Source organism: Hemibagrus wyckioides, linkage group LG06 (assembly GCF_019097595.1).
Source record: "Hemibagrus wyckioides isolate EC202008001 linkage group LG06, SWU_Hwy_1.0, whole genome shotgun sequence".
Lineage (NCBI taxonomy): Eukaryota > Metazoa > Chordata > Actinopteri > Siluriformes > Bagridae > Hemibagrus > Hemibagrus wyckioides.
The window spans coordinates 27,458,487-27,530,575 of NC_080715.1; the positions used below are offsets into that span (position 1 = coordinate 27,458,487).

General features: G+C 37.4%; 3 protein-coding genes across 3 annotated transcripts; all 3 read left to right on the plus strand.

Moving 5' to 3' along the window:
* The first annotated feature begins 22,377 nt into the window (after positions 1 to 22,377).
* Positions 22,378 to 28,452, plus strand: LOC131355053 (interferon-induced protein 44-like). The gene is made up of 9 exons (XM_058393250.1): positions 22,378 to 22,475; positions 23,163 to 23,195; positions 23,360 to 23,626; positions 23,994 to 24,024; positions 25,064 to 25,256; positions 25,372 to 25,512; positions 25,689 to 25,854; positions 26,379 to 26,479; positions 26,587 to 28,452. The coding sequence occupies exons 2-9, from the start codon at positions 23,171 to 23,173 to the stop codon at positions 26,773 to 26,775; spliced, it is 1,113 nt and encodes a 370-aa protein (XP_058249233.1). The 5' UTR covers positions 22,378 to 22,475; positions 23,163 to 23,170; the 3' UTR covers positions 26,776 to 28,452.
* A 16,332-nt stretch (positions 28,453 to 44,784) lies between these two features.
* On the plus strand, positions 44,785 to 58,226 carry LOC131355052 (interferon-induced protein 44-like). Its single transcript, XM_058393249.1, has 9 exons — positions 44,785 to 44,942; positions 47,127 to 47,159; positions 54,601 to 54,867; positions 55,701 to 55,731; positions 55,925 to 56,114; positions 56,226 to 56,366; positions 56,598 to 56,769; positions 57,551 to 57,651; positions 57,752 to 58,226. Exons 2-9 carry the CDS (start codon positions 47,135 to 47,137, stop codon positions 57,938 to 57,940), a joined length of 1,116 nt encoding a protein of 371 aa, XP_058249232.1. The 5' UTR covers positions 44,785 to 44,942; positions 47,127 to 47,134; the 3' UTR covers positions 57,941 to 58,226.
* A 10,727-nt stretch (positions 58,227 to 68,953) lies between these two features.
* Positions 68,954 to 70,890, plus strand: LOC131353813 (interferon-induced protein 44-like). Its single transcript, XM_058390890.1, has 5 exons — positions 68,954 to 68,972; positions 69,957 to 69,984; positions 70,065 to 70,273; positions 70,386 to 70,504; positions 70,711 to 70,890. The coding sequence occupies exons 1-5, from the start codon at positions 68,954 to 68,956 to the stop codon at positions 70,888 to 70,890; spliced, it is 555 nt and encodes a 184-aa protein (XP_058246873.1).
* Positions 70,891 to 72,089: the final 1,199 nt, after the last annotated feature.

Consider the following 72,089-nt stretch of genomic DNA (forward strand, 5'->3'; position numbering starts at 1 on the left):
GTAGGACTAATTTGTAGAACTTTCAAAAGGGGAAGCAAGACATATGAAGGGATGAACAAGTAGGAAAAAGAGATTAGGTGATGGAAAGATGGGGGAAGATAAATGAGGGCTTTTCTGTTGACCATGAATAAACATACCCAAGAGAAAGAGGCAAAGGGGAAGCCAAGGTCTTACCATCACACTGTTACAGCTACTAAACCATCTGTGGGATGAACTTCTCCTGCACCTGAGCCCTGTGGGTAGCGATGAATCATGTAGGATCATACTGAAAATATTGACTGGACCAAGGTGGAACATAGAGCAAGTGTGGGGTTCAGATCAGGCCTCTGTGCAGTCATCTCCAATTCTTCTACACCAAACTTGGCAAACCGTGTGTTTATGGACCTTGCTTGTGCATAGGGTCAGTGTCATGCTGGACCAGGTTTAGTTCCAGTGAAGATTTTCTAGACAATTGCAGACTTTGTTTATGGTCATGGAGATGATGATCAGTTATACACATACATTTGGCCATATAGTGTTCCAAAATTTGAAGGATTTTAGTTTAATGGTATTCTTACATGATTGCCTAATTTTTATTGATTAATTAATTAATTTTTATTTGTCAATAGAGAAATAATTCTTATTATGAGCATCTGTTAATTGCTATAAATGTAACTTTAAATTCTCTTTTGTATATTTTTGATAAACAGTAATGTTATATCATTCTTCATGGTTTTAACCATTCTTCATTATTTAACATTTGTACCTTGTTTTGGAGATTTAAATAATTAAATTAATTTAAATTGGTGTTAATTGTAGGAAGCATGTGTAATTAGAATTAAAGTATTCTGTTGACTTTAAGACCCTTAAAATCCTTTTTAGATTCCAGATGAACCAAACTGAAGAAGTTTGTCAACTGAAAATGACCCAAATCTCTGTCATAAACATTATTTCATGAGTTTATCTAGCCTGAGAATGTGTATATGCTGACCGATCCCTCTTATCATTCACAATAATAATAATAATAATAATAATAATAATAATAATAATAATAATAAATCCTCAACATTAATATCTAACCTGTTTAAACTCTTCTAAAAAGAAAGGAATGATAAAAACATGGCATTCACTACAAAATTTCACTGAGTTCCATAATAATGCATGCAACCTTTTTTTTCCCCAAGTTGATTTATGTCCCTGGTCCCTTCTTTATTTCTGCCCACTTCTTTTCTTCCTCATTGGGCTTTCTCCAAAAGAGGAATAATTTATCATAATGCAGAAGCTGTCCTGCATGTCAGAACCGTTAGCCTAATGTGCCTTTGCTTTTGTCTGCTTTTCTTCACTCTTCCTCTGTGGTGTTGGAAAAAAAAGTGTGTGTGTGTGTGTGTGTGAGAGAGAGAGAGAGAGAGAGATAAAGGAGGAAATGTCATGCATTTTCCTCTTCTGTAGAGTCTTCATGTACACACATATAGGTGTAAGTAGTTGCGTGGTTGCATTTGAGAGAGATCAATTGAGAGCACTCAGTGACAGTCCCAAAAGCATGCATGTGATTGTTGGAGATGGTTCCTGAGTAGTCCAGAGGGGCTGGCACAACCCTCCTTGTCATTGCTCACTGTAAAATCTCCTGCCACTGCTACTGCCAAAATGAGTCACTGTATGTAGCTTAAAACTTCAGTGAACAGCAGAAGCCTGACACGTTGCTGCTGGTGTCTATTCAACCCACACATACTCTACTCCAAACTGTGTTTGCTGACCTGTGTTTGCTACTGGAATAAAAGAATTAACGATTGTGCTGGGACACTAGCTTATTTTATTTTATTGTTTTATTTGTTTATTTGACATAGACTAGGCTCATTAATAAACAGAGAAGAAACCATAAATGAGCCAGAGTTAGCCTGCTAATTTTCATCCGCTGTCCCTGGCCTGTTCTAACAGTAGCAACCTAGGGTTAAAATTAAATTAAGATTAAGTTAAAATAGCTTTCTAATATTAACTACAAATTACAATCATTTAAAAAAAATCAGTAAGTTAATCAATCAATAAGGTAATATCAGTAAATTAACATTGGCATTGTTGGTTCTACAAATGCCATTTTTTTAAAGTATACACTTAAATGAAAGAAAGGATGACGTTTCTCTAAATTTTTTTTTCCAGATGCCCTTCCTGTCGCTTCCCATTTTTATTCGGGCTTGTGCCCGGCACTGAGAGGACGGGATCCTGCCGCTGGACCACCACAATAAATTGTGGTATTTCATTCCACTTATATGAAGCATTAAAAGAGAAAACAGCCTGAATAAATAACATTTTCCTATGTGGGATTGTACAGTCACTCTTTGAGGCACCTCTACCTGCTCTGTTTGTACTAGGGAGGCGGGGCTAACCCCTGCATATATTAGACAAACATTTCTATGCTTTCCTAAATGAGCATATTATACTTCTTATGAACATGGCAATGATGATAATTTACAGGTTTCTTATCAAAAATAATGGGGGCTTGTTTGTGCAATGATTCTAGTGGTTCCAGAGTTAAGGAGGGGCATTAGACCAGCTTGTTATGCATTAGGCAATGTAAGAAATAATGAAAATAAATATTTGCTGATATAAAGTGTCTAAAAAATTCTGAAATTTGCCAAACTGAATTTTACCTTCTTCTATTTAAAGAGTTTTAAAACTGAGAGTGGAGTCCAAATGTACATCTAGATATTTATATTCTGAAACTACTTGTAATCTCCTCCCTGGGATGAAGATGTCTTGCTCTACATCAGAGTTGTGGTGCCAGTCTCTTGAGAAGAACATACAAACTTTTTTTGTTTCATTCAGTTGCAAACAATTTTAATTAAGCCAAGATGTAACTATACCGAAGTCATGAATGAAGAAAACTGTATCATCAGCATACATTAGTGTAAATTAGGTTTACATTAAGTCATTTATGTAAATGATGAACAAAACTGGTCCTAATATGCAGCCCTGTGGGACACCAGATGATAGATATAGGGGTTTAGATTCATGGTGATTAATGTTGACAGGCTATAATGTGAAGGAGATGTATGAACTAAACAAATTAACAAAGTAATTTATGTAAAATGATATTGTGGTTAATGTTGTTGGATGCTTTTTGTAAATCAAGAAACACAGCTCCACCACTCCACCTTTGTACACTGATTCCTTAACTGTTTCATTAAAATAGCAAGTAGCAGTTTGCATTGAATGATTAGCTCTGTATCCAAATTGCATTTAATGTAAAGGAAAGGTATATTGTTATGAAGATGCATGATTTATTTTGCAGCCATTTTTTCAACAACCTTTGATACAATCGATCAAACACTAATTATTGTTGGAGGTGTGGAGAGAGTCACCGCCTATAAGTATGGGTGCCACAAGTGCAGGCTTCCATTGCTTAGGGAATGCCCCTTGATTCAATGACGTATTGATGATGTGTGTCAATGGGGTAACTATTAAAGAATTAATTTGTTTCAGCATGAATGGTTCCATGCAATAGACCTATTTTAATTGGTCTTTTTTTTATCTGACTCCTTATAGTTTTTGAGTACATAAAACAATAATAAATGTAGATGTTAAATTCTGGTAATTTATTGTAAAATATAAAACCTCCTTGGTTGGATGGTACCAAAACAAGCTTACCACAGCAAAACTGAAACACTAGCTGACAGCCCATTGATGCAATCTGCAACATTGTTTTTTACAACAGCAATGCATGCAGGAGTTTTGATGTCAGTCTAGAGTCGAGTGGCGAGTAGTAAATGGAGGTCAGAGCCCAGAAAGGTGAGTGGTATAAGGACCTACACCTTTTCAAACAAGTGTTCTATGTTTCAGGGAGCAGTGGCCAAGATAAAGGGAGGAGAGATGAAAGGCACGGGTGAGAGAGAGCAAGAGAGAGAGCGAGAGAGAGAGAGAGAGAGAGAGAGAGAGAGAGAGAGAGAGAGAGAGAGGGAGCTTAGCAGTACTAAGCTGTGGTTGTGTGTAAATCTATATTGTGAAATATAATCACTGGAACAGCAAAAGAAATTGCAGTGACAGAAAACAAAGAGCCCCTTGTTGAGATGTCCCAAGCATGTCACTCATCTTAATATTTCAACTCCACCCTGGACAATGCTGAAACCAGGGAGACTGAGGAAGATCTGCCATCCTGGAGTCCTTGCTACTCGCAGAGAATGTCAAGACCCTAGCTGGCATCCACCAGACACAACATCAGGTCCTCCTCGAACTGTGAATGGAGCAGGTTCAGTGCTGCCAGGTCCTTCTTTAAGCCCAGGAAGAGACCCTTCCAACTAGAGGTGTATAGGAGCATGGTTCAGCTGGCAGGTACTCAACCACAGGAAGCCATCGAGGCTGGGGGTCTTTCCCCCTGAGGAAGCTGGCACAAGATGTAAACCTCTTGTCTTGTATTTGAGCAAATAAATGTGAAATATGGATGGCCTTGTCAAGCTTTTGGAGAGCAAGAGTGAAATTCAATACTTTCTTGACCTGAAATCAATATTCCACATATTAGGGCAAATAACATATGAGAATTTGCTAAAAGAAGCAATAATGTCAATCCCAGCTGTATAATAGGGACGCTTAGCTACTTGAGCTGTCACAGGGATATGTGCTCATATTTTTACCCACATCAAGTTCCAAATTACTTGCCAAGAGGCAAGGACCCTTTGAGGTCACACGATGAGTTAGGGACATACTAAATATGAGGTACTCTGAAAGGATAGAGAAAGGTTTAATCTTCTTAAACCATGGAGAGAGGTTGTCCCCATGGCTTTGTCAATGGTCTTTCTGAAAGCAAAATTTCCAGCCCAAATATATCTCAAAACCCACACAAAATAAGTAATAATAACCAAACCAGTTTAAAGGTATTAACTTTAAATGAGTAGAGAATCTGAAATCTAAAATATCTGATAATTTAAGATACTTGATAGATGTGTTAATTAATCCTCAGGAAAAACATACACTAGGCTAAAAAGAATTGTAGAAAAAGTAGAAAAAGAATTAGTGGATGGTTCAGTGCATGACCATAAATCAACACTTAACATTGTTCAATGCACTAGATGAGACTTTAAGGCCACACATTATTTAATGAACCTTTTTTCATTTCCAAATAAATACCTCAGCCGTCATTGCACTAAAGACTGCTTTGTCCTCTCCAGTGCTTTTTCTTTTCAGTTTTAATAGTTTCCAGCTCATTTAAGTCTAAACGCCGTCGTGTCCTAATTGTGGCTATTAACTCAAATGCACTCTTGCCATTAACACACAATTCTCCAAAAATGCTAAATGATTGCCATTTTGTACATAAAAGGCACTCCAGAGGACAGCCTTTCAAGTAATTTTTATTTTCTTACAATATTTCTGATTATACTTTCAGTGAGGGGGACAATGTGGCTTGGTGGCTAGCCCATTTGCCTTCCACCACCAGAGTTGGGGGTTCAGTTCCTGCCTCTGCTGTGTTTATGGAGTTTGCATGTTCTCCTTATGCCCCAGGGGTTTCCTCTGTGTATTTCAATTTCCTCCAATCAGTCAAAAGACATGCATTTTAGGCTGATTTTTAAATTGTCCATAGTGTGCAAGTGTGTGTATGTGTGATTATAGGCACCAGTTTCCCTGTGACCCCGTAGAATAAACGGTGTAGAGAATGGATGGATGGATGAATGGATGGACATTTAAGGAGATGTTTGCACACTAGTTACAGATGTCAAATATATGGCAAAAATGTTGGATACAAATGCATGGTTAAAATTTATGAGGTAGATATACAGATCCAATCCAAAATCATAATCAAAAAGACTAGTTGGGTGTATTTTAACACCTAGATACCTTCTTGTTACATGGTAGTGGGGGTGTGGTCAAACACTGGCTGTGGACTGAGAGGAGGTCTGTGATGTAGTACTGTAGTACTGTATTTTACTGCTGCTTGTCTGCAATATCTGTCACTAGATTAGTCTCACAGAATTACAATTGGATCAGTGCTGCTTCTGGTTCTAACTAACATTCTATTTTACTCCATCTCACCACCAAGGACAATCTTTTTAATAACAGCAAAATGCCATGAGGAACTCCTGCCAGGACTAATTGGAAGGGCGGTCAGTTATGACCACAAAAACAGGCAAATCATGGCAAGGTCCTGGCCTGCCTGCTAGCTAAGGTCTTGGGGTCCACAACACAATGGGCCAGCTTTTGCTTAGAAAGAAGGCTTAGAATCTCTTTTTTTGCATCAGGTGAACACCTGAACTGATAATCAAAAATATCCTTATCATTTTAGCATTCTGTATGAGCTCATCAAGGATGTACAGTGAGGTTCTAGGCTGGAGTCTTCAATGCTGGATGTAGAAATGCAGTGAGGCCAGTCTTGGGGTTAGTTTCAGCCAACTGCTGATGCAATGGTCCACAAAGAGCTTACAACAAAGCATCTATTGTATTTCACTTGCTGAAAGGTATCAGTCAGGAAAGGGGTATAAAATAATTTCCAAAACATCAGACATGCCACAGAACACTGTAAAGGCCATCATGAACAAGCAGAGAAAATGGAGCACACAGGGCATCACTCCAAAATGTATAAAATTACAAGAGAAAAATGACCAGGGAGGTTGTCAGAGACCTACGGCAACACTGAAGGAGCTGCAGAAATATCTGACAAGTACTGATTACGCTCTGCATGTGGCAACAATCTCTCATATTCTTTGTGTCTAGGCTATGGGTTAGGGTGGCTAGACAGAAGCTGCAGGGTAGGTTGGACAGTGGCAGCTTGATCTTCCAATCAAGAACCCAGAGTCTTAACCATTCGAGCCACCACTTGAGCCAAGGTAGAGGGAATCATAAATAACTACAAATAGCAGTCCATTTTAGTGCACAACCTTCAGATGTTTGTTAATATGTTGAAGATGAAATGAAATTTCACCTTCACACAACAACAACGACTCAAAGCATACAATTAAATCAACAAAAGAATGGCTTAACAAAAAAGATCAGCCTAGGCCTGAATTCAGTTAAAAATCTGTAGGGTGGCCTGATGCAAATAGGATATGCCCTTAGAGTGATAGAATGTTTTTTTTGTTTTTTGTTTTGCAAGAAAGAGTAGGTAAATTTGTGCAGTCAAGGGGTGCCATGCTGATAGATTCTTACCCAAAAAGGACAAAGTGGTGTAATAAAAACAAAAGTGTTAGTTTAGGGGTGTGCAACATGGTTATTGTTTTATAAAATGATTGTTTTCCACTAATTATTATAGTTTGTAATTTACTGAGGTTTACTTTTTTTACATTACAAAACACTGCCATTTTAACTCCACTTTTATAACCATTTTATGAAGCAGTATGGCACTTGGGACGCATACTTCTGAGCATAATGCTTCATATGATGAAACCACCAGCAAATTGATGTAAGTGACTGGCATGCAGCCCAGGCTGGCCAGTAGGCCACAGCTCCCAGGCACAGCACAACATATAAGTTATAGCCTACTTCAGTGCTTTCACCTCTACGTTCACTTCTGTCCAGTTAATTCTAAAAAAGCAATCCTGCTCATTTTTTCGTTCAGAAAAGATTAAAAAATGCAATGAAGGTTTTGCTTTAGTGTGTGATAAAATGTCTTTATATTAATATTGATTACAATACTTCCTATTTAATGCTTTTTTTTATTCCACCAAGTGTGATAGCTTTTCTAAAACTCTTATCCATATCTGATGTAATGCAAAGATGGTGACTGATGGCAAAATAGTAGACCAGCTCAAGATCATGAAAATCTTACACTAAAAAGGCTGAGAAACTATGAGATATCTGCCTTAATGCAATATAGCAGTAGCTACTATCACTGCATCTACTAGCAGAAATCTCTTATTATCAGGTATTTAAAATAAAGACTCAGTACTTTCTGTCTTTAAATCTTCTTTGCAGAAACATATTTGGGCTTTTTGTTGCATTCTACCTCTGAGTTCCTCTCAAGCTAAAGCTGTATGCTTCTGATATTGTATTCTGGAGGTTTCTTTTAAGGACCTTTCTATATGTGGCTTCATTCACTCTCCCTTCAATTCTGACCTGTCTCCCTATCCCTGCTGCTGAAATGCATCATTCAATGATCAGACTTCATTAGTATGACTCCATATGCAAACCTCCTCTTTTATGTAAATATATCAGCAACTCGGCATATAAAGGATATTAACAGATATTTGCATGTCTGTGTGTGGTCACCATAATACATTTTTGAACCTGATGAGCTTATGTAGACCATTATGGATTTAAGGGTGTGTCTGTAGTCTCTCATGTTAGTGTCATGAGTCATGAGTACTGTACAGTTTGCATCCTCTGAAATGATAATGTGAGTAAATCATCACAGATCAAATGAAGTGGGCAGGAAATTTGAATGAAGTTTGTGTGGAGAGTGATTCCTGTGGGACACAGCTATCTGCTCAAATTTTAGGATAAAAAGGGAGTGCACCCTTCACTAAAGGGACCGTATTTACCACTTGATGCTTCTCCTATCTTGGCAAAGGACTTTTGAATCTCTGTTAATGTGTCCATTGTGGCCCTTATAGCCTGGTTTCTGAGCTTGGCTGAATGACCATCTCTGGGAAGAGTCCTGTTTGTCCAATCTTTTTCCATTTGACAATGATGTAGGCCATTGTGCTCCTGGGATCATTCTGCACAAAATGGTTTTATTATCTTTTTTATATCTATGTTTCAACATAATTTGATCACATAGGGTCGTTTGGACTTCACAGCTTGGGCTTTTGTTCTGAAATCCTTTGTGAAAGAATTGCAGAAATTATACCCACAAGTGTGTCCCGTTTTAAATCAAATCAGTTGAATATGGATAGAATACAAAGAAAAGTGGATGCACCTAAGCTGAGTGCCTTAGCCAAGGGTCTGAATACTTAATACATTTTTTATTTAAAAAAAAATGCAAAGATTTCTAAAAATATTTTTTACCTTAACATTATGGATTTGTCAAAAAACTAACTTTTACTTCACAAGTAGTTTTAACAGAGAACTGGCTGTCAATAGTTTTCTACTTACTTTATTCATTTTATTTTTTATCACTAGATAACCTTTATCTCTCTTTGTACTGAGTGTGTAAGCTGCAAGTACCTATACAAATATGAAATTACATTCACTTAACCTGTTCAAATGGCATTAATACACCACCCATGGTCAGGTAAATAGAATTCCCATTTGATATCAAAGAACAAATTCTCTGTCCATTATTGCATCAGGAAGTGCTCTGATAGACGTGCAAACAGATGGATAAAAATGTTATGAGTGAACCTTACATTATGATATTTAGGAGGTGACCAAATATGGTGCACTGTTGAGAAAAAAAGAATACAATGTTTACAGTTATCTGTAAAAGTATAGAAACCTCAAACAAGCCCCCAAAAAGATTCAGAAGTATGGATAAAGAAAAGCAAAAGGAATATGTATGAAATATTAGAAGTCTTAACTCTGGCTACAAATGTACTTTCTTTTCCATATTAGATGTTAGAGATACAGTATGGGTCTTGCATTTCCTCCATTAGCATGCATACTTAATTTGACCTTGTCACTCTAAATCTCCAGGAATGATAAATGAAGGGGAACAACTGATGAAGAATGACAGATGAGGATATTTTAATGGTAAGGAAGAAGACAGAAAAAGAGATGGAGAGAAAGACAGAACTGTGCCGTTGCTAATGGTTTTCCTGATTTTTGGTTTGACATCTTTACAGTGGGTGGCTATAGTGCATGAGTGGTAAATGAAAGAACTGAATGTTGTAATTTATAACAGCCAGACCTCAGATAATGCACATCATCATCTTTATTAACTACATGTACTTGCTGAGGACTGTTCCATATGGACCAGAGGCTGTAACAATATAGCATAGGTCTAATGCTACTGAAATAACTTCTGCCAGTAATGTTGTGATTTACTCCGTCACCGTGTTTTTCACGATCTAGCTGGAATCTACTAACAAACATACAACCATGGTTATACAATAATGGGCTTCCCCACTGCTTTGGCTCAGTCCTTCAGCCCCTGCAATTTGACTTGAATCTGACCCAAATGGCATGGCCTAAACAGCTTGCTAACTGTGAATGACCATGGAAAAATTACTTCTGTCCAGCAGAGTAAGAATCCAAGAAAGTGCTCTTGAAGTATATAGTGGACCTATAGTTTCTTTAAAGACAGCATTTTTGCTAGAGATCAGTTAAATGGGGAGTGGGGAAGCTGCTTGCTCTGGTGATAAGCTTGAAATGGAAATGTTCTTGTTTAGTAGAGCAAGACAGTAATGTTTTTTGTTGTGTGTTTCATACCTAGTGTTGGATTACCAGCAATACTTCATATTCTTCAAGCTAAGAACACTGAAATAATTAAATGAGTTGATTGAAAATCTAGTAAAAAAGTAATTGGTAAAAACCCTCAACAGTTACAGAACTGTGGAAGAGACTGGAATAAGAGTGATCCAAGATCACACCGGAGCAGTTTGGGAAACTGGTGATGTCCCGCAGCTGCAGATGTGCTGAAGTCCTACAAAGCAAGGGCCTCTACACTTCCTACTAAATGTTTACATCTCTGATCCTCAAAAGTTTTAGTTATAATCTTCTTTCATGCTTCAGTGGTTAGTGTTTTCTAATTTTGTTTTAATTCTAATTTTGTGTTTTAAATTTCTAATTTTCACTGTTTCCAGTTTTCCAAAGATTTATGATGAAGTGCCTTGGTTATTTTGTAAAACATGCTAGTGGAATAGTAGTAAACATACAGCTAATATTTCTTCAAATTTAGAGCAATGAAGATTAACAATATTTGTGTAATAATCAAGTCCTTATAAATTGTTATCTAATTTTGATCTCCTATATACACATACACATGTCTGTCTGGGGCCATGTTATTGTAGAAAGCCCCGGTCCTCTTAAAAAAAAAGAGAAAACACCCAAAACATTTCTCTAAAGTATCTTGTCATATCATTGTCCACTCCTTGAGTTTTGGCCTTTCCGTTATTCATAGTTTTATATGTAGAGTCTGCTTCTTAGAGGGGATATAACATAACTCATTCAGAATGGTAAAAATTGATTCATCACACAATTAGTTTAATATCTATGGTCCAACTGACATAGATAGATAGATAGATAGATAGATAGATAGATAGATAGATAGATAGATAGATAGATAGATAGATAGATAGATAGATAGATAGATAGATAGATAGATAGATAGATAGATAGAAAATAAATGTTAAAAATAGTATGTGTAGAGGTTGGTAGCCTATAATAAGAGCTATTAGCTCTTAGTCCATCCAGCTCCCTTTTGATGATACAAAATGGATTCTCTACCTTAATGGAAAAAAAATTGAATGAAAGTGCCACCTTGAGCTATATTCTTCAAATGGTCCTGAATTCTTGTTTGGTCTTAAAATCAGGTTTCATCACAAGCACAAGTGAATCCACTCATTAAAAGCAGTTTGGATCTAATGTCTCGGTACTGACATCTGAAGGATGGGAACATCGGAGTGTGATGCTGTGATCACTGCATAAGTAGAGTTTGGTTTAAATAACATATAGAAATCCAGTTCTGGAAAGAAACACACTCACTCGCAATTTGCTGATGTGAATGTAGAACTTTAATACATCGGAAATGTTTGCTTAGGGTCCACTGATGGCACACCATAAAAATTATAGTTATTTACGTTATATATCATGATTAAATTCTATAATTATAAAAAGGTGAGGTTATTACACCATATTACTCCATTTATATAAATGTAGAAAAAAACCAAGGCACCTTTTCACCTTTTCTTTCTTCTTCTGTAATCTTTGGAATTCTGATGAAGGTCAAATTGTTTATTCCTTTCTCACATGTCTCTCTTCTTCTCAAGTGGGTTCATGGGACAATTTTATAATTCTGGAAGAGACTACAATGTAGTGACTGATATTTTGTGAACTCCTACTCATTTCAGGTCTTATAGTATTCCTGCATGTACAGCATCATTTAATGAGATCAGACTTCATTAGTATGACTCCATATACAAACCTCTTTAGGTCTTATACAGTATGTAAACAAATCAGCAGCTTGGCACAAAACCTGAGAACAGAGTGACAGGTGGATATTTGCATATCTGTGTGTGGTCACCATAATGCACTTTTAAATCTGATACGCTTATGTAGACCTTTATGGATTTAAGGGTGTGTCTATAGTCTCTCATGCTAGTGCCATGAGTCATGAGTACTGTACAGTTTGCTTCCTCTGAAATGATATTGTGATTAATTCATCACAGATCGAATGAAGTTGGAGCTAAATTCAAATAAATGTCTATTTGAATGAAGTTTGTGTGAATAGTGAGGTGGGACATCCTGTGAGAAACAGCCATCTCCACAAACTTTAGGACAAAAAAGATCATGTAATCAGACTGCCGAGACAACCTCATTACACTCAAGAGTCTAATGCAAACCATCAAAAATGTAGATTTCTGAGTGCACAGCAAATGGGGACCATGAGGAAGAGACAGACAGAGTAAAAATGGTTCTAAAAAAAAAAAAAACCTCTGGATAGCTAACTAAGAATGACATATGAAGTAATTGTCATACCAGACACCAGATTCTTCCAAAAAAAAACCAAACATTTATCTGCGTTACGCCCTTCCAAAGAACAATCTGTTATTTTACATGTAATGAGTCAAGAGTCCCCTGGTGGTGCAGTGGCAGGATCCCATGCTCTTGTTGCCACGGCCCAGTTTTGATTCCTGGGCAGGAAGCAAGTCCAGCCACTGAAGAGTAATCTCTGAGTGCCGGTCCCAAGCCTCGACAAAAATGTGAGGGTTGTGTCAGGAAGGGCATCTGGTGTAAAGCATGTGCCAAATCAAATATACAGACCAGATGCGGTGACCCTGGACAGGAAGAAGCTGAAAGAACAACAACAAGCAATCAGGAATAGATGATGGAAATCATCAAAGAATTAAATGTAAATAATAACGTATTAATTTTTTAATTTATTAGAATTAAAATGTTTGCATGAAAAAAATTTCGATCTCTGGGACGATATAATGAGAAGTGCATGTAATTTGACCCCAAATGAATTTAATGGAAGGCTGTATGCTCTTATTAAAATCAGAGATAGAGAGGCAAAAAGCACACTGGAGAATTTCAGTGAAGCATCTCATAATGATGGATGACTACATTCAAGAAGACAGAGCGCATACTGGTAATGCTTGCTGAGCTAGTTCCCAAACATTCCTGTAAATAAATAAATAAAGACTGGAAAATAGCTATTAGAACAAAAATTGCATGATGTCTGTATAACAGTTTAATTCAAACAGTGTGTAACTATGAGCCAAACAGATGAATTTGTGCATGAATCTCCCTCAGCTTCAGGGGTTTACATGTTGTAAGAGAGACAAAAAGCAGACAAAAAATAAGAAGGGGATGAGAAGAACAAGAAGATTATTAAATTTTCTTATATAAAAAAAAATACTGTTAAAACAGGGACAGCATTGCATGAGTGAGTAAATTTCAATTATCATGTGAGTGCCCCTTCTGATACCTTAAGCAATTTGTATTTGACATACTACCAACCAAAACACACACACACACTCAAATATGAACAATACCTACCAATATATTTCACTGTAAATGCACATCTATTCAGCCAGAGGATCACATTCAAAACCTGTGATAGTGATTTCATTTCTCTTTCAGCGAGGCTCTATTTTACTGTGAGATCCATTTCCAAATTCAAAGCCCTGAATGAAGAATGTTATATTGTTTTGACAATTGGAAGAAATTGGCAAAGAGATAGAGGGAGAACGGTAGGAGGTCAGGTTATTCAGTTATTCAATCTAGAAAAAATATCAGTTTAATTATCATAAATGGTTGAATTTAAGGAATAGCAGGAATAGAAAAAGTTCTGCCAATAAATCTTCTTGTACTAACTCATATGCACTTGACTAATATATGGCACTAATTAGAACTCATTAGTTAATACTTTTATTTGTGACAAATTAATTTAAACAAATGACAGGGCTGTGAGTACTCTCTTTTTCATTGCCTATTCTCCATTTATAGTAACAGAAGGTTTAAGGATATTTGTGGAACATTTACTGTGGACCATCTCGAATGTAAATGGCTGCAGTGCTAGATGCCAACAAATGATTCATGCTGGCATTCTTCAAATAGTGGAGCCACTGGAATGAAGCATCTGAACAGAGGTGAAGGTCTTTGCCAGCAGATAGTATCAGAGGATGAGGAGCATTCACTTAATGGACAGTCTTGATTGTGCTGCACTTATTCTCATGCACTGAAATGGACAAACCTATGATGGGGCAAACTGTAATCACTGCCGTCTTATCAATTTGGGAACACACCTGCCTAAGGCCCATGTAGAAGCCCAGATACTTCCATACTTCATACTTTCACCCATCCAACTCTTTGGGATTGCAATGAAATCTGCTAATCTCAAAAATCTTTAGGTCTTATTCATGCTGCTGCCAGTCATGACTATAGGTAATAATGTCATACTTTCTGTACTTCCTCATTAAACATTTATTTAAAAAATATATTGCATCTCCTCCAATTATTCCATTCTGCACAGACATAGCATTTGGCTGGTCTTGTGGCCTTGGAGACAGAGAAGGTTCATTGAATCAAAACTGATGGATACAAGAACACACTAATTATTTGTACAATCTTTGAGGATTGGGCCAGGTTGTCTGAATTCCTATCTTGTACTCTTTCCAGAGATCTAAGTTTCTCTCCCCCTCCTTGATTCTCAGTTTCATTAAAGTAAATGAACAGGAGAGGCAGGAGTTTTGAGCAGATGTTACAGGGTGAGCACTGGCATACTGATTTCCGGATGGATTGTTTGACTGATTTTCAGATTTTTAACACAATAGCAGATTTGGCAGTGTGTACCTTTAACCTGCTGTTTGCATGAAAATTACAGGACTTCATTCAATAAAAATATATATTGAACATTCAAGAACAAGTAACATTTAGCTGGAAGTAGAAGCCTTTATTTGTTGCAAAAGTATTTTTTTTTTTGAAAGCTTGGGTCAGAGTATAAAGGTAGTATAAAGGTATGGTTGTTAAGAATCCCTACTTGCTGGTATAATAAATGTATCTGAAATATAAATATTTTGTATATGACAAAGTATATTTATATGATATAAGTATAAAACCCACTATCATTCACTCACTCAATTTCACTAACGCCTTTATCCTGGTGCCGTGGGTTCTGTGCTTATCCCAAGAACACTTCAATGGTTCAATGCACTATGGATGGAATGCCTGTCCATCAAAAGATACCATGAACTCACACACTTAGGGGCAGTGTGCATGGAGGAAACACAAAATGGACAGCATGCAGTGATAATAATTCAAGCTCGAGGTAGAACTGTGGATCCTGGAGCATTGAGGTGACTGCTACCTGCTGCATCACTGCATTGTCTTATGGTACTTTCTGTTACTACAGTTAAGAGCATTGAAATGTGAAAGCATCCAATAATTTCCATACCTGTATAGAGTTCCATGCTTGTATAGTCAGCCTCTTATCCTTAGTGACTATAATTTATTGTGCAATAAAATAAAAACCAGCATAAACTCATACCATAATTACCCCTATGTCACAGCATTCTTTTGAATCTTTGGGACCCACCAGAGACACTTTTGTCTGAACAGGATGACTTTTTTCACCACTGATGTCTTTTTCTTGCCACTGTTTCAAAAAGTCCAGCATTAGGGGATGTCTGCACCATGATGACTTTGTGAAAAGCTTCTTCGATCTGACCTTTGGCTCTCTTCAGTTAAACTTGACCTCTTGGCTGCTTCTTGATTAATCCCCCTCTCACACAGTCACTTACCCAGACCATAGGTCAACAGCCTCTTCTTAAACAAGATCACTGCTGTGCCATCTTCTTTCCATTTTTAAGGGCATTCATCAGGTTTTTGCAGGATATTTAGGATATTCTACAGGATAAATGGATATATTTGATTCAGAACTTTGTCCTGAATTTGTTTGATAGCTCCTTGGTCTTCATAATCCTGTTTAGTTAGATTTTTTCTCGTGGCAAGTGAGTGCCTATTATCAAGTGTTTGTTTCCTCTTTTCTTTTTAGTGAGCAGGGCTGAGGTGTGTGAAGATGTGTGTTAGAGCCTGGGCCACATCTGAGCAGCTGAAAAGTAGTCAAGTTTTGATTTTGTTGTTATAGTTTCCATTTTTTCAAGCTGTGAACTGCACTAAGCCTGAAAATAAAAGCTCAGCAGCAATCTCACTCTGTGTTGTTCCTGCTACAGTTGCCTAATAATCTCTGGGGCATTCTGTGAACAAGTGTATTTCTGTTGAGCTCATATAACACTATTTGCAAAATTTGCAGACAGCTTTTATTTCTTCTATATATATTTTTCAGAAACACAGAAAAGCGTTCGTGAATTGGCTACTTAGGATGTTCTACAGTATAATGCTACAGTAACTCAAAGGGCAATTATAATGGAAGTACTTCATGTCTGTCCTATGCTTGTTCTTATAAGGCAACATAACAGTTTTTTATATGGATTCTTTGGAATTCAATCACAGCCTAGGTCTGTCAGGGCCTCTTCTGGACACCATGAAAGCCTGTTAAAGAAGGTTGTCCTTAAAATTCCATACTCAGAATGCACTACACTCATGAGCTACACTAATTTGCATATATAGACTAGATAGGTTTATTCAATGGGTTTTACTTAGCAATGTATCCTGTTACAGGTAGGCTACCAGAACAAGTTGTGACTTTGCGATACTACTTTTCATAGGATGCTGTGTTATTTTAATCTACACCTCATCTCTGAGAGGATGACCCTTAGGATATTAAAAGAAGTAATGTACAGAAGCCAACACAGCACTCTAATTGGCAGATCTGAACCCAGATTTATAAAAAGTCAGAGTGCAACATACTGTTTGCCATAAACAGACATAAGCAAATATAAAAAAATCTCTGAACATTGGTTTAGCAGAGAAGAGTTTTATATTAGATCCTTGTCACCACAGGGAGTCATTATAGAGCAGAAAATACAAATGTGAGTAGAGTATATGGTAGTGGACCAGCCTGTAAGAATTATAAGAAAAATGAGTCTCATTTTTGCCACTGTCCTAAGGCTAGATAACATGAATATGTAAAAAATGGGCCAGTGTTATAATTGAGGTGAAACAGTAAATAAGAAAACAATGAAAGCTGTATTGTTATGCCATTGATGAATAGAGTTTCATTTTTCATATGCTGAGCCATACAAAAAGGATGACACAACTCATTGCAAATGTTGTTTTATTATATTCATTTGCTTTGCAATAAACACATTACTCTAAATATTAAACCATACAGCATTACACAACTACCATGAATTTAACAACCTGTTTTCACTCAAGTGCTGGTCTAAGAAAAAGTCATATAAATAGCATCTGTAATGAAACAGCCTGGAACAATTTACAGTTGAAACACTAATTAAGTATGTTGGTGTATGTTGACTGTCCACACTACAGGAATATCCTTTTTACAGGAATACATGGAGTTCATGACAGATAGTGTTAAGCAGTAATTTTTTGAGACTTTTTACTCTCACTCCACTACATTTCGAAGTACCATTTCGTACTTTCTACTCCACTATATTATCCCACCTCTCTCCTTACTTACATTAAAAAAAAAAAAAGCAGTCATCCAATTATAGCACAGCTACTGTCACGGCCAGGATCCTCGCCCTAGGTGGGGCTCGAACCCGGCCATCTCACACGCCAACACACGACTAAATGCAGACCCAGGCACAGGATCCGGGGAAGTGCTGCTTTTATTGAAACATGAAGACTTGACATGGGGAAATGGACGAAAGACGAGACATGGTGTGATTAACTGGAAAATAATAAAGATGGAACCTAGATACGGACAGGAACCATAGAACATGCAACAGTTAACATGCAGGTTAAACAATCACGGACAAGGACATACGCAGAAGTATCCCTATTTATCCCCATACGCAGAAGGATCCCTATTTTATTCCCTATTATAGGGAAAGACATTAGGGTAAACTGGTTACAGGTGACACAATCAGGGGAGAGAACAATAGGACAGGTATAACTCGAAAGACACACGAACAAGCAGGCTACTCGGGTTCACCTGCCAGTGCCCTCCTCAGGCCTGGCAGGGAACAGTCCAGCAGTTCCTGACAGCTACAGAGCGTGCATTATTTTTGAACCAATGTTTAAACCAACATCTTGTTGTTTTCATTAAATGCAGTAAGCGCAAAAGGTTTGGTAGAGCATTAAAACTGCAGACTCACATCCTGAAATACTGAAGCCTACGATGGAAGAAAACCCCAACCCTATCCCACCACCTGCACACCCATGACCTGTGGCATGACCTGAAGGATTTGTTTTAAGCTGTAGAACAGAAGAAAGACTCTTTTATATTCAGAATCCTGCTTTGCCTCAGTAACATACGATTTCATCTTACAAGAATTCAGCATCATATTTGTGAAAACGAAGAGGTGAGCACATCCTGTGATATGGATGGATGGGATATGAATGGCCATTTTATTTCTGTCATTATCTTAATTATGTCATGTATGGCTAGTTTAGTTAGCTAAGTAAGCTAACAATCAGTCACTGTTGAACAGCAGTCTATATTAACCTTCCTGATGTTATACAGCAACATAACCTAATAGCTCAACTTTTATGACTGATATTTGACCAATCACCAAGTAAATTTTTTTTATAGTTTTTTTTATTAAGTAAAGCAAAAATAAGATTACTGCACAAATTCTGTTATTGCCCAAGACACACCAAAGCATTTGTTACTAAATACTGAAATACTGACTGTGCTGAATTTGAACTTTTTTTCCATCTGAATCTGTAGAGCAGCAAGTTTCTGTTAAATTCAGTCTGCTTAGATCCTTGCTTGTCATTTGTTTATAACTAATTCCCTAAGACACAGGCGTGTCCAGCACCCATGAGCTAGTCTGAGTTCCCAAGTCAGACTGTCCTGCTGTAGTACTACAGACCCTGTCTTTATATGTATGGTTCCTTTTTCTTGTGTCCTGTAAACACTGGGTCACACACACACACACACACACACACACACACACACACAAGCAAATGTGTCATTTCAACATCTACATAGTAAAATGTTTTATCAGGTTTTAATGTATTACTATCTTAAGTATAAGGTAAATCTTAGCAGGAAAACCTAATAGTTCACAAGTCCTACTATTTTACAGCCCCATGTTCCTCTTGATGGTTATGAGTGGAAAACCATGTTCTTCGCCATGAAGAGTGGTGAGGACGCAAGTGCAGGTAAAATAAAAAATAACTGGATTTAAAATAAAATTGTAAATCAAACTGGACAATAACTTAAATATGTTATGTCTTCTTTGTCACACACACAGGTTATGCTTAGGTTTTAATAGTACCTCAATACAAATGTTTTTTTTTCCAGCAAAACCAAAAAACAAAACAAAAACAAAAACAAAACAACAACAAAAAAACAACAAAACTTTCTATTTAATTCTCTTTAACTGGGGGGAAAATATGGCACCTTCCTTCCTGTTGTGAGTCTGTTATCCAGTCTAGTGGTTTTGTCTGCCTGGGAAAGATATTTCATTCATGAAGAACTCCACTTAGGCATTCCACTCTCAAAGGCTATTTTGAAATTGGAGGAAAAAAAATGCTGTATTGTCCATAACCAATCAATCGATCGAACCAAGAGCTCTCAGTTAGGCAATGATAAAACAGGAGGACCCGCACCCCTCTGAGCTCTGAGTTTGCCCAAAAAACTCAGAGCTATACTCAGAGAACTATATATTGATGAGAGAAGCACCACCTGGGTTGGGCAAGTATCACAAGGTCAGGGTGGTGCTACAACAGGTACTCCTACAGGTAATGCTTAATGAGCATGTCTGATAATAAAATGTAATAAAAAAGATAAGATAAGCAGGCAGGAAAAAGTGCACAAAAGAAGATGGATTATTACCTCTCCATGTGGTCTGTTATGCAGCTTAATAAGCTACAAAATTCAGAAGGTTTTCTCTTCCTTCAGTCTTGGCCACAGTTTGACACTCACTGTTCATATTCCTGAAGTTCATCAATGGACTAGAATGTCCTGGTGGGTTGTTCAGAAAGTCATTTGATGGCATCCAACAAACTTCAAGGTTAAAAAGAAACAGCCTGAGGCTTTACAGTGTGTCTTGCTTATCTCTGTGCAGCACACATTCAGCTTTTGGTTGGATAACAGCAGGTCAACCCCTGGGTGGTGAAATAGATAGGGGATCATTTTTGCATGGTCAACATCAATGACTTGCATTTAGTGAAATCATGCACTGACAAATACTGCATGTGGCCATGTGCTATGCTTTTCATTTCCTTCAATGCAATCACTGGGAGTCTGTCTCTTATGTGGGTGGCCTGCAATGTCCTGAGTAATCGTGGTACGGAAAAAAACTCATGGAGCACACGTATCTCCTACGTATGGATCTGACAGAGGAAAAGTTCTATGGAAAATGTGTATTAGGTAGAAATATCTGATTGTCATATAGGCTTTGAGATGGTGTAGTCAGGGTCTCACCCACTGTGTAATTATATCCTGATATTAATTTTTGGTTTGCCTTAGATTTCTAAATTGGTCTTTGCCAAGTTTAAGAACTGTTGTTTTAATAAACCTGCATTTGTCATATTACTTTTGTGTCACACTTCAACCTATTTAACCTCCATCTAATTTGCGGACTACTAGTACTACTACTACTACTACTACTACTAATAATAATAATAGGACTCATTCAATTAACATGATATTTGTTTAGACAAATTCTTGAGATACAGATGTCTATCAATATTTTGAATGCAGTTCTACTCTCATTAAAGTAAACTGTTTCTTCTCTTTATCAGAAGCCCCATGTCTGATTATGCCTTGAATACAATAACTGCATCCAACCAGTGATATCAAAAAAGACATCAGGAGCTAAACTTAAAGCTTTAGGCAGTTTCTGGTATTGTGTAAAATATCACAAAACATGTCATAATAGTAACTTTTACTGACCTTGCTTCTTTATTGTCTGAATCTTTTAAAAACATGTACTCCTGAACTCCTAAAATTAGTAAAATGAAATAACTTATAAGATTGTGTTTGCATGTATACTAGTCATATGCTTGAATAGAATGGTTTTACTGTCTGTTTTATATGCTGATGTGGTTGATTAAGATGATAATGAGAGCAAAATTTAATAATACAAAGGTTTAAGAAAACGTCAAATTGTTCCTTGTTTGGGATTTCACAAAAATGGGTGCATTAAGTTAAACTTGAAGGACAATGACGTTTAATACAGTACATAGTAACTTCTGAATCAAAGGTCAAAGAATACAGTTTTTAGATACAGTGGATAAAAGCCAAATCAAATTAAGTATATGAGATACAAAATGAATGTGAATGAATATTATTCACTAAAAATAACAGTACACTAAAATACACCGGAAATAAATTAATTTCTTAATACGAAACTGAAATACTGGAATCCATCAGTGGCCAAGGGCCAGCCACATAATCTACTCGTCACACACATGATCCAGCTTAAATGAATTCATGAATTCTTTGCTCAACTCATTAATTCTTTGCTCAACAGAATCTCAACCTTTAGTCTCAGTAAATGTATAGGCTAAATGTTTAAAATCATTCAAATTACAAATTTAAATGAAATTGACAGCCACACACACACACACACACACAGCAGTCAAAGTGAAACTAAAAGCAAAAGACTATGTTGGGTTCCACTTTTGTCAGCCAAGAACCTGCCTTGTGTCAACAGTGCAAAGTTTTCTTGGCACACTTTGGGTCTGATAATACCAATTAATCGTCTTGTGAAATCCATGCCACATATAACTGAGGCTGCTTTAGGATGAAAAAACAGAGATACTGTATGTTTGAGTAGTAGGTGCAATAATACTTCAAAGGAAGCTGTTTGTGCAACATCTTGAATGGCAGTTAAAGCAACTGAAAATTTGTCAGATAAATGAATAATGTATATAACCTAATATAAATAACCTCATTCATTACCACCCAGGACAATTATAAAACAGCAGAAGAGCAAAAATAAGAACATGCAATGATAGTGACAGTCTATTGTGCAATGCACATTCATGTGAAAGGAATTTAAGATAACACTATCAAGCAATTTCAGAACGCACATGTTCTTTTTTCTTTTCTTTTCTTTTTCTAGTCCTCCAGTTCTGTATGATAAAATATCTTAATTACAATTTTTAAGATGATGATCACAAAAAAAAAAAAAAAACAATATTGCACAAGCCTATTCATTAAGTTTGTTTAAGAATGTTGCAGGCTATAAAAAAAACTTGATGACCTTTCAATTTTGATTTCTCAGAAATACCCTCCTTTTCCTCTGCACACAAATAAAACAGCAAAAGTGAAAGGAGAATTACTTCTCAAGAGGAACTCGAACTGAGTTGCATGTCTTGAAGAGCAGACAGAGAAACACACATATACCTCACATTTAGTCTAACCCTCAAACAAGGTAAGTTATTTTCATTTAAAAGGATCAACACACAAAATCTTATATGTGCACAAAATGCACATACACACATAGTTCTAATAATTACCTTAAAAAAGAATAAACAAGGACCTGTTGTCCGCATTATTGCTATTCATTTTGAGATCATTATATTTTTATTCATAAATGTATTCATTCTTTGTTCTTTGCTGTCACTATCTTCATTATATTTAGGGCTTAATTTTCTAAATCCTACGGGAGCAAGGTGCACAGGGTAGAGGTCTAATGCAGTTTTTTTTTTTGAATGGGGACAAGTAAGTGGTTAGTTAAGTGCTCATGAAAGAGATTGTTTTTTAGCCATTTTTTGAAGATAGTAAATATCTGAAGATAGTAGAATTGAGGTTGGAATTCCACTACTGAGGAACAGTCAGTTTCAAGATTAAAGATATTTAAGGTTTGAGATCATTCACTATGGTCTATGAACCAGGCTTAACCTGGCCCTGGTCTAGTACCATTTATTCTAGATAGACAGCAGGTCAGGCAGCTGAAAGCAGATGGTGAGCTTAGCTGATCGCATACCCTCTCATACCCTCTGGTGCAGCCGCCTATCCTGCTTGGTGCTTTTCCCAAACTGGTTTGTGATGCTTCCCGTCAGGAAGCTCTCAATGCTTTCAATATCCTAATAATATTTCATTTTTTTCTTCAATATAGAGTCAAACATGGGATCAGCTCCAGCCAAACCTGGTATGTAACACAAACTGAGGCATTTAATTCAACACGGTCTAATGTTAATTCAGGGTCTTTATTACATGACATGTATATGACCTGAAATAGAAACATATCTATATACCTAATTAAGTGTTTTTACAATATTTTAATTCAATTATATTTTCTTATCTGTCCAATAGAATTTCTCACAGTTCTGGCTGAAAAACAGGTTACACATGGACAAGATATTATTCTTTCCTGTCAGGCAAATACAGAAGATGTAACAGTCTCATGGGAAAAGGACCGTCAAAAATTGGTTTGTGTTGAGGGCAAGCACAAAATGGATAAAACTGGTAAAACATGTGTCTTGAAAATTTCAAAGGCTGAGGATGCTGATGAAGGAAATTACACCATAACCCTGAGCAACAGTTCAGGTTCTGCCTCATGCTCTGCCTTTGTCAGAATCCGTAAGTAACATAATACATTATTACATGAAATAATATCACAGTTAACTAGAGTAATGCTAATAATAACAATTCCTAATCAGACACATACATACCACAGACTATATAATGCGTGCTTTTGATCCTACAGGTTTAAAGATATATATTGGTAAAATATTAGTGCATAGAAAGCAGGTAGCACAACACTATATACAGTCATGGGAAAAAGAAAGTACAATCTTCTCGCATGACTGTATAACAATATTTTACACTGCACCTCATGGAAAAATGGGACTATATTATTAGTATAATAATATACATACTACTGTAATATCAATATATTAATGTATTATTATTAACTATGTATTAATAGCATGTTAATGTCCTACAGTTATTAAAGAGTGGAGGACAGTGGAATGGAGGTAAGGTTACAAACATGTTTTATCAACAATATCATTATTCATATATATATATATATATATATATATATATATATATATATATATATATATATATATATATAAAATTAATAAACCGTTCCGGCTCTTTAAACCAGTATTGTTATAAGAAAATGAGGGGGGACAAACTTCGCAATAACCTGTTAGGTAATGTTAAGAGTCATATCAAAATACACAATACACAACTAGCAGCAGAAGTCTTTTGCCAGCATATATTGAGTCTCTACACAAATACAAAACACACAAAATCCCATCATATGAAATGTTCACGATAAATATGGTCAATGTCCAAAATGAAAGTATGGTCATATAAATGTCCACCTAAGATATTGAGAGAGGAAATCAGTTGATAAAGGAGAACAACCAATGTGATAAAGTCTTATCTGTTGAAGGGTAGGCTGATGAAATGGTGAAAACACAGAATTAAACAGATGTCCTTCTTGGGATAAGCCAAGAGTCCTTTGGGAAAAGTTCTTGGGCAGCTGCAATTCTGCACCCACACTCCAAAATCCTGTGCTCCACACAGTAGCACAAGCTTGCAGGTTAAACAAAGTTCTCTACAAAGGAAAACAACTCATTAACCTTCAACCAAACTCCAACAAAACATTTGTAGTAACTTTATAGTAAAAAGTAACTTTCCCAAACAATAACCCTCTCAAAGGCTACACAAAACAAAAGATGAAAGATAAAGCACCAAACTCACGGTTGAGCAGCAAAACAAATGTTTCTCAAACCAGGACCCTCTAGAGAAACAGCAGATACCATGAGGTAACTCAAACTGAATCTGCCTCTCATTCTACTACTTCCGCTTTTATCCAAAATAGAGATTTGCTATTGGTGTCTCCTAGTGGTCAGGATGAACAAAGCACTCAAAATTAAATACATTGAACCATGTAACAAGATGTGACTGTTACAATATAAAAGATAGGATGTGCACTTATAATTTTAATTATATAAAAGTATAAAATATAAGCTGCTGGACTCATGCTTTTGCTTTTCTTAGTCAAGGCAGAATGTTAAATTCTCTCAAGACATTTAAAATTGGTAATGAAGTTGAAGAGCTCCGCTTCCTCCTCTATGGACCAGTTGGAGTAGGAAAGTCCAGCATCATAAACACCATCAGAACCATTTTTGAAGGACGTCAGTTTGTCAACTGTCTGGCTGCTGCAGGATCAACGACGAGTCATACTCTATGTGTGAGTCCATATTACGCAGTTCTACGTGTGTGACTTCTTTTCACATTTTCACAATGCAGGACTCAACTAGCTTGTTCAATTTTAATAAACACATTCTTTTCTGTACTACTTACAGTATGAACAATTTCGATTTGCAAATGAAGAAGGATCATTTCCTTTTGCCTTCAATGATATAATGGGTGCGGAAAAAGACTCTGGAGTCCTAACTCAAGATATCGTCAGTGCTTTAAAAGGTCATATGAAAGAGGGATACACGGTAAGGTAACACTTACACTTTAGTCTGCAGAAATTCACATTATTGTGTTTTGCCTTAATCAATCCTAATCACACCATATGTAAATAACCATTGTCACTAGAAAAGACTACCAGAATAACTAGCTGGAATATCATTCAAGTCATAGATGTATGACCACACAAACTCTTTTTCTTCAGTTCAACCCTCAAATTCCTTTGTCTGAAAGCAACCATTATTACAATAAAAAGCCCACCCTGAGTGATCAGATGCACTGCTTGGTGATTGTCATCCCAGCCGACAGGGTTTCAATACTAGATTTTATGGATAAAATGAAGAGTGTCAGAGGAGAAGCAAGCAAAATGGGTGAGTCAGCACATAACCTCAATAACATTTAGCAATCAACTTTCTAGTTTAAACACAAGGCCTAAGTTACATTTTATTCATTTCAAAAATAGGCTCTAAAAGTTCTGTCATATTTCCTACAGCCCAGAATTTTGCCACATTGTTGGTCATGAAAAAAGCATCTTGCCTGTGGTCACAAATTCTTTTCCTCTCCATTCGTGTAACCATCACACTTAGAAGATATTTTCTTGACTTTGATATCAAACAGAAATAGCACTTTTAAGAACTTGATTGCGCTGACTCACATGCTTCTTATTTTTACACTGGGACTAAACCTTGTGCTACATAGTCACATAACATTGGATCTTACATGTAACGAACACATCAATCAGAATATGTTCATTTGGATCGGCAGAATTCTTAGCAAAGAATAGACATGTAATCAATAAGGTATCAATTAAAACGCAAAAATCCATCACAATTCTAAGATTTACACTGAAATGACTAACAGAATTTAATCTGTGTGCTGCCTGCCTGTGCTACAGGAATCCCTCAGGTGGTTTTCATGACAAGAGTAGACCATGCATGTCCACTGATAAGGAAGAATTTGCAGAACGTCTACAAAAGCAAAAAGATCAGAGAGAACGTGAGTAATTTTGCCACAGTGAGATGTGCATGGCTGACACTAAAAAAACTACAGTTTTGAAACTAACAGATTAATAAAATCATGTGTATATTTGTGTGTGCATCCAGATGCATAAATGCAGTAATGAACTGGGTGTGCCTGTGAACCGTGTCTTCCCTGTCTTGAACTATCATGAGGAGACCCATGTGAATGAAGATATAAACTGCCTGATGCTTGATGCCTTAACACAGATTACATACTGGGCTAATGACTATGTGGACCAACATACTTCACATGCACAACCAATCTGTGAATAATGTAATTTTTCACAAAATTTGACAAGCAATCCTGCAAATCTATTGGCTTACTGTTATTCGTTTTCATTCAATCTTCAATGCATCTTATAATGGAGCATATTTAAAAACATGAAAAACATATAGAATATATATTTTATGATCTAGATTTTGAAAAGTTTATTGATTGATATACACTATATTGCCAAAAGTTTTGAGATGTCTTCATTAACATGCGCATGAACTTTAATGACATCCCATTTTTAATCCACATGGTTTAATATGGAGTTGGCCTGCCCTTATTGCCCCTATATTGCCAAACGTTTTGGGACACAACTCTAAATCGTTGAATTCAAGTGTTGTTTTTCAGGGGTTGGGCTTGGCCCCTTAGTTCCATTGAGGAACCTGACTGGCCTTGAACCACGACATGATAGAACACCTTCGGGATGAATTAAAGCGGAGACTGCGAGCCAAACCAAAACTGGGACGTCTTCCTTAACATGCACATGAATGTAATATGGAGTTGGCCCGCCCTTTGCAGCTTTAACAGCTTCAACTCTTCTGGGAAGGCTTTCCACAAGGTTTAGGAGTGTGTTAATGGGAACTTTTGACCATTCCTCTAGAAGCGTATTTGTGAGGTCAGACACTGATGTTAGACTTGCAGGCCAGTTCCTCCACACCAAACTCGCTTATCCATATCTTTATGAACCTTGCTTTGTGCACTGGTGTGCAGTCACGTTGGAACAGGAAGAAACCACCCCCTGTTCCCACAAAGTTGAGAGCATGAAATTGTGCAAAATGTCTTGATATGCTGAAGCATTAAGTGTTCCTTTCACTAGAACTAAGGGGCCAAGCCCAACCCCCCTCCACCAAACTGTACAATGCAGTCAGACAAGTACTGTTATCTTGACAACCGCCAAATGAAGACTTGTCCATCTGATTGCCAGACAGAGAAGCATGATTCATCACTCCAGAGAACACGTCTTCACTGCACTAGAGTCCAGTGGCGGTGTGCTTTACACCACTGCATCCGACACTTTGCATTGGACTTGGTGATGTAAGACTTGGATGCAGCTGCTCAGCCATGAAAACCCATTCCATGAAGCTCTCTACCCACTGTTCTTGAAGGCCACACGAAATTTGGAGGCCTGTAGCTATTGACTGCAGAAAGTGGCCGACTTCTGCACACTGTGCACTTCAGCATGTGCTCTCCCCACTCTGTGATTTTACGTGGCCTGCCACTTTGTGGCTGAGCTGCTGTTGTTCCCAATTGCTTCCACTTCATTATAATACCACTAACAGTTGACCGTTGAATATTTAGTAGTCAAGAAATTTCACGAATGGACTTATTGCACCGGTGGCAACCTATCACAGCATGCTTGAATTCTGAGAGCGACCCATTATTTCACAAATGTTTGTAGAAACAGCCAGTATGCCTAGGTGCTTGATTTTTACACCTGTGGCCATGGAAGTGATTGGAACACCTGAGTTTAATGATTTGGAGGGGTGTCCCAAAACTTTTGGCAATATAGTGTATACTGATAACATGCATGCTTTGTAAATAGTTTCAAAATCCTTGCCTAAATGTTGAAAGTGGAACAGACTGAACAGTTTAAAATTCTGCTTAGTGTAATATTGACATTAAGCTGCAAAATAATGGTAGAACTTGCTATAAATAGTACACATTTCAGATATTTTTTAAATCTTTAGCTCATTTTTTTGCTTAAATATACAAGTTTTCATGTTGATATATTTTGATATATTGATTGTTATATTGATCATTCTTTTATATTTTGTGTATCTGATGTATTATTCTTTAATGAATAAATAAAACTAAACTGTCCGTGTATGTTTGCTATCAGATTTTTATTAATAAAATATAAAATTATTATATTTAAATTAAACAGATTGCAACACAATGAATTGACACTACTTTAAAGTGAGCTGAGGGAGTGTGATGCTATTTTGACATGTACCACCTACCTAAAGACTGTTGAAGACCAAGTACACCCCTTCATGACAATAATATTATCTACTGGCAGTGGCCACTTCCAGCAGAATAATGCTCCCTGTTTTCAGAATAATGCTTCCCTGTGCTGACTCAACTCAATCCAGTATCTGTGGGATGTCCAAAACAAACAACCCCAATCCATGGAGGCTCCACCTTGCAACCTACAGACTTAAAGATCTGCTGCGAATTTCTTGGTGCCACAAACCACAGCACAACTTTCTGTGCCTCATGGCTTGGTTCCCGTGTCTGCCAAGGTGGCACAAAGGCTTCAATCATGGGGTTTGCAGGTTGAGTTGGTGGAAGCAGAACAAGAAACAGGTCCTTCACCTTTCTCTTGTCCTCTTCCATGATTCCGATATCCCTGTTTTAGATTCAGGAGCTTGCTATGTGATTTCTCCTGATCTGAAAGAGGATTTGTTGTTGTCCACACCAGACTCTGAGGAGCTTGATGTGTTCGGCAAGGAGCATTCCTTTCTTGATCTGCCGCCATATCAGTAGCATTTGCGGAGCTCCTTGAAGTGGTAATATGCGCCATTGCTAAGCTAAGTTTAAATTAGTTTGAAGAAAATGTTAGTGGCACTTGTTTAAGCTTGGCAACCACTTCCTGACTTCAGACCATGTACAACCCCATGCAGGCAACTGCAGTTTTTACTAGACCTCCATGCCGATGTATTGAGGTTCTGGGGAAATTCCTTTTCCTTTCACCAGCCACATCTAATTAGAAGAGATGCTGAAGAGATGCTTGAGAGCTATCTTTCCCCTACATCAGCCGCATAGAGAAAGCCTGTGCTCACTTCTAAGCCATGTAAAGCCACCTCAGCCCTTGTGAGGAAGGCCTACATTGTGACAGGCAAAGCCAATGCCCTGCACAACATGACAGTCTTGCAGGCAATGCAATGAGTACTGCTGACAACAACCCTCCTGCCAGGTTGCTCAGAATGTAAAGTAAAACTAGTGTTGCCACTCATGCCCCAGTCAAAGTCTAGGGAGGCTGGTCAGCATGCCCAAGCCCAGGCCCATCAGGTGAGAGAGGATCTTAGGACTGCAATCTAAACCAGGTTGGGAGGATTCCTTATATCCATGGGCTAGGGTTCCTATGTTCGCTTTCAGGGTTTATGCATACCAATATTGTGTTTTTCCTTTCAGTCTAACCATATCACCATGCACATTTACGAGGTGCATGGACCCTGCCCTGGTACTGCTGCATCTCCAGGGCATCTGCATTTTCAATTACCTAGATGACTGGCTCATTCTGGCTCAGTCAAAGGCAATGGCAGCCAGTCATCAAGATGCTTCTCAGAGAACCACCTTCTTGGGGGTAGTTTGGGCATCCACCATGATGCAGGGTGGCGTCCATTATTTCAGCAGTGAAAGCTATTGGACGAGGCCATAGCCAATATACCTCTTTAGACGGATGCCTCACTTTCAGGCTGGAGACCGGGCTTGGATGGCCACCCTGCCCATGGTCTCTGGGAGGGCCCTTATCTCTCATGGCACATAAATTGCCTGAGATGCAATTTATCTCAGGCAGTGTTTCTAGCATTGAAACACTTTCTCTCACACCCAGGGTCTACCATGTGTTAGTGCACACAGACAGCACTACAGTTGTTTCCTATATCAATCATCAGGGTGGCCTGCGTTCACACCCTCTGTTTAGGTTGGCGCAGCAGATTTAGCATGTTGTGCAAGGGCGACCATGTTTCCGTCTTCCTCATGGTGGGGTCCAAGTTTGAGAATGGGGCAATAAAAAAAACCCCAACATCTACTGAGCAGTAGTTCTGTGGACAGGAATTCCTTGTTGAAGACTGAGGTCAGTGGAGAATAGCCAATCTGTTTCAAGCTGACAGAAAGATTACACAAATAACCACTTTGATAGTTGTGAAATGTAGAGTTATCAGAAAAGCATTCCAGAATGTATAACACATCAAAACTTGAGACAAATGGGCTACAACAGCAAAAGACCATGTTGGTTTCCACTTCTGTCAGCCAAGAACAGAAAGCTGAAGCTACATTGGGCACAGACTCACCAACACTGGACAGTTGAAGACTTGAGAAATGTAGGCTGGTTTGATGAAATGTGGTAGGGTCAGATTTTGGCACCAAAAGCATGAATCTATGAACTTAACGTGAATAAAATGCATTTAATAAAACAAGAACACACAACACATACTAACTACGACACACATACATAAAAGACAGGTTAAGGATCATAGAGAGGGGATAAGTAGGCAGAGAGAGATGGAGATTAAGGAAGGGAATATGGAGGAAATCAGAACGAGAGAGCGAGTGAGAGAGAGAAAGAGATAAGGAAATAGAGAAGAGATCAAATATGGCAAGTTTCAGATCGAGTTTTGGTTACCACGTGTGAGAATCGTCAAGGTAATTAGGATTCGCCTTAATAAAGGGGCTTCAGATTAAAATTGCGGATCTAAAATAATTAGTAGCTTTTACTTGCATTGGTTCGTTGACACGAGTCTTGATGGAGTGGATCAAGGAGGTTCGGAGATTCGAAATCCTCGGAGTAAGCGAGAGATTCTGTTGGAACGAAAAAGGTTTCGGTGGTGCAAAGTTCCTCGATTGAAGCTGCCAGCAAAGTCTCAAGAGAAAGTGAAAGTCTTGTCCCGAAGAAAGATTGGCGTCGAGTCGGGCGACGATAGAAGAGGTCGTGCCGGGAAGAAAAGGCGCACGGGGGCCCCCCCAACCGCAGAGCGGAGAGGGGGTTGGCCCCCGTGGGCCAAGCTGAGCTGAGCAGAGCAAAAAGCTGAGCAAAAAGCCACAGCTGAAAAAAGCTAAAAAGCTACGATAGATGGGAGCTTAGTTTTTATTGATCCCTTGGTCGCGCCCAGTTTTTCAGAGTGACCAATCCAACACCTGAAACTTTTGGAGGGAAAGAGTTTCTTTGTCTCCGCTTGGGCACTCATTTGCATACTTTATGGTGAAGTCAGGAATGGATAAAGTTTCAATTAAATTAACGTAGGCTCATATTATGTACTTGGATGACCATATGGCATACACTATTGCTTATAAAAGTAAAAGAGGATCATTTTGATAGTAGACATGAAAGAAACAGTATGAGAGGAAAGGAAACTGGGTATAGGCAATTAAAACATACCTTCTTATCTTATAAAACATTCTATTTCATGAAAACACAGAACAACAGGTCATGAGTGGTAATACAACCATAAAAATATAAAGGCAAAAGGGGAATACATATACAGGTGTGTTAGGCATGGGTCAGGTAGGGTTTTACTATTGTTTTATTGAAATTTGAATCAAGGAACTCTCATTATGTGTGTGCGTGTTGGGGTCAGGATGAACGTTTCCAGACGCTTTGGGTGTGTGTGTGGGTGTGTGTGTGTGTGTGGTTGTGGGTGTGTGTGTCTTCAGTCAGAACTTTGGTCATCCCCTGGTCAAGGCATTGATTTGGTTTAGATTAGGGAATTCTTGTTGACTTTTAATGGCAGTAAAACTGCTAGGCGCAGGGTGATTTGCATGTTAAGGTCACAAGTTGATGGGAAGTTCCAGAGGTGTGAGGCTGGGCTATCAGTACTGATGGTCTGCAGAACTCCAACATTCATGGAGGCAGGATTCCTCCTTTGTCTCCAGTCTCGTTGGGGGGGGTCATTGGTTATCCAGAGCCATCAGACATCCCGGAGCATGTCGGTTGAGGTATAATGAAATGACTGTGTAATAGTTAATTGAGTTTTTGAGAAGGATGCAACGGGCCCCATGAGCAAGTGAGCCGACCTGGAGACGCTACACAGCAGAAGAGCAAAAATGAGAACTATGTTAGTGATACTATGTACTATAATTCTGACAGGATGTCCCTTCAGTTCTGCATGATTACATTTGCTTAATAACGATTTTTAAGATGGTAATCACAAACAGAAATAAAACAATAGTATCAATTGTTCATTTAAGTATTCATAAGCTATGTTTAAGAATGTTTCAGCATATATGACGACTCAAGATACTATATAAGCTATAAGGCAGATACCTTTCACTTTTGATTTCTCAGTAACACTCCTCTTCCCCTCGGCACAAAAATAACTGCTGTTTGTTGTTTATTAGTTTCCTAATTGTTCATTAGTCACATACACAACCATTCATAGTTCAATGTGCAACAAAATGTGCACACACTCTCTCACACCATCTGGTGACACTGCCTATCCTGCTTGTTGCTGTTCCCAAACCAGTCTGTAATGCTTCCTGTCAAGATGCTTTCAATACTTTCAATATCTTAATAATATTTCATTTTTCTTCAGTATAGAGTCAAAAATGGGATCAACTCCATCCAAACCTGGTATGTAACACAAACTGAAGAATTTAATTCAACACGGTCTAATGTTAATTTAGAGTCTGTAATACAGTAATATTAATCGGACATCAGTAAAGTAGGCAGTATTTCTTTGTCTATGTAACAGAGATTCAGGAGGCAGAGAGAGAATCCAAACGTGATTTAATAAACTCAAGGCTGGTAGAAGGTAAGGCGTAACTCGGAAAAAAAAGGCAAGTGGGCAGGTAGACCAAAAGTAACTAAGCAAACTCAAAAAGGCAGGCAAGCAGATAAGTCAGACATACTCTTACGGCACTTATGCCTAAACAGTCTTAATACTTGCCGCTGCCCTCGGCGAGTGAGCGCTTTAAATAGCCCCGTGGGATTGAGTGCAGGTATTGACGATTAATAGTCCGGTGATTGGGAGCGTGGGGGTGCGGTTGGAGTCGATGAACCTGTGATAGTCTATATGTTTTATGTAATTTACTTTCACAATATCAGAAGTGTTGCATTTGAGAATTAAAGCCAATTTCTCATTAAACAACTAGTGAATCATGTGGCTGGTACAGAATTACTTGTGATTTCTAGTTTGGTATATGTTATAATTAAATATTCAGGAATTTTAAACACAGATATTAGGAGCTTGGGCTCTGTACATGGCATTGGTCTAATCTAACACATGGTATTTTACCCCTTTTAAATTTCAAATCTATTAGCTAGTTAAGATTTGTCAATTAATGAATGTTATATAAATGAATGTTTTACTCTAATTTTAAGCATTTTAAAAATATATCAGAGAGAAAATTATGAAAAGATTACATTAATTATCCTGAGGAGTGAAAGGTTGGCTTGAGATGTACATGACCTGAAATAGAAACATATCAATATACCTAATTATGTCTTTTTATAATATATTAATTTAATTATATTTTCTTATCTGTCCAATAGAATTTGTCACAATTCTGGCTAAACAACAAGTTAAACATGGACAACATTTTTTTCTTTCCTGTGAGACAAACACAGAAGATGTCTCATGGCAAAAGGATGGCCAAAAGTTAGATTGTGTTGAGGGCAAGCACAAAGTGAAAAACTTTGGTACAAAATGTGTCTTGGAAAAGGCTGAGGATGCTGATGAAGGAAATTACACCATAACCCTGAGCAATAGTTTAGGTTTTGCCTCATGCTCTGCCCTTCTCAGAATCAGCGAGTAACTGTAAGGACTCGTCGGAGGCATGAGCATTAGAATCCATATGCAGATTTATTTTGAAACAGCAGGCAGAATTATTAACAGGAAAAGCAGGCAACGGGTCAAAACCGGAAAAACAAACACTAGGTGACAAAACTCCGAACTGACCGAAACTCATAGAAACAGGCAAAACAGACAAGGATCATACACATAGAATGTCAGAGCAGGTAAATCGTAAGGCTTGGTATGTAACACTAGAAGACAATACTTCGCGTTTGAACAGAGGGAGCATGCTGCTTAAAACAAGCCGGAAACAAGGTGCAAACAGTCAATATTCAGGCAAGGGCTCCCTCTGGTGGTCTGGCCCTGCGTGCTCAGTGACAGAACCCCCCTCTAGGAACACCTCCAGGTGTTCTACGATGAGGGCGCCCCCTAGGGCGAGTCTGTTGGGAAAGGTACGGTGAAATTCTTCAGTGAGTGCAGGGTCCAGGATGTCAGCGGCATTTTCCCAACAACGCTCCTCAGGGCCATAACCCTCCCAGTCCACAAGATATTGTAGCCGACTTCCCCTGCGGCGTGAGTTCAAGATGGTATAAACCTAATAGGCTAGGGTGCCATCTATGTCCAGGGGAGGGGGCGGTTCAAGGGTCGTAGGGGCGGAGCTAGTGGTTTCGTGATCGGCTTGAGTAGGGAAGCGTGGAAGGTAGGTGGAATGCTGTAAGATGGAGGTAACTCGAGAAGGTAGGAGACTGGATTGATCTGACGGACGATTTTGAATGGGCCGAGGAATCTGGGACTGAGTTTCTTACATGGTAGTTTCAATTTCAGGTTTTTGGTCAACAGCCATTCTCTTTGGCCCACTTGATATGCAGGGTAAGGGTGTTGCCAGCAGTTGGCTTGGATCTCCTGTCTCCTCACAGCACGCTGGAGTCTCACATGAGGCCTTTCCCAAACCTCCTGACTCCTTCTAGACCAGTCCTCAATGCTAGGTACGTTTGAGGGTTCTCCAGACCAGGGGAATAGCAGTGGTTTTGAGCCCTGCCGGTAAGTGACTGAAAACTTGAACCGGGAGAAGAACAGTGCCCATCTGGCTTGGCGGGGGTTTAGGCGCTTGGCCTCTATAAGGTATGCTATGTTGCAGTGATCCGTGATAATCAAGAATGGATGGTTGGCTCCTTCCAGCCAGTGTCTCCACTCTTCTAAAGCAGCCTTCATAGATAATAGTTCATGATTTCCCACATCATAGTTCACCTCTGCTGGTGTGAGCTTCCTGGAAAAGAATGCACAAGGGTGTAATTTCCTTGAACTTGGTTGTCGTTGTGAGAGGACTGACCCGATCCCACTGCTAGACGCGTCTACTTCCACAGTGAAGGGTAGGTCAGGTCTCGGATGACAGAGGATGGAAGCAGCGGTGAAGCTCTGTCAGGTGAAGAAAGGCTTTCTTAGCTTGATCGATCCACTTGAGGTGTCATGGCTTCCCTTTTAATAGGGACCTGAGAGGGCTTGCAATGGTGCTGTAGTTACGAATGAACCAGCCAGGGCATTCGTGAGACCATACGTCATGACCAGGTATTCGTAGTGCCCATATGTGGTGTGAAAAGCTGTTTTCCATTCATCCCCCTCTCGAATTTGGATTAGATTGTATGCACTGTGCAGGTCCAGCTTTGTGAAAATCTTGGCTCCCTGAAGTTGTTCGAGGGCTGCAGGTACAAGTGGCAGTGGATAGGGGTAGGGAACTGTGATGGCATTTAGTCCCCGATAATCAATGCAAGGTCTGATGCCTCCATCCTTGGAGCACTGCTGTGGCGGGCTACATTGAAGGTTGGATGTAACCAGCAGTGAGAGCTTCTTGGATGTACTCCTCTATGGATTGTTTTTTAAATATGGAGGGGGGTAAACTTTACTCTTGGGAGGCATGGCATTGGGGAGGAGTTCAATGGAGCAGTCCCAAGGCTTGTGCTGTGGTAGTTTGGTGGCTCTCTCTTTACTAAACACCTCCTGATGATCAAGGTATTCCTTAGGGAGTGTGGTTGTGGCAGTAGTGGTTGGGCTCTCTATGGAGGTTGACCAGCATGGACATGGGGGGTGAGATAGAAAACAGTTCTCAGTGCAATATGGCAACCACTTCTGAACTTCTCCCTCCCTTCAGGAGATAAGTGGGTCGTGGAGTTGTAACCATTGAAGTCCCAGAACGACAGGATTGGATGGAGAAGTGATAACGAAGAACGTGATCATCTCGTGTTGGAATAATTCAATCTGTAGGACTACGGGTGTGGTTTGGTGGTGGATGAGGCCCTCCCCTATAGGCTGGTCGTTGATGGCGGTCACTTTCAATGGTGGCATGCAGGGGATGACGGGAACATGGAGTTGCTGAACCAGGTATTGTTGATGAGATTCACGGCAGAACCAGAGTCAATTAGCACTGTGGTATAGAAACATGAGTCAGTCAGGGATAAGCAGACGGGAAGTGAAACTTTGCATGACACAGTGCGAGTCTCTACCTTGGAAGTGGTAGGCTTCTCAGGGCATTGGTACACTCGGTGGCCAGGTTTCCCACAATAGACTCGAGCTCTTCTGAGTTGCATAGGTTCAGAGAAGTCTGACTGAGACTCTTGGCTTTCCAGCGAGGGTTGATGCTGATGACGCAGGTTATCGAGGTGGATGGCGGTGCTAATATACTTTGACAGAGAGACGTTGGTCTGCAGCCTGAAAAAGTTGTCGCAATGGCACAGAAACACTCGGCATTGATTGGCGGAGCCGTCTAACTTTTCAGGAAAAGCAAAGCATGGTAACTCACTGTGTGAACTGGGAGTTGGTGTGGTTGCAGTAGCTTGGCTGGGTGGCTGCTGCTGAAGCTGTTGATTAGCGGCTTTTAGTGAATCCACTTCCATCTGGTAAGCTTGGATGAGGACTCGCTGATGCCATAAAGCTGCTCTCAGATCTGCTGGACTCATATCGGGCAAAGTATCCTGTAAGGACTTGTCAGAGGCATGAGCGTTAGAATCCATATGCAAATTTATTTTGAAACAGCAGGCAGAATCATCAACGGGAAAAGCAGGCAATGGGTCAAAACCGGAAAAGCAAACACTAGGCGGCAAAACTGAAACAGAAACCGAAACTCGTAGAAACAGGCAAAACAGGCCAGGATCATACACATAGAAAGTCAGAGCAGGTAAATCGTAAGGCTTGGTACGTAAAACTAGGAGACGATACTTCACGTTTGAACAGAGGGAGCACGCTGCTTAAAAGCCCTAGCAAACAGTCAATATTCAGATGAGGGCTCCCTCTGGTGGTCTGGCCCTGCGTGCTCAGTGACAGTAACATAATACATTATTATATGAAATATCAGTTAACTGGAGTAATGCAAATAATAACTATTCCTAATCAGACAAATACATAGCACAGACTATATATTGTGTTTTCTAAATCCTACAGGTTTAAAGATATATATTATTAAAATATTAGGGCATAGAAAGTTAGATAGTTAGCACATCAGGCTCAATTTTCTCTATATACAGTAATGGAAAAAAAAATGTACACCCTTCTCCAATTCCATGTTTTTATTTATATATTATTAATCTCTAACATCGTTTTGGAAAAACTGTTGCCCACTCTTCTTTACAACATTGCTTCAGTTCATTGCTGTTTTAGGGCATTTACAGTATTTCTGTTCAGTTCTCATAATCTCTCCACATCTTCTAAGTGGGACTGAAGCCTCACCCCAGTACTAGCACTTCCGGGTTAAGGTCACTTCCAGGTTTCATTTCAAAGCACGCTCAGCCATGATTGATAGTGGTCAACTTTCAAAGTTTTACAACCAAAGAACTGATACTTCGACAGGCATGGCAGATGAGAGGAAGGAAAGCGCATCAGCTGGCAAGGAAAGCGCATCAGCTTCGATAACGATTACGCCCCTGAGGTGCTGCAGATGAGAAGAGAATACAAAGAGATACATAAGGTGTTGAAAGACAAAGAAGTGAAATTTAGAACATTGTATCCTGCTCGCTTGAAAGTGCTGTACGAGGACGGAGTGAAGATATATAACACAGTTGAGGAGGCAACGCAGGATATGTCAAAGAGAGGACTCCCAGTGCAGACGATCAGTCACCCAAACACCCTTATGGAGCAGATTCAGAGAATGTCGTGGCAGAGGAACACCAGGAGCATAGGCAAACAACAGAGAGGACCACCATCATTCAAAGAGAAGTTTCAAACTTTTCAAAGACGGGTGTTCGCCGCCTTCATAAGTTAAGCATAAGTTAAGTTCATTTCGTTTAAGGGGAAGCTATGTGCAATGTTACATTTGCTAGAATCACTCTACAATTTAATTGCAAAGCATGAAAATTGCTTTGTTTAATGTCAGTGGTGTAATTAGTCCAGTTAAAAGAGGAAAAATTTTATCCAAACTAAAGAAGGCAGGAGCAGAGGTTGTGTTCTTACAAGAAACCCACCTACAGTAAATGATGCAGAACACTCAAAACTAAACAAAATGGGGTTCAAAGAGGTATATTTTTCATTTTATAAATCTACACGTAAAAGAGGTGTGGCCATACTTATATCCAAAAAGGTGAACTATGAGCACATATCCAAGATAAAAGATAAAGAAGGAAGATTTATAATGATAACAGGGAAAATAGAGGGAAACTTAACTAGTTTTTTGAGCGTCTATGCTCCACCTGGATTCGAGTGGAACTTTTATCGGGATGTATTTGATTTAAATGTTACTAAAGCTCAAGGAATTTTAGTGTGTGGAGGGGACTTTAACATACGTTTAAAGCCCAAATTGGATAGTTCTAAAAATATCAGGGAATCAAAGTCACTAATTAAAAAGATAGATGGCTTGTTCAAGGAAATAGGAATTATGGATGCATGGAGAGAACTAAATCCTAGGGTCCGGGATTATACCCACTATTCTCATCCTCATATGACATACTCCAGAATAGATTATTTTTTTGTTTTTAAAAAAGATTTGCATCTGATTGAACATTGTGAACTGGGTACAATGGATATCTCGGACCATAGTCCCATTTATATGTCAGTGGGCCTGGATAGGAAACCTAGCTCTACGGTATGGAGAATGAATTCAGATATCTTGAATAATTCTCAAATCAAACAAAATTTGGAAAATGAGATTAAATCATATTTAGAGATAAATGATAATGAGGAGGTGACACCATCGATACTCTGAGATGCATTGAAAGCAGTTATAAGAGGTAAAATTATTGCACTCACGACTAATTTAAAGAAACTCAGAAGGCAGAAACTACAAGACCTTGAAATTAAACTAAAAAGACTACAGGAAGAACACAGGGCCACAATGAACCATAAGGTGAAGCAGGATATTAAAAAAATAGTTAAAGAAATAGATGAAATATACTCTACAGAAATACAAAAGAAACTCCTGTTCCTTAAACAAAGGTACTACGAAGTAGCAGGGAAATCATTAAAATTGTTATCCTATAGACTAAGAAAACAAACAGCAGATAGAACCATTAATAAAATTAGAAATACCCAGACAGGGGAGATACTTTGTAAATTAGAGCAAATTCAAAAGAGCTTCGAGAAATTCTATAAAGTTCTTTACTCACAACCCAAAAGTAATAATGATTTGCAAATAAATTCATTTTTAAACTCTTTAGAATTACCCACTGTAACAGAGGAACAAAATGAATGAACATTAGCTGAAATTACTATTGAAGAGTTATTCGGCAGAATGGTATAAAACCATATTTGATCACTTGGCCCCAACTGTATTAAAGGCATTCAATTGGGTAAAAGGGACATTTTACCTTCATGGAGAGAAGCGATAATTTTAGTTATTCCAAAGGAGGGAAAAGATAGAATGGAATGTAGTAACTATCACCCAATTAGTGTTCTAAATGTCGACTATAAGTTGTTCACCTCCATTCTAGCTCGGAGACTAGAAAAGATTCTTCCAGACCTCATTAACTTAGACCAAACAGGCTTTATCTGCCAAAGGCAAGCATCAGACAATATCAGAAGAACTCTACATATACTTAGTTACATTTCAAACCATAAGGTGGAAGCAGCTTTACTGAGTTTAGATGCAGAGAAAGCCTTCGACTCAGTGAGATGGGATTTCCTTTACAAGGTATTGGCAAAATTTGGATTTCATAATAAGGTTATAGAAATAATTGAGACACTATATTATAAACCATATGCAAGAATTAAAATCAATGGAGATTTATCAGACCCTTTTAATTTAGAACGGGGTACAAGACAAGGATGCCCCATCTCACCATTACTTTTTGCCCTGTTCATTGAAACTTTGAGCCAATGGATAAGACAAAACCATTAAATTAAGGGTATTGACATGGGGTTTGGAGAGCATAAAATAGCTCTCTTTGCTGATGATATATTGCTCTATATGTCCCAACCCACAAAGTCACTGCCTATTTTATTTAATTTTCTTGAAGGGTATGAGGCCATATCTGGTTATAAACTTAATGTCACAAAAACTCAAGTATTAACATTTAACTATGAACTGCCTAGACAAATTAAAGAGAAATTTAATCTAAAGTGGGATACAGAGTCAATTAACTATTTAGGTGTAATTATGTGATCTAAATTATTTGATTTAAATTACTTATTAATTCATGAAAAAATAAAATCGTATCTACTCCGTTGGAACCTTATTCCTCTCTACAGTTTAAGTTCAAAAGTAGACTCTGTGCGGATGATAATTCTACCAAAACTGTTATATCTATTTCAAACACTTCCAATAGAAATACCAAATCAGCAATTTACAGAATGGCATAAGTTAATATCTATATTTCTATGGCAGGGCAAAAAACTTAGAGTAAGGTTTAAAACATTGCAATTAAGTAAAGAAAATGGTGGGCTAGGCCTTCCATGCCTTCAAAAGTACTATTATGCAGCTCAACTAAGGCCACTTGTTTGTTGGTGTAGTCCAATATACTCAGCAAGATGGATCGAAATAGAGAGAGGAATGATGGACGAGCTTCCACTACCTGCTCTGGTTGCCGATAACAAACTAAGAATTAGACTGAGTAAGGAAACAAACCCATGGATCAGCTTATTATTTAAAATCTGGCAACAAATAAAGAAAATGGGTGATTTGGAAGATGCAATGAGAATATTAAGATGGTGTGCCTATGATACTGACTTCACCCCGAATAGAATAGATGACCGTTTCAGAATATGGGCTAAGCTAGGTATTACAAACTAATATACACTGTTTAACAAGGGTAAAATTCAAAGCTTTGAATCATTAAAGGGAAAGTATGGGCTTAATCAGAGCGACTTCTATAGATATCTTCAAGTAAGGCATTATGTTAAATGTAAAATTAAATCAGAAGTATTGAAGATAGCGGAGACAGGAATAATAAAGGTGATCTTATCAGTGTCTAAAGCTCAGCCATGCAATAAGATAATTTCTAAGTTATATAATGGATTTCTGCAAACGGTACAGGAGAACACATTATATGTCAGAGACAAATGGAGAACAGAAGGAAATCTGAATATTTCAGAGGATAATTGGGGGAAAATTTGTAAATCACAATGAGAATCTACAAGTTCAGCAACATGGAGAGAATTTGGTTGGAAGAATGTCATTCGGTTCTTTAGTACTCCTATACAGAAGATACACAGAGGAAATAATACTGACTGCTGGAGATTGTGTGGGGAAAAGCAAGCTAACCATTATCATATATTTTGGGCTTGTCGAAAACTTATCCCTTATTGGCAAGAAATTAAAAGGAATCTGGAAGCTGTTTTTGAAATGGAGATCAGTTTTACTTGCGAATCTTTATATTTTGATAACATCATTCTAGAAGGGGGAAACAATAAGGATAGAAAACTGATGTTAATTCTTCTTGCAGCTAGTAAAAAAGCAATTACTAGAAAGTGGTTAAAACCAGTGTCACCCACAACTGAGGAATGGATTGATACAGTCCATAATATATATGCAATGGAAAAATTATCGTTCTTATTGAGAACTCAAACGGAAGATTTTTTTCAGATTTGGAGTAAATGGATGGACTACATTAAACCAATACGCCAAGATTTTTCCTGAATTGTAACAACTGCATTGTAGGCAATTTTGTACGAATTACCACGTTGTAAGAGTTCCCTTCGTTCTGTTGTATATAGTTGTTAAGTGGAAGAAAATACAACACATATGTAACATTTCGGATATTTTCTTTTTCTAGGGTTGGGGACATACAATATTCTGTATTGGTATTTAGGAGTCCCCCCCCCCCAACGTTTGTATTTTTCATTCTGAGAAGTTGTGTATGCCCTTGCCTATGAATGTATTTTCTTCCTGAAAATAAAAAAATAAAATGGAAAAAAAGAAAAAGCTTACCAACTATTTTGAAGAATCAAAAGGATTTTCTTGAAAAGTCCACCTTGAAATTGCATTTGTAAGGATATCTGCAACCAAATCGATTTCTTCTCCTCTGCCAGCCATTGTGAGTTAAAATATATATATTTTATTTAGTTTGTGTGGTTCGCTGCTTCTGACTACTCCAATTATCCAATCAAAGGATGGGAAATAATCTACCACACTTCTCAGATTTACGCTAAATTGACTAACTGAATTTTAATCTGTGTGCTGCATATCTGTGCTCTAGGAATTCCTCAAGTGGTTTTCATCACAAGAGCATATCAATTGACAAAGGAGAAATTGCAAAATGTCTACAAAAGCAAAAAGATCAGAGAGAATGTAAGCCATTTTGCCACAGTTAGATGTGCATGGCCGTCACTACGAAGATTCCCAACTACAGTTTTGAAACTAACAAATGAATCATGTGTATATTTGTGTGTTTATCCAGATGCAGAAATGCAGTCATGAACTGGGTGTGCCTGTAAACCGTATCTTCCCTGTCTTGTACTATCATGAGGAGTCCTATGTGAATAAAGATATAAACTGTCTGATGCTCGATGCTTTTACACAGATTATACACTGGTATAACTAATGATTATGTGGTCAAACAAACTTCTCATTAACAACCAATTTGTGAATAAAGTAATTTCACACAAAATATGACAAACAATTCTGTCTATTGCCTAACTGTTATTTACTTTCATCTAATACTTAATGCAACTCAGAATGCAGCATATTTTAACACATGAAATGTATAGTATATTCATGTTATGATCTAGATTTTGAAAAGGAGTTTATTGTTACAGATTACAATTACTGATACAGTTTGTAGATAGTTTGAAAATCCTTGCCTGAATTTTAAAAGTTCTGTTACATTTCATTTTGCTTTTGTTATCATATAAAGGGCTTTGAATTTTTAACTGATTATGGAATTGATTCACTGTGCATCAGTGCAATGGCTTTGATCATGGGGTTCACAGGTCAAATTGGTAGAAGCAGAACAAACAATATCCCTGTTTTAGATTTGGGAGCTCACAGTGCGATTTCTTCTAATCTGGAAGAGGATATGTTGTTGTTTGCTGAAGAGCTTGGGTTACATAACCTGATGAAGTTTTCTACTCTTTTCTTTTAGTGTAGTGTTAATGTGTAAGGGTGAAAGATGTAGACAGATCTAATTGTGACAGGTCTAAGACAGGAATTGTGATCTTGGTGATTTTGACTCTGGCATGATTGTTGGTGCCATTGGTGATATTCTTGGACTTCACACACAACAGACTCTGGAGTTTTCTCAGAATGATGCCATATGAAAAAAAAATATATCCACTGAGCAGCAGTTTATTGGACAGAAACTCTTTGTTGAAAAAGTAGGTCAATAGAGAATGCACAATATGGTTTGAGCTGACAGAAAAATTACAGCAACTCCAATAACCTGTAATAATCTCTGTACAACTGTAGTCAGCTGAAAAGGATCCCAGAATGTATTACACAACAACTTGAGGCAGATGGGCTACACCAGCAAAAGACCATGTTGGGTTCCATTTCTGTCAGCCAAGAAGTGGTCACAGACTCACCAACACTGGACAGTTGAAGACTGGAAAAATGTAGCCTGGTTTAATGAAATTTGTCAGAAATGTAATCAAACCAGTCAGACTTTGGCACCAACAGCATGAATCTATGAATCCAACCTGTCTTGTGTCAACAGTCCTGGCTGGTGGAGGTGGTGTAATGATATGGGGAATCATCAAATGTTTCCAACATCTTGCAAAAGGCAAGCATGGAGCAGAGTAGTAAGTGCAATAATACTTCAATGGAAGTTGTCATCTAGAATAGCAGTTAAAGCAGCTGAAAATATGTGAGATCAATGAATAAAATATATGTAAAAAATCCCCTTTGCCACCCAGAACAATTATAAAACAGCAGAAATGAGAATGTGCTTTGTTAATGATAGGCTACTATACAGTGCTCATTCATGTAAAAGGAAGTCAGATTATGACAGGACATCCCTCAGTTTTGCATGATTACAATTTTGTAATCACATGTTTTAAGATGATAATCACAAACAAAGAAAAAACAATATTGCACAAACCTAGTATCAATTGTTCATACCTGAGCTATGTTTAAGAACGTTCCAGCATACATGAAGACTCAGTAAACAAGCTCTTATGTAAGCTATAAAAGGCAGATACCTTTCACTTTCGATTTCTCAGCAACACTCCCTTTCCCCTCTGCACACAAATACAGCAGCAAAAGTGAAAGAGGACTTATTACAAAAGAAGAGCTGCACATCCAGAAGAGCAGAGAGAGAGAGAAACACACACACATCTTAAATTTACTCTAACCTTCAACAAAGGTAAGTTCTTTTCATTTAAAATGATCATCTGTGCTATACAAAACACACCAAATCTCTCTCTCTCTCTCTCTCTCTCTCTTTTATATGCACACAAAACACACGCGCACACACAGTTCTACTAATTACTTTAAGACATGATCGCATTGTTGCTATTAATTTTGTTGTCATTATATTTTTATTCACAAGTGCCATGTATACTTTTTTTTGCTATGTCACCCGCTTCATTACCTTTAGGGCAGGGTCTCCAGCACGTTGCTCCAACTTCCAAGTAGCTCGCCGAGATTTTTACAGAACATGTGCAAAATTGATCAAATCAAATGAACTCAAAAAACCTGTTTAAATTTTATTCCAATCAAACTCACAGATGTCTCATCCCTTTCCAGTGTACCGACATCTGAGTCTCCGGTGTACTTTCTGGTATTTGAAGTTTCTTTTTATAAACACAAACCAAAAACGAAAATGAAATCGTTTTTTAATGATGTGATGAAAATGTCAGACACCTTTTTAAAATTAGACTTGATTTTCTTTCCTCATTTATACTTTAAATAAAGAAAGTTCTATAGTGTAGAAAAACTTACTGAGGTGAAGTTAGTGAGACACACATTCGGAAGCGGTATTTTAGGGACCGTCGACAAATTTCTGAACGACTGTGACCCCCAAACTAGTATTAAAATAACTACTTGGACACCCCCACAAGGTACACCTGTTGTCATCCCAAAATATGTCTACACTGATTTTTATTAACATTTTTATTTATTTATTTGATTAATTAATTAATTAATTAATTTTATTTATTATTTATTTGAAGAAAAAGTCACTTAATTAAATTAAAATGAAAATCAACAAAGACATTTCTTGGGATATAAGATCTCTTGTGGGGGTTTCCAAGTAGATTATTTTGGTACTAGTTTTGGGTCACAGGGTCACATGACCTAGAAGCTATTGAAGGTATAGTGATTTGTTAAATTAAAAAATAAATGATTCATTACAAATTAATTCACATGATGCACAATTCATACTATCTATTAATTAAATTATTATCAATAAATTAACAAAAGCAGCATGCATTGATGCATGGCATGTGTATATTTAAGAAGAAATTAGAATAACTGGGGCACGTAGCCAGGAAAGTAACAAGTACCACATTTCAGTCGTACAGAAATTTGTCGACGGTCCCTAAAATACCAATTGCGAGTGTCTGTATAACTAACTTCACCGCGGTAGAACAAGTAGAAGGTAGAAGAGACACTTTCGGTTTTAGACAAAGAAAATGCAGCTGTTTTTCTACGCTATAGAACTTTCTTTATTTAAAGTATTTTAAAAAGGTGTCTGACATTTTCATCACATCATTAAAAATGATTTCATTTTCGTTTTTTTGTTTCTGTTTATAAAATGAAACTTCAAATACCAAAAAGTACACGGACCCAAAACGAGTGAGCTGTAGATATTTCTTATTAGTGCAGCTGTTTCAGAGTAAAGTACTCTTTAATATTTCCCATTTGAAAATATACTATTATTTAATCCCATAAAGTTCAATACTATGTCTCTGTTTATTAATATTAAATTAATATTACCTTTAATATCAAAGTCTTCTCTTTTTTACAAAAAGATTTTTTTTCAGTATTGCTGAGGCCATCAGGGTAGGTGCCAGGGGACTGGGAAGTAACAATTTAATGATAAATAACAGAATCCATGTGAATGAACGAAATCTGGCAATAATACCTGATAAACCTGTGGACATTATTTACAGTTAGGGATAAAATTAGTAACCTAACTTTAAACTTTAGAATATATTTTTTCTATGTTTCTATACTTCTGTAACACTGCTTTTGGCCAATGTCCATTGTTAAAAGTGCTATACAAATAAATTGAATTGAATAGTTTGGTTTGGTTTGGTAAGCTATGTAAATAAATGTTACTAATAATATAGTACACAAGTAGCTCTTGGCCACCTTCATTTTGTCAAAGTAGCTCTCAGAGAAAAAAGGTTGGAGACCCCTACTCTAGATAGACTGCAGGTCAGGCAGCTGAAAGCGGATGGTGAGCTTAGCTGATCACACACCCTCTGGTAACGCTGCCTATACTGCTTGGTACTGTTCCCAAACCAGTCTGTGAATCTTCCCATCAGGATGCTGTCAATGCTTTCAATATCTTAATAATATTTCATTTTTTTCTTCAATGTAGGGTCAAACATGGGATCAACTCCATCCAAACCTGGTATGTAACACAAACTAAGGCAATTAACAATGTGAGGCATTTCACATGATCTACTGTTAGTTTAGGGTCTGTATTACAGTAATATTAATAGACAACAGTCCAGTGGGCAGTGCTTCTTTATTTATGTTTTGTTATGTAATTTACTTTTAGTATATTAGAAGAGTGGCAATTAAGAATTAAAGCCAATTTCTCATTAAATAACAAGAAATATATTGCAGTGACTCATGTAACTCGGGCAGAGTTACCAGTCATTTCTAGATCTAAATTAATTAAATAATTATTCAGTAATTTTAGGTATTGGGGAGCTTGGTCTATTCAAATTCAAATTCAAATTTTATTGGTCACGTACATAATTGTACACAGTATGATATGCAGTGAAATGCTTACACGACTATTTGACCCTTGAAAAGGAAAAAGGAAAAAGGAGTAAGGACAGAAAAAAAAGACAAGGATAAAATGTAAAATATAAAATATGAAATATATAATATAAAAACTACAAATTTCCACAGTAGGTAAATAAAAATAAAATATAATATAAATAAAATAAAATATAAATAAAGTAAGGTAGGGTATATATGTATACAGAATATGTATATATAGAATATATATATAAAAATGTAAAATGTACACAACTGTACCCAATTCTATGTACCTGGCACTGGTATTTTAACTGGTTCAGATGTATTAATAAATGTTTTACTGTAATTATAAGCATTTTGAAAATATATGAAAGGAAAAATTATGAAAAGATTACATTAAGTGTAAGGTTGGCTTGACATGTACATGACCTGAAATAGAAACATATCTATATACCTATAGTTGTGTTCAAAATAATGCAATTTTATTTTCAAATACAGAAATGCATTGGGAACACTGCACATTCTATTCAAAACCAAAACATAAACATAAAATTATCAAATTTGTTTACAGAAAGTGAATAAAAAGGAATATTGGGCTGTTCAAAAATAGTAGTGTCTTCATTTTTCTTTACAAACTCTTTACAAACATTTACTGTATAAACTGAAAAATTCTAAGATTTAGCTTTCTTGTGAATCACTGAACTAATATTTAATATTAGTCTGAGAACTGCTTAACATCTGTGTTGAATAAAGTCGACCAACTTTTAGAACCTGTGAACAGGTATTCCAGCCCAGGATGATTGCACTACACACCACAATTCCTCTACATTTCTTGGTTTTGCCTCAGAAACAGCATTTTTGATATCACCCCACAAGTTGTCTATTGGATTAAGGTCTGGGGATTGGGCTGGCCACTCCATAACGTTAATCTTGTTGGTCTGGAACCAAGATGCTGCTTGCTTACTGGTGTGTTTGGGGTTGTTGTCTTGTTGAAACACCCATTTCAAAGGCATTTCCTCTTTGACATAAGGCAACACGACAGTATTTTGATGTATTCAAATGATCCATGATCCTTGGTATGCAATAAATAGGCCCAACACCATAGTATGAGAAACATTACTATATCCTGATGCTTGTGCCACCATGCTTCATGGCCTTTACAGTGTACTGTGGCTTGAATTCGGTGTTTGGGGGTCATTTGACAAACTGTTTGCAGGCCCTAGACCTGGGGTGCCCACACTTTTTCAGCTTGTGAGCTACTTTAAAAATGACCAAGCCAAAATGATCTACCTACATTACAATACATTTTATATATATATAAATAAGTCAAAAGTATTCGCTCACCCATCCAAATAATCAAAATCAGGTGTTCCAATCACTTCCATGGCCACAGGTGTATAAAATCAAGCACCTAGGCATGCAGACTGTTTTTACAAACATTTGTGAAAGAATGGGTCGCTCTCAGGAGCTCAGTGAATTCCAGCGTGGAGCTGTGATAGGATGCCACCTGTGCAACAAATCCAGTCGTGAAATTTCCTCGCTCCTAAATATTCCACAGTCAACTGTCAGCTGTATTATAAGAACGTGGAAGTGTTTGGGAACGACAGCAACTCAGCCACGAAGTGGTAGGCCACGTAAAATGACAGAGCGGGGTCAGCGGATGCTGAGGCGCACAGCGCGAAGAGGTCGCCAACTTTCTGCAGAGTCAATCGCTACAGACCTCCAAACTTCATGTGGCCTTCAGATTAGCTCAAGAACAGTGCGCAGAGAGCTTCATGGAATGGGTTCCATGGCTGAGCAGCTGCATCCAAGCCATACATCACCAAGTGCAATGCAAAGTGTCGGATGCAGTGGTGTAAAGCACGCCGCCACTGGACTCTAGAGCAGTGGAGACGCGTTCTCTGGAGTGACAAATCGCGCTTCTCTATCTGGCAATCTGATGGACGAGTCTGGGTTTGGCGGTTGCCAGGAGAACGGTACTTTTCTGACTGCATTGTGCCAAGTGTAAAGTTTGGTGGAGGGGGGATTATGGTGTGGGGTTGTTTTTCAGGAGCTGGGCTTGGCCCCTTAGTTCCAGTGAAAGGAACTCTGAATGCTTCAGCATACCAAGACATTTTGGACAATTCCATGCTCCCAACTTTGTGGGAACAGTTTGGAGCTGGCCCCTTCCTCTTCCAACATGACTGTACACCAGTGCACAAAGCAAGGTCCATAAAGACATGGATGACAGAGTCTGGTGTGGAGGAACTTGACTGGCCTGCACAGAGTCCTGACCTCAACCCGACAGAACACCTTTGGGATGAATTAGAGCGGAGACTGAGAGCCAGGCCTTCTCGTCCAACATCAGTGTGTGACCTCACAAATGCGCTTCTGGAAGAATGGTCAAAAATTCCCATAAACACACTCCTAAACCTTGTGGACAGCCTTCCCAGAAGAGTTGAAGCTGTTATAGCTGCAAAGGGTGGACCGACGTCATATTGAACCCTATGGATTAGGAATGGGATGTCACTTAAGTTCATATGCGAGTCAAGGCAGGTGAGCTAATACTTTTGGCAATATAGTGTATATATATATATATATATATATATATATATATATATATATATATATATATATATATATATATATATATATATATATATATGTAGAGAGAGAGAGAGAGAGAGAATACTTTATATATACAATATTTGTTAGAGTACCTTGCATAACTGCATGAACCCATATGGCACAATACAACTCTGGACATTGTAGGTCTTTACCTTACTCTGATGACTTGCACTGAATGGAAACAGCCCGGACAGTAGCTGCTGGTAGCCAGCCTCAAGCAGATGTCCAAATGATCATCAGTCATGGTAGAATGGTATTTGGATCGTGTGGGAAAAGGCTGACTCACATAAATAAGTAGAGCCAAATAATGCAGTCAAGGAGGTAGCACATTTCCTCATGTTTGGGTACTTTTCCTCTGTAAGTTCCAGAACTGTACGTGAGCTCTGGACTTCAGCTCAATGTCAGCTTGTAGTGTCAAAATCTCATTCTCCACTTTAGACGAGTTCAGGTGAAACAATGTTGCAATTTTAGATGCGAGTGAATCAACCTCCACATCTTCCTGAAATGGGTAGAACATAAATGTAGCGACTGGCTCAAGAAAAGCAAAATCTTGAAAGCGTTTATCAAACTCTGACAGGCAATTGTCAACCTGCTCTCTGTAGCGTGCAATGTCAAGTTGTGCACATGCCTTCCGCTGCGTCTCCAGCTCTAATGCGAGGTTTTTGAAGTTGCCCAAATCATGGCACTGCAACTTTGAGGCCAGATGTTGCATTTTTCATTTAAAAGCATTAACTGACCTAATCATATTTACCATGGTTTTATCTTTTCCTTGCAGCTCTAAATTAAGTTCATTTAACATGTTGGTCAGATCGATTAAAAATGCCAAGTCTAGTAGCCACTGATGGTCATTTAGTTGTTTGTATTCTGCATGTTTATCCACAAGGAGAAACTCCTTTCTCTCCGGACAGAGCTCTCTGAATCTTTGCAGGAATTTCTCCCTACTAAGCCATCTCACATCAGTGTGTAGCAACAACTTAGAGTGTCCACAGTCAGCCTTCTCCAATTGATGATTGACACCAGTTTACACACTGGGAGTTGGGTTTTCTCAATAAAGTTTTTAAAGATCGAAAAATGACCTCTCCCCGCCTGTGTTTTTTCATGGGGAGTATTGTTAACAGCTCCTCTTTTGCAGTCATATCTGTAAACACCATCCGAATAAAAATGCACAATTGGGCTGTATCATTTATGTCTGTAGACTCGTCCAATTGCAATGAGAAACACTCGCAGTCTGCGATGTCCTTCCAAAACTGCTGTGTCAAATCCTCGGCCATAACTTCACAGCGCTGTGTAACTGTACTTCTTGATAGTTGGAGAGCTTTGATTGAAGATAATATTTCTGGTTTGTTTTTAAAGTCCCTTTAAAACTAGTCAGCTGCTTCAACAAATGCCTCTTTTAACATCTCTCCATGTTGGAAGGACTTATTGTGCTTAATGAGGGAGTGATTCACCCAGAAGGATGCTTCGGTGGCTGCCTTTTGAGGTCAGGTGTGAGAAAAATGACTGCTGCCCTGACAACTGTGATTTTAGTTCCTTTACCTTTCTCTTTCTTAGCTCGCTTTTCGGAGAGAATTCAGTGTCATAGTTTTTATAAACAGTCCGAAAGTGCTGCTCCACATTTCCCTTCTTCGAAATAGCGATGATAGATTGGCAGATCAGACAAACGCACTTCGAATATGACATTGTGAAAAAAATGTCCTTCTCCCATTCTGGATGAAAGTGATACGTTTTTGGTTTTTTACTTGGTCCAGCTCTCCCACTCATTTTTATATCCTTTCTTTAGGAGAAATAAATTGGAAGGCTAACTAGGTAGTTAGCTCGCCTGAGTTTTCAGCAGTAGCGTGCATCCATAGTGAAAAGTATGTTAGAAAAAATCAGACTAACTGCCCTGTACATCACTCAAGCTGCAAATGCCATAGTGAGGATGGTTGATCGGCTAACATCAAATTTTTTTAATGACGTGATCTACCCACACTACCTTTGCGATCGACTGCTCAATCGCGATCGACATATTGGGCACCCCTGCCCTAGACCCTAAAAGAACAATCTTGCTTTCATCAGTCCACAAAATGTTGCAGCATTTCTCTTTATTCAAGATTCAAGAAGCTTTTTTGTCATTTCAACCACATATAGCTGATGCAGTACATAGTGAAATGAAACAAAGTTTCTCCAGGACCTGGTGCTACATAAACATACAACATAAAGATCAAACACAAGAACAACACAAAGCTAGGACCGAAAGTTCGTCCAAGCCACATAAAGTGTAAAGTGTAACGACAAGACAGTGCAAAAAATAATAAATACAAAAAAGACAACACAAAAACACAGCACACTGAAAAAGAAAAAAAAGAAAAAGAACGTGTAATGAAATGTAAATGAAATGTAATAAAATGAGATGAACTTTGGGGCCTGACAACATGTATTGTGCAAAAATACAATATAGCAGCAGTTGAGGTAGTGCAAAATAGAAATAAACATAAATATAAATATAGCAGCAGATGAAAAACACAGGGGTTGAGGTAGTGCAATAAGTATCGAACAATATAAGTTCTGTGTGTGTGTGTGTGTCCACGCAGGTGAGCGAGAGAGAGTGTGAGTGTGGGTGTGTGTATGTGTGTGTGAGAGACAGAGAGTTATGTACAGTTCAGTCCTGAGTGAGTGTGTGTGTGTGAGAGAGAGAGAGAGTTTGTACAGTTCAGACCCGGGTGTTGAGGAGCCTGATGGCTTGAGGAAAGAAACTGTTCAACAGTCTGGTTGTGAGGGCCCGAATGCTCCGGTACCTCGTTCCAGATGGCAGGAGGGTGAAGAGTGTGTGTGGGGTCAGCCACAATGCTGTTGCGGATGCAGCGTGTAGTATAAATGTCCTTGATAGAGGGGAGAGAGAGTCCGATGATCTTCTCAGCTGTCCTCACTATCCGCTAAAGGGTCTTGCGATCTGAGACGGTGCAATTCCCAAACTAGGCAGTGATGCAGCTGGACGCTGTCAATGGTCCCTCTGTAGAACACAGTCAGGATGGGGGAAGGAGATGGGCTTTCCTCAGCCTCCTCAGGAAGTAGAGGTGCTGCTGGGCTTTCTTGGTGATGGAGCTGGTGTTGAGTGACCAGGTGAAGTTCTCCGCCAGATGAACACCAAGGAATTTGGTGCTCTTGACAACCTCCACAGAGGATCCGTCGATGGACAGTGGAGAATGGTCACTCTGTGCTCTCCTGAAGTCAACAACCATCTCTTTAGTCTTGTTGATGTTCAGAGACAGGTTGTTGGCTCTAAACCATGCTGTTAGCTGCTGCACCTCCTCTCTGTAAGCTGACTCATCGTTCTTGCTGATGAGACCCACCACGGTTGTGTCATCGGAGAACTTGACGATGTGGTTGGATCTGTGCATTGCTGCACAGTCGTGAGTCAGCAGAGTGAACAGCAGTGGACTGAGCACACAGCTCTGAGGAGCTCCAGTGCTCAGTGTGGTGGTGCTGGAAATGCTGTTCCCGATCTGGACTGACTGGGGTTGTGGTGATGGCATCGTCCGTGGAACGGTTAGGACAATATGCAAACTGCAAAGGGTCCAGTGAGGGTGGTAGCTGTGTTTTGATGTGCCTCATGACGAGCCTCTTGAAGCATTTCATCACGAATGTTGTGAGTGCGACGGGACGATAGTCATTGAGGCAGGAAACCGTAGATTTCTTTGGCACAAGTACAATTGTCTTGAGGCCAGGTAATGTGTTCTTTGGCAAATTGTAACCTATTCAGCACGTTTTTTCAGTAATGGGACTTTGCAGGGGCTTCTTGTCGATAGCTTGGCTTCACACAGGCATCTTCTAATTGTTACAGCATGCACAAGTAACTTTAGATCTTCTTTGATCACCCTGAATCTGATCATCGGCTGAGTTTATTGCCATTTTGGTTATTCTTCGATCCATTTGATCCATGTCTTTCTGGTTTTGGTTGCCATTTTAAAGCATTTGATATCATTTTAGCTGAGCAGCCTATTATTTTCTGCACTTCTTTATATGTTTTTCCCCTCAACAATCAACTTTTTAATCAAAGTATGCTGTTCTTCTGGACAATGTCTGGAACAACCCATTTTACTCAGATGGATTTTCAGAGGGAAATGCACTATAACCAGCATGTACACCATTTGCTGCCTTTGTCCTTAAATAAGGGCCATCTGCTTGACACCAGTTTTTTCATAGAATGAATGACCTCACTAATTGAACTCCACACTGCTATTATTTTGAACACGCCCCTTTCAATTAATGATTCAATTACACAGAATCAGCAGAATGCATGTGGTTTTCTATTACTCTACTTCACATAGTAGTAAATTATTTGCCATATAGAAATATAATTTCTACCAAAAACTGTGATTGATCTGGTTAGTGATGTTGGACTGCTATTTTTTAAACACAACTTTAATTATGTTTGTGTGTGTGTGTTTAATAATATTTAAAATTTTATTTATATTTTCTTATCTGTCTGATAGAATTTGTCACAGTCTTGGCTAAGCAGCAAGTTCCACATGGGCAACATTTTATTCTATCCTGTGAGGCAAACACAGAATATGTAACAGTCTCATGGCAAAAGGATGGCCAAAAATTGGATTGTGTTGAGGGCAAGCACAAAGTGAGACAACTTGGTACAAAATGTGTTTTGGAAATTTCAAAGGCTGAGGACGCTGATGAAGGAAATTACACCATAACCCTGAGCAACAGTTCAGGTTCTGCCTCATGCTCTGCCCTTGTCAGAATCAGTGAGTAACATAATACATTATTACATGAAATAATATCAGTTAACTAGAGTAATGCTAATAATAACTATTTCTAATCAGACAAATACATAGCACGGATTATATATTGTGTGCTCTTAATCCTACAGGTTTATTTATATATTATATTATATTATATAATATTATATATAATATATATATATATATATATTATATAATAATAAATAAAATAATATATATATATAATATTAGGGCATAGAAAGCAGGTAGCACATCACATTAGCTTTTTCTATATACAGTCATGGGAAAAGGAATGTACACCCTTCTCCAATTCCATCTTTTTATTTATATATTATTAATCTTTAACATTGTTTTGGAAAAACTGTGGCCCACTCTTCTTAATAACATTAACTCCAGTTTATTGCTGTTTGAGGGCATTTATAGTATTTCTCTTAAGCTCTTCTTAAGAATCTTCTAAGTGGGACTGAAGAATGGACTTCGACTTGGTCATTCCAACACTTCCACTTTTGTCTTCTTTAGCCATTCAGATGATTGATTTGCTGATCATAGTCCTGTTGCATGACCCAACCCTATGAAGGGTTTTTGGTGATACGCGCACTTTTAATTTGTTTCATTAAATTGTTTCATTGGTGAGAACAATGCAATATTTATTTAAGTACTGGTAAATAAAAACAAAACTGAGGGAGGGTGTATTTTCTTTTTCACCTGACTGTATTATAACAATATTATATATATATTATTAGTATTTTATAGTATTAGTATATTATTATTATTAGAATATTATTGTATTAATAGCATGCTAATTATTGTATTAATAGTAAATATTGTATTTACAGTTATAAAAGAATGGAGGACAGTGCAATGGGGGTAAGGTTACAAACATTTTTGTTAAAATGTATTCATTAATCATACATATCTTATAAGATAGCACATGTGCACTGAGTTGCTAGTAATTGCTGTAGAATAAAAATATAATTAATACATACTTTATATAATATATAAAGTATTAAATATTATAATAATTTAATCTTCAAATATAAATTTGCTTTTTTTTCCTTAGACAAAACAGAATAAATTCTCTCAAGACATTTCAGATTTGTAATAAAGTTGAAGAGCTCCGCTTCCTCCTCTATGGACCAGTTGGAGTAGGAAAGTCCAGCATCATAAACACCATCAGAACCATTTTTGAAGGACGTCAGTTTGTCAACTGTCTGGCTGCTCCAGGATCAACGACGAGTCATACTCTATGCGTGAGTCCATATTACGCAGTTCTACGTGTGTGACTTCTTTTCACAGTGAATGCAGGACTCAGCTAACTAGTTAAACATTAATAAACACATTATTTTCTGTACTACTTACAGTATGAACAATTTCGATTTGCAAATGAAGAAGGATCGTTTCCTTTTGCCTTCAATGATATAATGGGTGCAGAAGAAGACTCTGGAGTCCTAACTCAAGATATCGTCAGTGCTTTAAAAGGTCATATGAAAGAGGGATACACGGTAAGGTAACACTTACACTTTAGTCTGCAGAAATTCACATTATTGTTCTTTGCCTTAATCAATCCTAATCAAATCATATGTAAATAACAAATGTCATGTCAAATATCTATGTCAAACTTATTATACATAACAAATAATAAATACATAAATGGGTTATAGTAGCTGGAGTATCATCCAAATCACTTTATGACCACACAAACTCTTTATTGAACTGTTTTTCTCTTTTCTTAGTTCAACCCTCAAACTCCTTTGCCTATAAACAACCATTATTACAATCAAAATCCCACCCTGAGTGATCAGATGCACTGCCTGGTGCTTGTCATGCCAGCCGACAGGGTTTCAATGCTAGCGGATAATTTTATCAAAAAAATGAAGAGCGTCAGAGAGGAAGCAAGCAGAATGGGTGAGTCAGCTCTTAAGCTCAGTAACTTTTATACTTGCCATGCACCATTATATATTTGTTTTTAACAGGTTCCTTCAGAGTAATTTGATATGCAACATGTCTGTGCAAGGATGGTTGTGGTAGTGTATGATCAAAATCCCCTGTCAGAATCAAAATTTAAAGTCTAAGCACAAGGCCTAAATTTAGAATTTGTGTATTGTGAAATCTAGATTTGTGTATATGCAAACTTTGTGCTACATTAATGGTCATGAAAATAGCAATAAATGATACAATATGACTTATGCACAGGACCCAACTCACAGTACCACTGATTATTAATATATACTAACTCCTCTTCAGTAATTCCTTATATTGGTCAGGATCACAGTGGATGAACACAGGCATTATCTCTTTTATACCAATGATTTTGTTATCTTCATCAAGTCCTTGTTCCTGAACATCAGGCAAATCTGAAATGCTGAGCAACTTGCCTGTGGTCACAAATTCACTGACACTAAATCTTGCTCTACAAAGTCACATACCATCGGATCTTACATGCAAAGAACACATCAATTTGATTAAGTTCATTTGGATTGGCAGAATTCTTAGCATAGAATCAAAAAAGTGAAAGATAAATCCAGTAAACCTCTAATCTTGTTAACAAGATTTAATCCAATAAATCCCAAATTTTGTTAGCTTGTCAAAAACATTTTAATCAGATTGCAAAAATCCACCACAATTCTAAGATGTACACTGAAATGACTAACTGAATTTTTATGTGTGCTGCCTGCCTGTGCTACAGGAATTCCTCAAGTGGTTTTCATGACAAGAGTAGACTGTGCATGTCAGTTGACAAAGGAGGATTTGCGAAACGTCTACAAAAGCAAAAAGATCAGAGAGAATGTGAGTATTTTTTCCAGAATGAAAACTGCAGAGATTCCCAAATACAATTTTGAAACTAACAAATTAATGACATCATGTGTATATTTGTGTGTGTATCCAGATGCAGAAATATGCTAATGAACTGGGTGTGCCTGTGAACCGTATCTTCCCTGTCTTGAACTATCATGAAGAAACCCAAGTGAAGGCAGATATAAACTGCCTGATGCTCGATGCCTTAGAACAGATTATATACTGGGCTAATGACTATGTGGTCAAACAAACTTCACAACAACAAACAAATTATGAATAAAGTAATTTCACATAAAATGTGACAAGCAATTCTGTATGTTTATTGCCTGTGAACTATATAGTGAACTGTTATTCACTTTCATCTAATCCTTAATGCAACTCACAATGCAGCATATTTTAACACATGAAATGTATAGTATATTCATACTATGATCTATATTTTGAAAAGCAGTTTATTGACTGTTACAGATAACATGCATGCTTTGTATATAGTTTCAGAATCCTTGCCTGTATTTGGCTAAATCTGATGTATTATTCTTTAATGTTTTAATAAAACAAAAAAAATGTGTATGTTTGATATGAGATTTTGTTTGATAATATGTGCAATTGTTATTTAAATTACATGATACTGATACTAAATGATAAAATGATTAAATGATACTACATGAGACATTGCAAAATAGTAGCTTAAACAATATGAAGGATGCAACAAACCATTTCCTGCTACAGAAGATGGACACATAGATTAAATGAAATTAAACACCTGTGATGGCCACTGGAGAATCTTACTGAAATGAAATAATTAATAACAAACTTCAACAACACAATGAATAGGCAAGTCAGCTGAGGCAGTGTGATGCTCTAGGCAATGTTCTTATTGAAAAACTGTGGGTCCTGGCATTCATGTGGATGTTATTTTGACACATACCACCTACCTAAACACTGCTGTAGACCAAGTACACCTATGGCAATAATATTCCCTAATTGTAGTGGGATAGTCCCTAATTGTCAGCAGGATAATTCCAGGGAGAAACATGACAAAGTGTTCAAGGTGCTGCCTTGGCCTCCATTTCCTCAGATCTCAATTCAATCCAGCATCTGTGAGATGTCCTGGACAAACAAGTCCAATCCATGCAGGCTCCACCCTGCAGCTTAAAGACTTGAAGATCTGCTGCTAATGTCTTTGTGTCAGATACCACAGCACACTTTCAGAAGTCTTGTGAATTACTCAACTGTTTAGAGCCATTTTTGCCACAAGTGGGGGAACTAAACAATATTAGTCAGGTGGTTTTAATGGTATCGCTGATTGGTAAAGCCTGGCAACTATACCAGTTACACCAAAAGTAATTCCTGTTTACATCACTGCCCACACCTGAGGTGTTTATTAATCATTTTTGAAGGTAATTCTTGTGTACATCAAATGCAGCCAACAGGCATTGGCATTTCACTGCACATTAGTGGTCACTACACCACCATATAAAGACTAAATAGTGATGATATAGAGTGCAAGACATTTTCAGTAAATTTTCAAGTTCACATGGGTCAAATAAAACAAGGCAGTGGGCTATATCTGGAGTGTGGGGCTCGATTAGAAATCATTTAATTAATGTACTTAAAATTTTTTTTATATAAAAACTTTAACTTCAGTGCAACACTGAACATTTTCAGGCTGGTGTTTATCAGTTCTCATCACACCAGATGGAAATCATAAAAACACTACCAGAGTAAGCACAGTATTTGAAATATCATCCAAACCAGTTAGCACAACCAGACCATATAGCACTTTGTGTTGTTTGTCCTTTTTTGTCATGGACCACTTGGACCTACCACACATGTTAGCAGTCGGATATTTATACATGTGAAAGTAAGTGTGCTTGTTATTGAATGCAGAGGGGAGAAAGACCACACTGGGCTCTGTGTATGCTCTGCTATGCCTAGAGATAGATAGCGAAAGATATTTGAGAGTAAGTTTATTTTATTTTACCTTTCTACCCCAGTTTAACAAAGTATGTTCTTTGATGTTAATGAAAATGTTACCTTTTCGTTTCTTTTCTCAAGATATTCTAACTCTTTTATTTGTGTATATCTGAAGAGATAAGGTATGGTGTATAATCATAAATGTATATTGTTGGATTTGTGAGCAGCGTTTCATTTGTATTTTCTCTGTTTAGGAGGCTGCTACAAACAATTTCATTCCTTTGTTTAAAACTGTACTTTATTTATTTAATGTTGATAATCTAAAAAATGTAAAAAATAACCTATTTAATGCTGTGCCCCTCAGGTCACAGTCATGTATAAAAGATCCTCACATAAAATATATTTGTTGTGATTGTCCTTATATCATGACTTACCAAAGAGGGCCCACACATGTGAGTCTTTGTTTCCTGTTTTCGTTTCCAGTACATGCGTCCAGTTTCATGTTTCATATTTCCATGTTTGATATGTCTTTTTTCTGTTTTAGTTAAATTCCTAGCATTTTCCTGTACCTGTTTTTCCCTGTTAACTTTATCCTGCATTTGGGTCAGAACTCATAAGACTCTCACAGTTTTATTCAGTTCAACTCTAAAGCTCCAATAGCTGAGAGCAGCCTTTATTACAACAAACATCCAAGTCTAAAGATGCATTGCCTGGTGTGTCAGCACCAGCATGATTTCAATAATGGGCAACGATTTCATCAAAAATTGTATTTGCGTATGAAACATTGCTACTGAAATGGGTGAGTTAGCTCTTCAGCTCAGTAATTTATTATCCTATGGCCAAAAAAGTGCAATTCAGTAGCATTTTATTCAACTATTTACAAAAGCAAAAACCACAGAAAGACAATAGAAATCCAACTATTATAAAACGCAACCTTTAGATTTACAATAAAAACACTGTGTACTTTATTACTTATGATTGTGTTAAAAATGACGTGTTACTATAATAGCAGCTTAGGGTTTTTTTTTTTTTTTTTTTTCTCCCCAGAGTCTAGGTTTTGTTCAAATGTCACTTGTATTAACATCTTAATTTATGAATGTATGTGCTTAAATTCAAACTGTAATTCGGGCTTTACATAGATTTTAGATTCTGTCAATAAGGAAAGCAGAACAACAACAATTAAATCAAATTTTAGTCAACCAAAATTAAAATAATCAAAATCATGCTCATGCTTCATGTAAGCATACATGGAAAATGTTTAATTAATGCCATGCTAAATCATCATACAAAATACGAAATTGACCATATAAACCCAGATAGCCTTAAAAAAGCAGCAGCAAAGAAGTTTTATTTTTCATTCCACAAATACATCCATTCCAGGAAATAGGAATTCAAAACCATGTCCTGAACTGCAGATACAGAACTGTAGACAGAGAATGACACACTGACTTCAATCAAAATTTCATTCTTCTTATAAAAGTATGTCAACTTGCTCTTTGGTATGGAAGTTACTAAATGAAAGTTTGATCATACATTATATATTTGATCATATATTATATAATATGAGTAAAGAAAATGTGCTAATCTGGATTTAACCTGCTATGCTATTTCTTATTAACACAAATTAAGCACAGCAAAAATAATCTGTTGTCCGAGCAGACATGCAGACATCCACATTTTAATTTCTGTTTGCTTTTGCTATGTCATTTTTCTCATTTTCATATGTTATACTGACAATGGAAATATTATCATTAACATGGTAAACAGTATGAAAGTTAATATAGCTTCAAACATAGGATCATTTTCATCCAAGCCTGGTATGTAACATAAATGCAAGCATTTATTTAAACATAGTCTAAGGTTGAATTAAAGTATTATTAATTAATAATATTACAGTATTATTAAATTGGACCACACTGTACTTGGCAGTCTTTCTGTCTCTCCATGCACATGAACATGTTTTTCGTAATTCATTTTCAGCATATCATTAAAGAGACACTTCATTACTACTTCACCCCTTTACTGCTGTACTCTTACAGAATTATACCTTATTTTGTAGTTCTAAAAAATAAAAGCTAGGTATGATAAATTAGAAAACACCAAACTCTACTTTGGTGTAGAAGATCAAGACTATACTCTGTCTGGATAAAAGGATAAGTGGTTCAATTTTGTGAAACCTGATCTCAGAAATCTTACAGCATAACACAACCCCAAATAAACATTTATTCAAAAATTCCAAGTGGTTTTAGAATTATTCTTATAAAACTTTTCAGTAGCTTTTGTCACAGTTCTGGCTAATAAAGAAGCTACAGTTGGAGACCATGTTATTCTTCAATGCGAGGCAAATGCAGCAAATTGAATCGCATTATGGGACAAAGATGACCATAAATTTGTGTTTGTGTGGATGGCAAGCACACTGTGAAGAACATTGGTACAACGTTTGGAAATCGCAAAAGCCCAGGAGAGCGATGAAGGAAGCTACACCATAAACCTGAGCAACAGATCAGGTACCAGCTCATGTTCTGCCCTTGTCAGAATTAGGTAAGTAAGAACTCTTTACTTCATTGTCTACGACAAAATCCTGTAACACATTATTACTGTATGTTGAAATAGTTTTGTAGTATTGTATATTTTAATTACTAGAGGGTTTTTTTTTCACAATCATAATCGTCTGCCTATGTAACACATGTCTTAATCTTATTCATAACTCAACTTCACCAAACAAAATCTGGAAATTTCTAGAAAGACTTGTTTTTCCAGGATGTATCCAGGTCTGCCAACTTATTCCCCATTTGTCCAAAAATTTCTCATTAATACATTGCATTTGTGACTGCATGTTTTTAATTGGAGTCAAGCAGGAGATTGGAATAATAATAATAATAATAATAAAAAAAATAAAAAAAACTACAGCTACAACTGCCCTTTGTAGTAAACCTGATATAGTTATAATATAATTAATTTGAAAATTAGAATGAAATTCAGGTATTATTTTAATTATTATTAATGATTACAATCAAACCCATACTACAACCAATCAGCTTTGTGTAAATATTCTTAGATTCACCTTAAGCACATGTTACTATCAATAATTTCTTACAGCAATTCAGGAATGGATGCAGGAAAATCTAGCACCATAAACACCATCAGAACTGTTTTTGAAGGACGTCAGTTTGTCAACTGTCTGGCTGCTACAGGATCTACTACAACTCACACTTTACACGTGAGTCAATGTAAAGTGTATTGACAAAGGATAATTTGTGCAACATCTACAAAAGCAAGATCTCAGATAATGTAAGTAATTATGTGCAAGCATCAATGAAGTATATTTAATTATCATATTATAACTGAGAATTTAATGACACTATGTGTCTCTGTGTGTATCCAGATGCAGTATGAACCGTATTTGAACCGTATTTTTCCTGTGTGCAACTATCACGAGGAGACCCACATCAATGAGGACATCAACTACCTGATGCTGGATGCCTTTACACATGTTGTTTATTGGGCAAATGACTATGTGGTCAAATTTGTCAGCAATCAGTTTCATGCAGAATAACTGACATTCACACATAACCTTCAAATCGACACAGTTGATAATGTGATAATGACCAAATTAGATAGGGTGAGCTATGCCACAATGAGGACTCTCTCTCTGTGATTATTTGATGCCAAAGCTGATTATGATTATGTTGCTTCAGGGATCAGAAAGTCACACTATCAGAATGTAGCTAGAATATATTCTCAGTTTGCATATATTTTTCTTATATGGAATTATGTTTATTCACATATTTCTTAATGTGTCTGGGTTCTATAAACAATCACCTAATTAGATGCAAATCACATCTTTCAGATTCATCTTTTCACTTTCAGATAATAGATAAAATTACTGCTATTGTACTAAGTTGTTTCTCATTCTGAGATTATTTGTCTTCCGGAGTCATGCCCCAATCAATATAATTATTATTTTAAAAATCATTTTGAACATTTTAATATAAAGCAGTACCATGGCCTACCCTAGAACAGAGAAAAATGTTCATGCTTTAATAATGAATGGTGTAATGTCTTAGTAAGGGTCAGTTTTGTTTTTATATCAGGACAATTAATCTTAATGCCTTAAAGTCCTTCTGGAGATACCAGATATACCTCCATGTGGCCAGTGCCAGTTATATTATTTAAAACAACAACAACAAAATATTACCATTTCCTTAACATATACAAACAATGCACGGTTATAGTTGCATGTGCGATTTTGCCATTTTTTGTGTTTATGAGTGAGTGTGAGACTGTAAATAAGCCAAAGCTCGATAAATGCTAGGATTTCATCAATCCATCCATCCATCAAAGAGATGGCTTTTTTTCTGGAATTTTTTTCTGACATTCTTCTGCAACCTGTCCCTACAGCCTCGCATGGCTTGTGTTGTGCTGCTTCATGCAGTTTTTGCCCTGTGTTGTGTTTGTTAGGCTTTTTTTGTTGTTGTTGTTGTTTTTTTTTTACTTGAAAATCTTGGTGCCAGACTTGATATATAGTATGTACTATGTATTGAGATTACAATGTCAAAGATCTGATATGATATTTTATCAAAATTTGAAACAGTTGTCTAGATTGTGTTATTTCTATTGAAATCATTTCTGGATTGTTTTATTGTGTTAGCAGAATACTAAATTGTTAGCTAATTCTGTGTTTTCTGGTTATAGTTTCTATGATTGATTGATTGATTGAGTGATTGATTGTGTGTGTGTGTTTTAGGGTAGGCATTGAGCCGTTCTGTTATGGAGTGATTTTCGGTTACAGAGTGCTGTTTCTTTGTGTATAATTCCATCCATGTGCTGTGCTGTGTGTGAGCTAAGTGGGCTATGTAATTGGTAGTGAGATACTACCCTATTTTAGGAAATTGTCGAGATTGAAGCTGGTTTCCTGCCCTGAGTAGATTCCAGCTCTAGTGTTTATTTATGTAAGTTTAGTATATGAAAATGTGTGAGGGCTTTGTTGAGGTTAGGCAGCTACTTTAAATGGTATTTGGATCTGGGTTTAAGCTTTTATTTCATTTTTTTTTTTTTTTTAAATGTACTGTATCAGCTATATATGGTGGAAATGACAATAAAAGATTCTTGAATTGAAATTCCACAAGAGGAATTGGCTGTTAAATAATAAATTAATGTGACTAGTTAAATAAGAGAAATGAATATACACACACTCTGTAATTTTGGGTTAACCAAGTCTTTGGATTATGTAAAAAAGGAAACCAGTAGAACAAAAAAAAAAATCAAAAAGTATAAATCATGCTCATGTAAGCATGGAAGATGTTTCATTGATGCCATGCTAAAACATTATTCATAACAGCAAATTGACCACATAAATCCAGGCAGCCTTAAAAAAAAAGCAAAGCCAGTAGAGAAGTTTTAGTTTTGTTACCACAGATACACCCGCTCCAGGAAACAAGCATACAAAAATAAGGACATGTCCTGAGCTGCAGACACAGTACTGCAGACAGAGAACAACACACTGACTTCAGTCAAACTTTCATTCTTCTTATAAAGGTATGTTAACTTGCTATTTAGTATGAAAGTTTCTAAATGAAAGTAGACTGAGTAGACTCCAGCTCTAGTGTTTATTTATGTAAGTTTAGTATATGAAAATGTTTGAGGGCTTTGTTGAGGTTAGGCAGCTACTTTAAATGGTATTTGGATCTTGGTTCAAGCTTTTATTTCCTTTTTTTTTAAATAAATTGGTTAAGTGCTTACTGTCTTTAGGTTGTGCAACATGAAATAAATAAATAATTGTATTTTTGTAATGTCTCTGACTTTCCTATTGGAACAACGAATTTGTGTGCCTTTTTTGATGGTTGGGTAATATCCCCTGTATATGATAACAGGGTGCTATAATCTGCTCTGTTTGTTTAAACAAATACTGTTTCTTTCTGAACCCACTCATCCATATTTGCCTGTTTGTGTGCTGTTTCTGTCCCTCAGCTGATCATGTTATCTGTTGTTAATGTCTTGTTTCTTTCGTTTCCTTGTTAGTCAGGGGCATCGTAAGTGGGGGGAAAAGGGTGACTGAGTGCATAGGGCCCTGGCATCAGTGGCATGTGAGGGGCCCTGGCCGCCCTGCCCTCATAGATCCTCATATAGTATTATTATTATTGTGAAATTGAGTGTACAGTGCCTGCGCTTGCACGCAGTATTCTGATCCTTGCTGTTTTAGAAAGATTCGGCACACCCACACGTTTGTGTGGGCACCTCATATAGGAACAGGGTGCACGCAAATTTGAATGATTTAATTGGTCATTCAAGAACAATGCCAAATGATATTTGGCTGTGAGCGAGCACCGGAGCGCGGATTCGGCAGTCAGAACTAAGCGAGCTTCGAGCGGGTAAGTCGAGACCGACAACGCGATATGCACAATGTCCAAACAAAAATCGGGCTACCAAAAAAGAGGGAGAGAGGAAACAAAATAAAGGGAAACAACTTGTCCCAAGTTTTTTTCCTAAGAGAGCAGGTGAGAACATGTGTTTTGTGATAAGAGAAACAATGTTACGAAGCTAGCAATTAAAAATCTTAGCTTACTCTAAACTTTGAAATAACATGTAAAGTGTTTGAAGGTGAGGCAATTTTTAAGAGATAAAATATAAAGAATAATATGAAATCTATGTGTGTACTGTACAGTACATTACAGATTTCATGGATCTTGCTCAAAATATTAAAATGAGAAACCCTCTGTTCACTGGCCCTGTCTCAGAGAGTGCAGCAGTGGGTCCATCACAACAAGGTCCTACTGCTAGTTTTTCAGACTTTTTCACTTTTGATTATTTGATAATTTTATTTATTTTGAATTAGACAGACATGCTTTGAAAGAAGGCAAAGTGGTGATTTGAGTTATATTGTGTTTATTTATTTATATTACTGATTGAAAGAATAATAATGTTCTGGACAATGAGCACAATGTCTCTTAATAAAACACAATTAAAATAATTAAAAAAATCATTAAGTTGTCATTTTTATCTATAAGGGGATACCTGAGGTACATTATTTATAATCTTATCCGCAAAGGGCCAGTGTAGGTGCGGGTTTTCAATCCAACTGAGCAGAAGCCACACTGCAGTCTACTGAAAGCCAAGACCTACTGATTAGCCAGTTGGAATCAGGTGTAGCTTCTGCTTGGTTGGAATGAAAACCTGCACCCACACCAGCCCTTTCTGGATAAGATTGGACACCCCTGATTTATAGTATAAAGTCACAGGCGTAGGCAAAGTCAATCCTGGAGAGCTGCTGTCCTGTAGATTTTAGCTGGAACCCTAAGACGAAGAAGAAAAAACAAAACAAAACAAAAAACAAAACTGTCTATAGCAGGGGTAGGCAAGTTTGGTCCTAGAGAGCCGCAGTCCTGCAGATTTCAGCTCCAGCCCTAAAAAAAAAACTCACCTGCCTGTAGCCTTAGTAATCCTGAAGACCTTGATTAGCTTGTTCAGGTGTGTTTGATTAGGGTTGGAACTGAAATCTGCAGGACTGCAGCTCACTAGGACCGAACTTGCCTACCCCTGGTCTATAGCCTTAGTATTCCTGAAGACCTTGATTAGCTTGTTCAGGTGTGCTTGATTAAGGTTGGAGCTAAACTCTGTAGGACAGTGGCCTTCCAGGACCGGCAATACCTATCTTAGTATAGCACAATTTATACACAAAATTATTTCTGTGCTGCATTAACATGCATGCAATGCAAAGAATTTTTTTATACTATACATGGTATTAGAATTTTTAATAATGATCTTTTCAATTTTACATCACTGATTTGACAACAATTACTGTATCAGTGAGTAAAGTGTGTACACTTTAATATTATTATTTAAAAAAAAGGGGTTAAATAGCATGGATCATGAGATGATGGGAAAGGGGCCCCCCATACATTGTCTTTGCATAGGACCCAAGAATTGGGGCTACACCCCTGTTGTTAGTACACTGAAAGTTTCTAAATGAAAGATTGATCATACATACTATATCATATGAGTAAAGATAATGTGCTAATCTGGATTAAACTGCCTGTTATTTCTACTGGTTTGTTGTGAAATCTAATGTCTAAGGACATGTTGATTCTTTTTCTTCTTAGTCATTATGAGATAATTAAATTGCCATTCTTAAAGTTACTTTAATTCAAATATAACAGCATGATGCGATCACATCCACATTTTAATTTGTGTCACTATCCTCATTTTCTAAATATTTGCATGTTATACAGTATTTACAATGCAAATATTAACATAAACATAGTAACCAATATGAAATTTATAACTTTAAAAGTATTATTTTTTCCCCAAAATAGATTCAAAGATAGAATTATCCGCATCCGTGCCTGGCATGTAACAAACCCAAGTTGTTATTTAAACATAGTGTCTAAGGTTGAATTAGAGTATTATTAATTTTAAATATTACAGTACTAAAAAATTGTACAACAGTGTACTGGGTAGTCTTTCATTCACATGAACGATAATTTAATAATAATTAATAAATAATTATTAATAATAATTAATAATTATTTTCAGTATATCATTAAAGAGACACTTCATTATGAAAGCCTATTCATGAAAATACACAGTAGCAGCCCATGAACCCCCTTTACTTCTACACTCTGCATAGTATACCTCTTGTTATTCTGAAAAAATAAAAGCTAGATGTGATAAATATTAGAAAACACCAACCTCTGCCTTGGTGTTCAGATCAAGATCAACTTGTCTTTTATCTCTGTCTGGATAAAAGAGAGTGATAACATTTGTTTGGCACAACCCCAAACTTAAACATAATTATTCAAACATTTCAAGTATTTTTGGAATTATTCCTTTCCTTTCCTACTTTTTTTTTAAAAATCAGTTCTGGCTGATAAACAAGTTACAGTTGGAGTTCTTCGATGTGAGGTAAATGCAGGAGATGTAATCCCATTATGGGACAAAAATGGCCATAAATTGGTTTGTGTGGATGGCAAGCACACTGTGAAGAACATTGGTTCAACATATGTCTTCGAAATTGCAGAAGCCCAGGAGAGCGATGAAGGAAATTACACCATAAACCTGTTCTGCATTTGTCAGAGTCGGTAAGTAAGAACTCTTAACTTGAGTGACTGGGATAAAGTCCTATAATACATTATTACTTTTTATGTTGAAATAAAATGTCACTGGCTATATAACACATGCTTTAATTCATAACTCTCTTCTTTAAACAAAACAAGAAATTCTTGAAATATTTTGTTTTCCTGGGATGAATATAAGTCTGCCAACTTAACCCCTGATTGTTCAAACTCATGAACAGATTTACTGCATTTGGTACTTAGTATAATTACAAATTAACACAAAAGAAGTATATATACAGTAAGTATATACAGGGGAAGCAATCATGGCAACATGGGGAACAGGTGGGGTGTGGACAGAGGATTGGACGGGGCAAACACGTGTGTAAACACAAAACAAATTAAAGCCCATGGCACAAAAACACACTGTCATAGAAAACACCATGCCAAATCATCCTCTGGCGGTCTGGCAGGGAACTGTCCAAGCAGTCCATGACAGCCCTTTTCAGTAAACCAACTACAGCATTTAAAAATTCAAATGAAATTCAGTTATTATTATTATTATTATTATTATTATTATTATTATTATTATTATTAATGATTACCATCAAACCCATGCTACAACCAATAAGCTTTGTGCTTTGAAAATACAAAAATCATTAGATTCCTCTTATATATTAAACTATACACCGACAAGGTATTATGACCACCTGCCTAATATTGACCCCATTTTGCTGCCCAAACAGCCCTAACCCATCATGCACTGTGTATTCTGACACCTTTCTATCAGAACCAGCATTAACTTATTCTGCAATTTGAGCAACAGCTCCCCACATGCATCAATAAGCCTTGGCTGCCCATGACCCTGTCACTGGTTCATGGCTGTTCCTTTCTTGGACCACTTTTGATAGATACTGACCACTGCAGAGCAGGAACACTGCAGTACTGCAGAGCTGCAGTTTTGGAGATGCTCTGATCCAGTCGTCTAGTTATCACAATTTGGCCCTTTGTCAAACTCACTCAAATCCTTACGCTTGCCCATTTCCCTGCTTCTAACACATCACTTTGAGGACAAAATGTTCACTTGCTGCCTAATATATCCCACCCAGTAACAGGTGCCATGAGGAAGAGATAATCAGTGTTATTCACTTCACCTGTCAGTGCTCATAATGTTATGCCTGATCGCTGTATATTTAATACCAATATAGAACAATACTGGGAATTTGGATTTATGCTATAAATCTTAATAATATAATATAATAATATAAAAACAAGTGTAAATCACATGTGCCTAATTAGCACGTTTCTATTACTTATTTCTTACGGCAGTTGAGGAATGGAGGAAAGTGCAGTGGAAGTAAGTCCATCAACATTCTTTGGTATCATCATCCTTATGACAGCACTGAGTTGATGAAGTCGTACATTTTCTTTCCTAAGACAAGAAAAAATGTTAAATTCTCTCAAGACATTTAAAATTTGTAATGAAGTCGAGCAGCTCCTCTTCCTCCTCTGTGGACCAATTGGAGCAGGAAAATCCAGCACCATAAATACCATCAAAACCATTTTTGAAGGACGTCAGTTTGTCAGTTGTCTGGCTGCTTCAGGATCTTCAACTCACACTTTACACCTGAGTCAATATAATGACTTCTTTGTACCCAGTATGCAAGACACATCTAACTAAGGTGACATTAACATATACATATACTTTTTCTTTTTCTAACTCTTCAAACTTATAGTTTAAAAGATTTGCATTTGCTAATGAAAATGCATCATTTCCTTTTACCCTCAATGATGTAATGGGTATAGAAGCATCAGAAGGAGTGCAAACAGATGATATCATCAGTGCTTTAAAGGGTCACATTAAAGAGGGTTACGTGGTAAGCTTAAACACATTAACGTCAGTGTGCAACAATAAACATTATCAGGCTGGTGATTATCAGTCCTCAACACACAATATGTAAATCAGAATGGAACAAATAGCACCATAAAACACTACCAGAGTAACCACTGTATCTGGAAGATCATCCACACTAGTTACATAAGACCATATAACATTTTTGTTTTGTTTGTCTGTTTCATTCAGTTCAACTCTAAAGCTCCAATAGCTGAAAGCAACATTTATTACAACAAAGATCCGAGTCTGAATGATCAGATGCATTGCCTGGTGTATGTCATTCCAGCCAACATGATTTCAGTGATGGACAATGATTTCATCAGCAAATTTATTTGTGTCAGCAAAATTGCTAACAAAATGGGTGAGTGAGCTCCTCAGCTCTATAATTTATTATCATATGGCCAAAAATGTGCATGAGTGACTTATTGGTACACCATGTATTGGTAAATTACAGTCCCTGGAGAAGTTTTGAAATAATTTTCTAAAAACAATTGTGATCAAGTTACTACTTATTGAAATCAATCAATCAATCAATCAATCAATCAATCAATCAATCAAATAAGATGATGGTGAAGACTGTATGTAAATGAAATATGATTGTGGCCAGGTACCCGCTTTATTCCTAATTAGGGTCACAGGGATCTGCTGGAGCCTATCCCAGCACACATTGGGCAAAAGGCAGGGGTACACCCTGGACAGATCGGACAGAAACCGGAGTACCTGGAGTAAACCCATGCAAGTACAGGGAGTACATGCAAACTTCACACAGAAAGGCCCCTGCCTGTTCGAACCCGAGGTTCGAATCCAGGACCTTGCTGGGTTTCCAGTGTATATATAATTATATAAAATATACGTGGCCCCTTTAAGAGGTTTCCTTCTACTCGCGTAGAGAGCACCATCTGTAATGCTTTCAGCAACTAGGATTTACTGAGTGGAAACGTTGTCTTTGTTGTCTTGTTGTCAGTGGAATCATGAGTACAGGATGTATTGATTTAATATTATAGCAGCATAAACTTTAAAATTTTTAGTCTACTCATGGCCAATTTGTTCTTGTAGCCATGCTTTTCCAGATTTCTTGCCATATATTCCATTATTTATAAGAAACCACTGCTATTTTGGATAAACTGTTTTTTTTTTTTATTTCTTAGACATGTGTACATTATAATTAATTTAGTGAAACTACACCAGGTTATGTATGTAACCCAGTTCCCTCAGAAGGAAATGAGATACTGCTTCATGGCTGACTCCATGGCTAACCCTTGTGACCCTGAAAAAGGGTGTCTGCAGGGGTGAAAACCCCTGTTCCCTAGCCAGAGTTGAAACAGTCTTGTGTAGCAGATCCAAAGAAATACCTTTGGCCACTACAGTCATGATCCCAGCACTAACTAAGTCTGGGAGTTTGGCCCAGTCAGGTATCTTTTACAGTAGAAAGGATGGACGTGCCCCCATCATGGCTGAATCCCAAACTATCCCAAAGATGGTGCTTCTCAGAGAGAGAGAAAGCATTTCACTGGGTTGAGGCCTATGGACCTTATGTGGGCAAAAACAGCATCTCAAAGCCTGACTGC

Coding starts and splice junctions, on each gene's coding strand:
- LOC131353813 (XM_058390890.1), top strand. Junction 69,985..70,064: donor TGGAGGAAAGTGCAGTGGAA/GTAAGTCCATCA, acceptor TTCTTTCCTAAG/ACAAGAAAAAATGTTAAATT. Junction 70,274..70,385: donor CCTGAGTCAATATAATGACT/TCTTTGTACCCA, acceptor TTGCATTTGCTA/ATGAAAATGCATCATTTCCT.
- LOC131355052 (XM_058393249.1), top strand. CDS start 47,135: ATGGGATCAACTCCATCCAAACCTG. Junction 56,115..56,225: donor CGACGAGTCATACTCTATGC/GTGAGTCCATAT, acceptor TACTACTTACAG/TATGAACAATTTCGATTTGC. Junction 57,652..57,751: donor GCAAAAAGATCAGAGAGAAT/GTGAGTATTTTT, acceptor GTGTGTATCCAG/ATGCAGAAATATGCTAATGA.
- LOC131355053 (XM_058393250.1), top strand. CDS start 23,171: ATGGGATCAGCTCCAGCCAAACCTG. Junction 25,257..25,371: donor CGACGAGTCATACTCTATGT/GTGAGTCCATAT, acceptor TACTACTTACAG/TATGAACAATTTCGATTTGC. Junction 25,513..25,688: donor ATATGAAAGAGGGATACACG/GTAAGGTAACAC, acceptor CTTTTTCTTCAG/TTCAACCCTCAAATTCCTTT.